Source organism: Vicia villosa, unplaced genomic scaffold (genome assembly GCF_029867415.1).
Source record: "Vicia villosa cultivar HV-30 ecotype Madison, WI unplaced genomic scaffold, Vvil1.0 ctg.001158F_1_1, whole genome shotgun sequence".
NCBI lineage: Eukaryota > Viridiplantae > Streptophyta > Magnoliopsida > Fabales > Fabaceae > Vicia > Vicia villosa.
The window spans coordinates 138,751-210,839 of NW_026705507.1; the positions used below are offsets into that span (position 1 = coordinate 138,751).

General features: G+C 35.8%; 4 protein-coding genes across 5 annotated transcripts; 2 read left to right on the plus strand and 2 right to left on the minus strand.

The window, feature by feature from the left end:
• Positions 1–2,188: 2,188 nt before the first annotated feature.
• On the plus strand, positions 2,189–3,661 carry LOC131633654 (uncharacterized). Its single transcript, XM_058904351.1, has one exon. The coding sequence runs from the start codon at positions 2,189–2,191 to the stop codon at positions 3,659–3,661; it is 1,473 nt and encodes a 490-aa protein (XP_058760334.1).
• Positions 3,662–6,777: 3,116 nt separating this feature from the next.
• On the plus strand, positions 6,778–16,287 carry LOC131633651 (actin-related protein 2/3 complex subunit 2A). The gene is made up of 10 exons (XM_058904347.1): positions 6,778–7,025; positions 7,243–7,309; positions 7,409–7,616; positions 8,888–9,057; positions 11,706–11,783; positions 11,929–12,061; positions 12,146–12,237; positions 12,755–12,811; positions 15,516–15,587; positions 15,702–16,287. The coding sequence occupies exons 1-10, from the start codon at positions 6,964–6,966 to the stop codon at positions 15,735–15,737; spliced, it is 975 nt and encodes a 324-aa protein (XP_058760330.1). The 5' UTR covers positions 6,778–6,963; the 3' UTR covers positions 15,738–16,287.
• A 1,252-nt stretch (positions 16,288–17,539) lies between these two features.
• LOC131633643 (uncharacterized) lies at positions 17,540–19,573 on the minus strand. Of its 2 annotated transcripts, none has more exons than XM_058904341.1 (4): positions 19,440–19,573; positions 18,311–18,644; positions 18,132–18,209; positions 17,540–17,884 (listed from the first exon to the last, which is right to left on the minus strand). In XM_058904341.1, the coding sequence occupies exons 1-4, from the start codon at positions 19,442–19,444 to the stop codon at positions 17,828–17,830; spliced, it is 474 nt and encodes a 157-aa protein (XP_058760324.1). In that variant the 5' UTR covers positions 19,445–19,573; the 3' UTR covers positions 17,540–17,827. The 2 variants fall into 2 exon arrangements, with proteins under 2 accessions (XP_058760324.1, XP_058760323.1); XM_058904340.1 differs by lacking the exon at positions 19,440–19,573 and adding an exon at positions 18,720–19,162.
• A 9,925-nt stretch (positions 19,574–29,498) lies between these two features.
• LOC131633634 (transcription factor GTE1-like) lies at positions 29,499–35,256 on the minus strand. Its single transcript, XM_058904331.1, has 8 exons — positions 35,070–35,256; positions 33,328–33,543; positions 32,479–32,556; positions 31,978–32,202; positions 31,134–31,232; positions 30,970–31,028; positions 30,146–30,296; positions 29,499–30,023 (listed from the first exon to the last, which is right to left on the minus strand). The coding sequence occupies exons 1-8, from the start codon at positions 35,187–35,189 to the stop codon at positions 29,841–29,843; spliced, it is 1,131 nt and encodes a 376-aa protein (XP_058760314.1). The 5' UTR covers positions 35,190–35,256; the 3' UTR covers positions 29,499–29,840.
• Between the last annotated feature and the right edge of the window lie 36,833 nt (positions 35,257–72,089).

Consider the following 72,089-nt stretch of genomic DNA (forward strand, 5'->3'; position numbering starts at 1 on the left):
CGATTACGAGATACCACTGATAACGGCGACGACAACAAAACAAAACTAAATAAGAGATACACATAACAGGAAGCGACCACAGCGGAAATACAGTTCAATCGATAAATTTCTTCAATTTATGTTATTTTTCTTGACAGCCTGTTTGTTATTTTTCTTTTTGACGGTGAAACTTTGAGTGGGACTGTGTTGAAATTGAAATTGAAATACGTGGTCTGTTTCTAAGCTTATAATTTTTGTTACTGTGTGGGACTGTGTTCTTTACAATCAATGGTTTTAAGCTTATAATTTTTCTTACTGTGTGGAATAAAAAGTGTATGTGGGACTATGTTGAAATTGAAATCAATTTCTTTTTTTAGTTTTTATTGAAATAAAATTTGTTTCTGTATGTTTCTGAGATAGTTTGATGGACTGATGGTTTATTTCAATAGGATAAATAATATTAAAATACAAGCATCTGTGAAAGTTTTTAATTATATAATAGGATCGTACAGTACATTTGTTTCTTAAAACTATATGCTTTTCTATATAAGACATGGGCATAAATGAGAAAGGAAATATGCATCATGTTTTTGTCTATCTATTATAAATATATAAAAAGTAAAGTACCTGTAAATTGCACACTAACCCCTCTAATTAAAAGCATTATCTAATCTAATTACAAGGGTTAAAATTGACTTTTTGAATATTGCTAGCTTTATATTCATTTGGCATTAAATGTCGCTGATGTGTCAACACCTAATTTATTCCAACAATTTTTATTTAATTTAAATCATAATATTATTCCATTACTAATCATTAATTAACCTTATTTTACTAATCAGTATTTATTGTATACCACTATTTCATGTATTGAACAAAACAACTCCATTATTGTTTGCATTTGCATTTGCCTTGGAAACGTAAAACGCAGCCGGATTTTTTGAACTTCCACTGAGAACGCACACAATATTCAAGTGCAACACCCTTTCCCAAGATTCATTCAACCGATTTTTCTTTTGAAAAATCACATTGAAAGTCTATAAAATGAAGAGAAATTGGAACTTTGATCCAATCTCTTTTTCCTTCGAATTCATAAATCCATCTCCATACCCACATCGATTTTCCCTCTTAATCTATTTTTCTATGTCTTGTTTTCGTCTTTTCGCCTTAATCGATTATGATTTTCCTCAAAATCTAAATCTAAATAGATTATGACACTTATTATCAAAATCAATTTTGATTTTCTCCAGAAAACCCAAATCGACATCTACCCTCATAACCTAAAGAAATTTTGATTTAACTTTGAAAGTTGATTTCTATTTCATATTATTATTGCTTTTTGTTACCCATTTGTTCCATTTTAAAACACAAATTGATTTGTTCCATCTGTTATCCATTATTTTGATTTTAGGTTTATGAATTTGTAACACTTTTATTGATAATTTATGATTATCTTAATTTCCTTTTAAAATATGATGTTGTAGGTTGCAGAAGCCGAAGAAAAAACTGCTGGTGGTTGGTTGCTCAGGAAAGCACGTATTTGCACTGTGAGTATCTCAACATTGATTTGCTCAAGTAGTTTTATTGAAATTATGTGATAATGTTTCTGCTATGTTTTGGATGTTGTTGGTGATATCCGTTGGTGTATAAGTAGCTAAAAAATCATACAAGTTATTATTTATTAGTGATTAACTTGAAATTAAATATATAAAGTGAACCACAAATCGATAAAATTTTGTATCATTTTAAAAAATATATATTTTAAAAATGAGTTTCTTATTAATAATTATTAAAAATTATATTTTTCTCAGAAATATTAATAAGAATAATATTATTTTATTAAAAGTTGGTGTATATTATTAGTCTATATTTATAACTATGTGAATATCAACCAACTGAAAAATGAAATTCATACTTTATAAATGATGATCTTATAAACGTGTGATATGAACCCAGACGAGACCCGTGCGATAGCACAGGTTTCTTACTAGTATAATATATAATATGTTTGAGTCTATATAATATATATTCACAAAAACAAAATTCATGTTGGAACATTAATTCTTATTTTAATTTTTATTGTAGAAACACAATTTAATAACGGGACTACAAATAGATCGCTTGCAAGTAAACACTGTGGAGTTGCTCATTAGCCGACACATTAAACTTAGTGCGGTATTCCAGGTTTTTTCTTACTATGCCTCCTAAGATGCCGCCTAAGAATAGAAAATATGATTGTGGAAATGATAAGCGTAAGAAAAAGAAAAAAATTGAAGAGTTAATTCAATCTCAAGTAGGAGCACTTGATAAATTTTTAATAAAGGAATCACAAGTTCTAAATGAAAGTCATTCTGTTGATCATATTGATACTGAAATTCTTGATAATGTGTCCATTGAAAATGATAATGTTGATAGTGCTCCCATTGAAAATGATAATGTTGACAGTGTGCCTATTGAAAATGATAGTGTACCTATTGAAAATGATAATGATGATAATGTTGATTATGATATATTTGATCCAAGAAATTGGAACCGTCTTCAACCTAAACTAATTGATTTATTAGTTACGAAAGGTCCTAAAAGAGATAATTCCATTGTGAAGGGTCCTAGAGATAATCGGAATAGACGTTTTACGACTAATTTGTATACTAGAGCTTTAGCAAATGGAGAGAAGTGTGATAGAGATTGGCTTGTTTATTCGAAAGATCTTGATAGAGTATTTTGTTTCTGTTGTAAAGTTTTAAAAAATGGGATTGGTAGGGGACAATTAGCAAATGAGGGTTATAATGATTGGTCACATGTTGGTGCAAGAATTAAAGAGCACGAGTTAGGCATGGAACATGTTAAAAATATGACTACTTGGTACGAGTATCGTCAAAGGCTGCAGAAATTCCAAACTATTGATAAAACGACTCAAAGAATAATTGAGAAAGAAAAGGATCATTGGAAAAATGTTTTAAAAAGAGTTATTTCAATAGTGAAATTTCTTGCAAAACATAATTTGGCCTTTCGTGGTTGTAAGGAAAAATTGTACGAGGATAACAATGGTAATTTTTTGGGTTTGATTGAAATGTTAGCTGAATTTGACCCAATTATCCAAGAACATGTTAGACGTGTTACAACTCAAGAAGTTCACGTTCATGATCTTGGGCATAAAATACAAAATGGGTTGATTTCATTGCTTGGTTCTGCAATTAAATTTGAAATCATTAGAAAAATCAAACAAGCAAAGTATTTCTCAGTGATACTTGATTGTACTCCGGATGTTAGTCACAAAGAGCAAATGTCTTTGATAATAAGATATGTGGATGTATCTTCAACTTCTGTTAGCTTTGAGGAATCATTTTTAGGATTTTTGAATGTGAATAATACAACTGGTCAAGGGCTTTTTGATGTATTACAAAATGAATTGAAAAAACTCAGTCTTGACGTATTTGATGTGAGAGGACAAGGTTATGATAACGGGTCAAATATGAAAGGAAAACATCAAGGTGTACAAAAGAGATTTTTAGACATAAATCCGAGAGCCTTTTATACTCCCTGTGGTTGTCATAGTCTTAATTTGACATTGTGTGATATGGCTAACTCGTGTAATAAAGCTAGAAGTTTTTTTTGGAGTTGTTCAACGCATTTAGACAATTTTTGCCAATTCTACAAAGAGATGGCAAATATTGAAAGATAACGTAAAAGGGTTGACTCCAAAATCATTGTCATCCACTCGTTGGGAGAGTCGTGTAGAAAGTGTCAAAGCTATAAGAACTCAAATGTCAGATTTTACGGAAGCTTTACTTAAAGTGTCAGAAAATGATCTCGATCCTAAAATACAAAATGAAGCTAAATCCTTAGCAACAAATGAGCTTGGTGATTTTGAGTTTTTGATGGCTATAATTATTTGGTTTGAAATATTATCTGCAATTAATTCTGTTAGCAAGCTTTTACAGGAAAAAGGATATGCTTATTGATGTTTCTATGGAAAAAAATAAAGGAGTTGATTTCATTTTTTGAAGGATATAGAGAAACAGGATTTTATAAGGCACTAGTTAATGCTAAGGAAATTAAGGTTGAAATGAATATCTCCCCAACATTTCCTCAAAGGCGTATAATTAAAAGAAAAAGATATTTTGATGAGAATTTGAATACCCCAATACTCGAGCTATCTGAAGAGGAATCTTTTAGGGTTAATTATTTTCTTTACCTTGTTGATCAAGCTATTGTTTCTCTTAATAAAAGATTTGAGCAATATCAAGAGTATGAAAGTATTTTTGGTTTCTTATTTACTTCTCACAAGTTACAATCATTAGATGATGCAACTTTGAAGTCCTGTTGTAGTAACTTTGAACGAGTATTGAAACAAATGAGCAATCTGATATCGATGGAAATGATCTTTTTGGGGAGTTAAAGTTACTAAGAGAAATGTTGCCTGAAGAAATCATAAAACCTACAGATATATTATTATTTTCGAAAGGCTCAGATTGTTTTCCTAATACAGTTATTGCATATAGAATTTTGTTGACTATTCCTGTGACAGTTGCTTCGGCAGAAAGAAGTTTTTCAAAATTGAAGTTGTTAAAGACTTACTTGCGTCTACCATGTCACAAGAAAGACTTAATGGATTGGTATTGATAGCAGTTGAAAATGATTTTTTGGAGACACTAAAATATGAAGAATTGCTTGATGAATTTGTTTCAAAAAGTGTTCGGAGGAAGGCTCTTTTTAAATAGTTAAAAACATTAAGTGGTATAAAATGTTATTTATAGTTTAAATAATAAATTAAGTTTTTTGGTATTTTATTTGGTTAATATATAGTTGAATTTTTTATGCGTCGTTTTTTAATTATTAAAAATACATTTTTTTATTTAGGCCCATTTTTTATTTTAGAATCGGGTCTTCGGATTGATTGGCCCGGCCCTGATGCTGGACTTCCACAGAAAGATCTTTGTCGCCCTCAAAGGCAATACAAATGGGCTATACGCTTGGTGTTACCTCATCTAAGATGCCTCGCCAGAGGGACTTGAAGTCTTCTTAGACAAGATTGAGCCTAAGGTCTAGCCTAAGGGACTCGACTAAATTCTGGCTTGAGATATAATTTAAAAGTTTTGCCTAAAGGTTTCGGTTGAAGTCTTTCCCGAGAGACTCAACGCCTTTCCAGAGGGAGTTATAGTCTTATCAAACAAACTCAAAGTATAATCTTATCTGAAGAACTTAGAGTCTCTTTAGACTAGGGGTGGCAAAACGGCCACGACCCGCGGGGAAAGCTAGTTTTGCCCGCATTTTTCGCGGGGCGGGTTAAGGTTTTAGGCCCGCTCTCTTTAATATGCCCGCCCCGCCCCATTTTTTGTGGACTTTTGTGGCATGAACTTTTCATACAATTTTACTATTTTTAGGCCTAAAAGGTTCAATGCCCGCGGGCTTTCCCCGGCCCGCTCTCACTTTTTTGCGGGGTGGGACAAGGTTTTAGACTCACACTCTCCAATATACCCGCCCCGCCCCACACCATTTTTCCGCGGGCTTTTGCGGGGCGGGCCTAAACGGGGCGGGCATGCCCGTTTGCCACCTATACTTCAGACATGCTAAACACATAATCTCACCTGAAGAGTCTCATAGACGAATTGCCCGACACATAGTTGATTAAAGCATTTCGCCCTTTATCAAGCGCTTGTGCTCGACGGACTATGTAATGATATATTCGCGGAAGACTGTGTCCCTAGCAAGGGCGATATCCTTACACCACCTATAATTGGGGGAAACCTCACCCTAAACGATCCCCACTCGTCAAATTTTGAGGAAACATGGGAAATGAAATGTATTGGTCATAGAAAATCCAGGGTCAAGAGACTGAACCACGTCTTCCTATAAAACAAGAATTCAACGATCCACTAACATAACTAGGTGGGCGATTATCGTTTCTGAAAAATCTAAACTACAAACCCACTAATTTATATAAGTACCTCATCCCTAACATGAAGAATGACAAATAATAACATACACGAAATACCATAAGAATGCATAACTTCTCATCATCAAATAAAATTTATCATTACCATGAGCTAGTTCTAAACTATTAAAAATTGTTAAAATCTTTAACCATCCCTACTAGCATAGTGTCACTTGCTTTTTGACAAGTACAATACTATCGGCATACCCACATTATTATATAATTGTTATTAATCATAGGTTTTGTTAGAATTTGATCCCTATGGGAAGAGATATTTTATAATTTAGGGAAAGGGTTATGAGTCTGTTTGGTAAGGCCATAAAAATAGTTTTTAGCTTTTAAGCTCATATAAATAAAAAAGTTTTGTTTGATAACTGTTTTTAGTTTTTAGTTTTTTTACTAGCTTTTGTCTTATTTTTTTTTGAAAAATTATTTGAAGTAGCTTTTGAGCTTGTAACTTTTTCTTCTATTTATACTCTTATTATTTTAACAAAAATCTATTTTTACCCTTCGATATATATTATGATTCAATATTTAATGTTTTTTTTATCTTTAATGTTCTTAATAGCATCTAAAGTATACAATAAGTTTGTATTAATATATTTATTTTTATCAAATATAAATTAATTTAATAATATAATAATATAATATGATTAGATAAATAAATCACAAGTTTCTTAATAAGAATGTCCTTTTGTATTTATTAGCTAGTGTAACATCTAATTTATCAAACACTCAAGTTAATTTATCAGCTCTATCAACTATAAGTTATTTTCAATTTTATTTATTTTTTATAATAAAAGTGTTAATTTTTCTAAATTAAAAATTGGTTCATCTTGTCCAAAAAAAAAAAAAAAAGGTCAATTTTGATTTTGATTGTAAACAAACAATCAATCACAATCTCCGAGTCCAAGAAAAGAATCAGTCTGGATCTGACCATAACACACAATCATCATCTTCATCATAATCATCATCTATCGCGACGCAACACAACGCAGCGATAGAGTCGCGGAAACTGGAAACGAGAGGATAGGAGAGAGGGATCATCGATGATACTCCTCCAATCCCATTCAAGATTCCTGCTTCAAACTCTCTTGAATCGCCTTCAAAAGTACACTCTTTTTCTTCCTCACTTTTTTCCCCATTCATTCATTCATTCATTCAATGCCTTCATAGCTACTAACAAACACACAAATGTCCTAAAACGCTGCGTTTTTAGGGCTTCAAATACTCTCCAATGCTTTTCTACTACTTCCACTACTGCATACTTTAATTTAACTACTGAATTTCTCATGCTTTGTAACTAATCATCTTAATTTCTGTTTCAGTATTGAAAAAGGTGTTGAACTCGATCATCACTGGGTTGAATTTGATGATGTTCGATATCATATTCAGGTAACCATTTATTATCTATGTAAAATACTGAGTAAAGTAGGTTTTTTGAATTTGACAGTTTTGGGTTGCATATTTGATCAAGCAAAATAATAACTGTAGGTGTCAATGAAGAATCCTCATATTTTCTTGCTATCAGTATCGTTGCCTACTCCATCTTCAGAAACTATTTTTGTATCTGGACTGCCTTTTGGAGCCATTGAAGCAATCAAAGCTGCATATGGTAGTCTTGTGCAAATTCTTGATCCTCCAAGGGATGGCTTTAACCTCACGTTGAAGATAAATCTGTCCAAGGTTCCTGCAAATCAAGGTACAACAGGGTTCTATGTGTAGGATGTTACAGTAACTTTACATTTCTCGCCAGGAGAAGCTTTTTTGTTTTAATTGAGTTTATCAGTTTTGGTGTTTTCCATGCATTAAAATTATTGAGTAGTATTGCATTTTCGCTGCCGCAGTAAATTATTTTCATCTGTTTTTTGCTTCAGGGAGTTATATTGGTTGTAGATATTTGATAGTGTTTCAATGTAAACTGGTAATTGAAGCACTTGGTTGATATTCTCAATTTTCAAATTTGATGTGGCTATGAGCCTGAATCTGTAGATTTATATATAATTAATGATATGTAACTTGTGGTATATTGGCGTGCATGCTTTTCACGTGCTTTGGATTGTAGAGATTAATAACTAATCCAAGTTCCTGTGGTAATAATATATGTGTGTGCGTGTGTGTTTCAACCCTCTAAAGTTCTCTCAACATTTCTCAATAAGTAAGCTGTTTTCCACTTGGTTTGCCTCTTAGTCCCACAGTTCTGCATCTGGTCCAGTAGAACTGCTATCTGAACCACCATCGAGTCATAGTTGGTCCAGAATTTAACAATCAGCAAACTTCTCGTGCACCACTTTGCGCCTATTCCTGTGTTGGCATGTGGTGTTCTCGCGTCGTTTGTCGTGTATCTATTCACCATGAAACCAGAATCATTCTACACGATTGCCTGTCATGCTTTCTTTCCAGCAGTCAGTAGTCTCCATCTCCAGTTTCTTTTAAGGCATTTGTCCTCTCAGTGACTACTTTGGTTTATGAAGATGGATTCTGAAGCTACATTCTTTGGAAGTTAGAAACCTACATACGATCTTTCTTTCTCTATTTGTAGAACCCTAATTACTGTAGGAAAGCTAAATGGAAATAGCTATTTAGCATGGTCTGCTTCCATGTAACGCTGGTTTCTTGGCCAAGGTTTCTATGATTATTTGGAGAAAAATGTTAATGAGATTTTAGTTGAGAATTATAGTCAAGGGGATAAACTTGATTATGAACTCTGTGTTTTGTCGTGAAGATCTATTGAACTAAATATTTTGGCAAATTTCAAAAAAATTAAGACATATCATACTTCTTTTTGGGAAGTCTCAACATGTTTTGCTTAGAACATCCAAATGCTTAAGTTGTTTTTTTGTTCTGGAAACTGTGTTTTTTCATACTGGTTTTGTCACCCCATCATTGGTTTTATTTAAGAGTAATTTCTAGGTTAAATGATTTGGTTGTTAAGGCTGTTCTTTGACAGTTGGCGATGTTGATCTTGTGCAGAGCAAAGACAAGCACTTTTAGTAAAAGTTGCATCAATAAGGGAGGTTGTCCTTGGTGCACCACTAAGAGTAATTTTAAAACACCTTGCTTCAAGAACTGTTGCTCCGGATATGGATCCACTTGTTGCTCTTGTTCATCGGCCAAAGGAGTCTTTTTTTGTTTCTCCCCAGGTATGATTGTCGACAGAACTTTCTGTTACTGAAACCTTCATCGCTGCTTGGGATATTTTATTCACAATTTTTTTGTACTTAATAGTTCAGTAATCGATAACAATCCTAGATGCAAGATTGACTCCCTTTTAGCTTTCATATTGTTCCTTGTCAGGTTTATTTATACTCCCTCCGTCCCAATTTATAAGCAAAAGAAACTCAATTTCTTTGTCCCAAATTATAAACAAAAAAAATATAAACTTTTATTTAATTTAATCATTTTGTTCCCTAAAATGTATCTTTTCAAGGTGAAATTGAATGTAAATTGCATCTAGTTTGCTCTTTCTCATTTTCTCCATAACCATTAACCAGTGAAAATTATTTTCACATCTTCCCGTGGAACTTATTCCAAGGAAAATACAAAAAGTCATACTCCAAATTCTTATGTTTAAATTTTCTTAATAAATGTGAATTTATTTATTTCTTATAATTTGGGGAGTACAATATAAGGGAGCTTTAATAACAGGTGGTCCTGGAATAAGAACAAAATCTGATAAAGAAAGATAGAGTGATAATGGAGAGAGATGTTAAGAGAGAGTTAACAGAAAGAAAAACCCTCTGAGCAGACCGTTTACGAGCATTAACATCATAATTGAACATTTAAAGCCAAAAGGGAATAAAAACTTGAACATTTGATATCCAAGCACATTTTTGTCAAAAATTGTTCACAGACCTTTATTACCAAAAGCTAAGCTGAAGGTGAACTGGTTCCTTCACACTGAGTGTAAGGATAGAAGAGAAGCAAAATAGGCTGAGGGGATTAGTTATATAAATAAATGGGGATGGAAAGATGTAGGAGATCGTTATGTACATTTGACTGTTGTATATGAAAGGAAAACCTTTGAGGAGAGTTCTATTCTCCACTTTATAATCAATTTTCAATAATGCATTTCCATGCTTTTGATTCATTCATTTCAACTTCGTTGGGTTCTTAACAAATTGGTCCAACCTGATGGATCTTTCACCGCAGAAAAAATGATGAAGGACCAGTGATAAGTTATAAAATCTGAATATGTAGTACAAAACAAACACAATGCAAAACAGATATGATACAATAAATTTTTGAAATTCAAGATACGATGCGACCTGGATACATTTGAAAAAAACTTATGTAGATACAATATACTTGTAAAAAAAGAGACATTCACCATTCTTCATTAATATATGTTGAGAAATGTGGTTGAGCCTTACTCATCCCTACAAAACCGGCTTGTAGGGTGAGGGTTGCCCCCACTTATAAGTACATGTGCAGATCATATATTGTCTGATGTGAGACTCTTAGCAAATATATAACTATGATATAACTATGATGACCACAAATTACTAAAAAGATACTTGCAATGATAATAAAAGTAATATAACTTTCGTCTATATTATAATATAGTCTATATGTTAGGATATTTAAAAAAACATCAATAGTAGAACTCAAAGCAAGTCTCGGCCTATGAAGCATGGACACCGGAAACACAACACCGACACTGACACGTTTACACCGGTAATAATTTGAAAAAATGAATAAATTTAACATAATCACAAGTGTCGGTGTCGGTTTCGGACACCGACACTGACCCAGACACCAAACGTGATATGTCATCAAGTAGCAGCAATTGATTATTAAAAATAACTAAGGGTTGAGATTAAATACTGGCATTCAATTACCACCGAATGTGATATGGCACTGGCAGTATGCTCAGTGGAAGTTGGTGCTATTAGTTGACATTTTCTCACGGTTAACATATTTCTTATCCAGAACTGGTAACCAATTCAAAGAGGTTCATGGATTAGGGTTTTGGAGTATATTGTTTTCTATTTCTATCTCTAAATCTTTAAAACTGGATACTTTATTTTATTTTATTTATTTGTATTGATTTACCCTTCTAATCCCATGTTATTTGTTATATCTCAAAGTTTTGATTCTTCATTCCGAACTTAGTTAGACAACAAGTTTGCGATGCACAATAGTAACAACGGATTTAAGGAAGTGTAGGAATGCCTACTCAGTTGCCATTGAAGATAACATTTTGGTATGAGACATTTCATTTTGGTATGAGAAATAGAAATGAAGCATGTAGTAGCAATCAGAGGGTTGGAGGAGTTGCAGAGAAACATGAAGTAACAAAAAGTAACTTGTTACTTTACCCATGTATTGATGCACTACTTCTAAAGTAGAACACAGTTTATGGCACCTAGTAGCCAACAATTCAAAAGCATCTTTACTAAATTAACAAAGTATGTGCTTTACATCAAATAGAGTAAAAGACCTAATCTAACCCCATATTGGTTGTTGTACCAAAGAAACTTCCTTAATCAATTAAGCATGTAGTATAGCTATTAAGGAGACCGTTCTATTTGTGTGGTCTTCCTTAATCTAACTGCGACAATATATGCTATTAGTTGGGAAATAACGAAAAATGCAAAATAACAAGACAGAATTCTTTTATTTGAAATTTGTACATATCTTGTTCTATGGTTTTGATCCTATTGTGTTTCAAAGTTTAATCACATTGCCTTGACAAGATTGACGTTTGAGATGTTAATTGTCTATTTAAGTTATTTGATAGGGAAGCATCCTTTAGGGTTAGTTGATGAAATAGTTTTGTTTTTGACAGGCTGATAAGGTGACTGTGATGTATCCTATGAGATTCAATGATTCAATAGACACTGTTCTTGCAACTTCCTTTTTGCAGGTATGGTTGATTAGGTCATTTCTTTTTTGTAAGGGTTACAGGGTTGAAAATAGCATGGGGAGAGAGTTGTACATTTTTGTTGCATCTTGCATACCATTCTTGTGTGGTTTGATGGTTTCAACTTTCAAGTTTTATTATAATTTAGGAATTTGTCGAAGCCAGGCGTACAGCTGGACTTAATAATACCCCTCCTTGTTCATGGTCTCATACTCCTCCACTGGGACTGAAAGAAGTATCTCCTGATGCATTATCTGCAAATGCTGGATTTGTATCATTTGGTTAGTATACAAATAAATTGTCACAATGTTTTTTTTATTTCTTTTTCCTAGTATCACTGCAACGCAATATATTCAACTCTGCAGTTATCTTCCCTCGTCATGTTGAAGGCCCAAAATTGGATCGGACAGTATGGAGTCTATCAACTTTTCATGCCTATGTTAGTTATCATGTCAAGGTTAGGTTTTTTCTTTTTTTTTTGGTACTAATATTCTTCAGTTTCATGCATATATATGATTTCACTTCACGTGTTAAAATATTGAGTCACTACAATATACAAAGCTTGATTTGGTGTCAATGTCATATATTACCATCTTTAAACTTTTACATGTTATTTATGATTATTTTATTATAGCATTGACAATACAAGAAAGTTTTATACTTATGTTGAATCATATCTCACAGTGATGGAACATAAAATTTCTTAAAATATCTTTACAAATTTTTACATAAAAAGATATGATTGGATATCCGCGTATAACTCTTTTACATTGTCGGTGCATAGTAACAAATATATAAAATCCTTCAAGGGGGATTAATGCTAAAGGGAGAGATTATATAATGGAAAGGAATTGGATCTTTCTCAGTATACCTTTATATGTTTGGCTTCCCTTTGATGAATTTATTTTTACAAAAAACCTGCATAAGAGATGTTTGATTCCAATCTACACCACTATTATGCATATTTTTAACAGTGCTCAGAAGGATTTATGCATACTAGGATGCGTCGTCGTGTGGAGTCCTTGATTCAGGTAATCATGCATGTATTTTTCTAGTTCAATCAAACTTTTGTGGTAGCTCATAGCAGTATTTTTTAAAGTACCTCACCCTAATTGTCGTTACTGAATGTGCTTGATTATAGAAGAGCACTGTTCATACTTGATATTACATTATTGGTTAGCCACTTAGACTTGAAATCAATTAAAACTGATCTTATTGTTATTTAACGATACAAAAATATATCCATGTACTACTAATACATAAAAAAGACATTCCCGAAAACTTAGGGCTGAAAGAGATCACAGCTGTGAATCTACTAAGGAGGCTAAATATCAGCATCAAGAAATAAGGAAATAATGAAAGAAAAATGAGAAAATAGAGATAATAAAAACATAACAATCATCAGCCATGTACGCCTACACTGAGTGGAGCACACATGTCATCAGTATCCAGCCTGTTACATATATATGCTATATCCTAAAATGCTGCAATAATTTGGTGAAGATGTCTACTAGGTGATCATTGGAATGCAGAACAATTATTGATGCCTCCAAGAATCATTTCTCAAATAAAATGATAACCAACCTTAAGTCTACATTTTCCACTATTCATAACATGATTATCAACATCTATACTTGACTTTACCACAACCGGTTGAGTCTTCTCCATGATATTAGAGTCCCTTCAATTAGAATATAGTAACCGTAAGTAAACCTCCAATGACTAGCATCTTAATCTCAATTTGTATATGAATATCCAACAATGTCAGGGTGACATTTTTCTGCATAAACCATCCCTATTTCCATGATCTCTTGATCATATACCTCAAGATAATAACTTTGCAATGACTATCACAAACAGAAATGAGGAAATGAGTTGCTACATTAATGGGTAAATTTATATCTAGTATGGTTATTGTCAGAGATAATTTAAGATTCCCTCAAATCTTTACTATCTGCCTGAATTTGAATTTGTTGCTTTGTGGCTAGAAAGAACTCAAGATTTGTTCATCTAAAAATATGCTTTATGAATCATCCTGACCGTTGAATGACCCTACTAAACTTTCCAAAGCAAGCAAAAGGTGACTATTTCAAACTCATAAAAGGACTTCTCAAGTTTACAAACATAAACAAAATCTCACTCTCAAACAAAAAACCCCAGTGGTGGCACCATATCAACCTCGTCCTAGTCACCTTGTAGAAAGATATTTTTAATGTCTAGTTGGTACAATGGATAATGCTTACAACAACTGTAGACCCTAACCCTAAATCATAATACTAGATGTAAGTTTGAGTATATCATTTTACCACAAGATGAGTTTTGAATGGGTTCACCTATCCATTAGGGGCTTTTTCCAAAAAAATAAAATTAAAATCCTGGGAGGGAAATTGTATTGCAAAAACAAAAACTAGTTCATTTCTCTTTTGTGATAGACACTACTGGAAATAGATAGACACTACAGGAAATAGAACGCCATTTCTAAGTTCTCACTGTCAGAGTTCCGTCTCATGTAGTATTACAGAAACAATGTTTCCCCTTTGCTTGCTTATTGCTCATTTCTAGATATTTATTTGTTTAGTAAATAACCTGCAACCATTTGTATTTATTTTACTTATATTTTTTATTTTACTTATATTCTTTTCTTACAGATGTTTCATATTTATTTGTCCTATATTTATTTCTTTTATATTAACATACCCGTACTCGGTACCATACATCCGTAGCGATGCATAAAAAGTCATCACCCTAGATGGGATAGTGCTTGAATAGTTATAGGGATGTAATAAATTATATATAGCAGATAGGAAGGTGCAATGGCAAGGGAACATTCAACGATAACTCAAAATCATAAATGAAATGGCGACTAACAATAGTTTGTTTACCTTAATGAAAAGCAAAAGGAATGTCTAAAGATGACTTGGGGAGGGCCGAAAGCGGGGGGAATAACCGGAGATAAAGCTAAATTGCCTAGATCAGTTGTATTATTTGTGGGATCACTTGATGCTGACATTCATAATAAGTAATACCAAACAACAAAGTGGATATACAATATTTTTTTGGTTCAAGAGAGTTACCTGAAGATTGTGGGGTAGTAAGAACAGCGAGTCATGACTGGATGACTCAAGGTAAAGGAATTGGCCAGGCCTAGAAGATGGGCATAGGTTCTACTAGGGATGCAAAATATGGCAAACCCTCAAAAGATAACTCTTGAACATGTATTGCAGGTTAATAATAAGGTACCCTTTATGAACTCTAGAATAACCTAGAAAAACACTTTCAGTATTGCTAGCAAACAATTTATCACATTCGATAGAGACCGTGAACAAAGCAAGAAGAGCTACACATAGGTAGGGGTCATTTTGATGCAAAAGTGAGCGAGGAATCTCGTTGTCTAGAACCAAAGATAACATCTAGTTTATAAAGTATTTAGCACTAAGAACAATATCTACCAAACTTTAAAGTTGCAGTAAGTAGGGTAAATTCCTTTACTTTTTAAATATATGGTCCTAATATTGGCGTTTGGTTGTTGCCAAGGAATGCACCTAATTTGATTTAACTGGCAACCATAAGCCCAACTACAATGCTTCGCAAATTATTTCTCATCCATTGAAGAGTTGATATGATATAAGTGAATTTATCATGTTGCATTGGCCAATGACAATCTCTGTGCTTCTGATCAATTACTTTTTGTCAACTCACTCGGTATAACTTGTGTAATGAAACTTTATTTTGTAGGCTCTGGATCGTGCTAAACCAGATCCCGAGAGTTCAAAGAAAACATCACACAACAGATCCTTCCAACGGCTGGTTCGTTATGTGCTTGCTTAATGAGTTTTGTGATTGTTTTTAACTAGTAATTTCTTTTTTATTTCTTTTTTATGATAATATACTCATGTCTGAAAAAAGTCTATTGGATTATAGAGCCTCAAGGATTCAAGAACCCACTCATTTTCATAAAGGTGAAGCTTGATGAGAAAGTAAAGGTGTTCGGCTTCTTTGGACTACACAATCGCCAACCAAGGAATTGCTGGTGCATGTTTGCAGAATGTCCCGTGTGCTTGTAACTTGAAGATGTGATTCTTCTTTTGACCTCTACAAAGCTCAGCATCCAATGCAATGCTGGCTTACTCTTGCAGACTGCCCCAGGTGCCTGTAATTTATTCGTAGGAAAAAAGGATACTAATACAAGATAAACGCTCGATCAAATTAGTTATTGAAAAATGTACAATTGTTTATCATCTGAGGCATCCCCTTTTAGTGTAAATTTGTTAATTCATGTTTGAACTTGCGAACGAGGTGGTATGGATAGGCTGCTTTAGCATTTTGAGGGGTTTTAATTTTAAATTTAAACAGGTGTAAGAGCATGTAGCATGCTTTTGCAGGCTGCAGTTCAAATTCATTGTGTTTCCTAGTAAATTATCCATGAATTTTCAGTCTCAAATGAATCTTCCTCTCCATATGTATGTGTTATCAGAACTAGAGCATTTTATTTGTTCATACCTGAAAAGATATATCTTAGGTACTTGGCAATTTGGCATTGATGTTGGTAGAACAGTTAATATGCTTCGAAGCCAAGAAATCAGCAGTTGAAGCTTTAATGGCATATTTCAAATGAGAGTTATCTTGCAACAACTTTGTTACTTTTCAATTGTATTAAAAAGAAATTCATATAACTGTAAAACAATTTTATACCTATATATATTGAGAAACTCACGACACTGTCACGTCAATCTACAAAAATGTCACTACAATTTCACACATAATTATAAAATATTATATTTTCAATAAATATCTATGTAAAATTAGGTTACCTTAACAGTCCATGACCCCCTTTCTCTCATTATATTATCATTTAGAATATTTAAACGTTTTTAAGAATAAAATATTATTGGAAGTTTGAATAAAATATTTATATTTTGTATAGTACATTCCATTAAAATTTACATAATTACAAGATTTTAAGTTCAAATTCTACTAAGTGTTAACAATTTTTGTGTTGGACTAGATCATATGGAGTTTTACTCTGATTTTAAACGGAGCCTCTACTAATAAACGGTGGAATTGATCGGTCGCAAGTTGGATACTAAGATTTCAAAAAAAAAAAAAAATCATTTTTAAATATATTCCTTCAACTTTTACTAGGTAAATGAGCAATAAAAAGTTAACGAATGCATTTGATTTTTTTTTGAACATAAGCATTTTTCCGAGTTTGATCAAGTTGGATAAAGTTTCATTCTTTAGGATTGTGTTTCTAAAAATATCCTCTAGAGGTGTATTTTTGGAAGTATTTTTTTTATTCAACGTTAATTTATTTAGTAAGTACATCTACGGAATATTCTCTTAACTGAATTATTTTGAAGTTTTTCCTAACGTTTATTAGTTTAAGATACATAATAACATATTTTTAAAATGACGCTATCACCACCTATTGGAGAAAAGGTGTCAATTATTATTTTTATCATGTAATTTTAATTTTAATCTATATTTTTAGTTTATAAAGCAATTTTGAATTTAAGAAATAGTAATTTATCATCTCAATTTTAAATCTAAAAAATATATATTTTTGAATTAAAATTTAAATATTTTTGACATAAAAAAACAACATTTTTGAACTAGAAAAATGGGTTTGACGAAATTTGCAACAAATATAATAATGGAGATTGGAGAGATTAAAAATTAAATTTTAAAATTTTTTTTCATAAATTTTACAAAATAGAAAATTGAATGTGCAATTTAGATATGTGATTTTGAGAACTAAAGTTACCCTTTTCATGTGTACTTTACTGACATTCTCAAACAATAAGGTCCCACATATAGGAATAGATTGGTATCACTTCAAAATATAATCAAAATTTGAATAAAAATAATAATAATCCCTATACAATACAGCAAAACCATACCATTTGTAATGAAGAGAAGGGACCCAATTAAATATACTTTTAAGTAATGTCACACTTTTTCTTGAAAGAAACTTCATTTTTGTTTCCTGAGTTTTCACTTCTCACCAACCAAGCATTGATTCAAAAATTAAATTCTGTGCTTGCTTGTTACTCTGAATCACTTTCCAAGCATTCCATTCCTTTCAACCCTCTGCTACACTTTTGCTGCATATTCAAAATAACACCATTTCAGTTTTTCATAATGCACACAACATCATAACAAAAATAAATATTAACCAAATGTCAATTTAGTTCATACTAAGATTAAACAATATGAATTACAAACCTATATAGTATTTTGAATTTTCAATACAAAATCAAAATTTACACATTTTATAAAATGTCTGATCTCAATCCAACAATCACCGATCGATAAACGATGAACGAAATGCGTGATTTATAGTAACGTTACCTTCTTGACAGATTTCTTCTCCCTAACTTCATATCTACTCTTTGTTAGATCTGGTAGCCACATCCCAGGAAAACAACACTGTAATAATTATAAAAATTATCATAAGAAACCAATTTATCATAATATCATATTCTACTTTAAAAAATTAAACAATCACATAATAAAAAATTGAGAATCACCTGAAGAGTTCTATCAATGTTCTTTGCTCTCTTCTTAGGTCTTTGAGATATTTTAGTCCCTTTCATAGCGAGAAAATCATCTTCTTTCTCTTTTTTCGAAAGAGCAATGTATATCTTTGGCCATTCAATTACCTTAACACTAACTTTTTCTCCATTACTATCCACATGACAATTCAATCTCTCACTGGCTTGTGTCGTCGAAGATCCATTTCGCTTCTTCTTATTACACTTCGCTGCAGAATTAGATGAAGGAACTCTTCTGTTACTTCTTTGTTCTGCAGATCTAGAAACAATTGAACTCATTCTCGAAGCTTCCGAAGAATCTTCCAAGTTCCTGCTCATGTTCAAATTCAAGATGTTAAAAAAAATGCTATTGTAACATTAATGAAAATATTGAATAATAATATACCTAGGGTTATTGTGTTTTCTAACTCTAGTATTGGAGTTGGTAGAAGAAGAAACTGGTGGTGGTGGAGGAGGCATGGTTGATGCAGATGAAAACTTAGGAGGACATTTTTTACTTTGATTTGTATGAAGAGAAGATGATGAATCTTCAATGAGAGTTCTAGAAACTCTTGATCTTTTTCTTTTACCCCATTTCAACAATACATCACTTGGACTAGTGTTGTTGCTGTGACTTGTCTGAGGAGAAGAATCAAAAGGGGACATTTTGTTGTGGTTGTTGAAATGGTTTAGATCTCTTTTAATAAAACTTGTTCTTGATTCGAATCTAACCTTTAAAATACATCAATTAAAATTTTGATTGAAATGTTATCAGACTCGAGAGATTAATCTCTGCAAATGAATCTAGGAGATATGATATATGAATAACACTAAAATATTTCCAACCTATTGCCATGTGCTACCACCTTATCATGTTCCCTTTTAAATTTTAAAATTAAGAAAAAAAGAAAGATAAATTCAATATTATAAATGTATGATCAGTAACATGGTAAGAAATAGTTACAGCATCACTAAGAAGTTAATTTCAGATAATGATTACATAAAATTCTACATGCATAACATAATATAGTTCTAATTATTTTGTTTTGTATATAAAATTGATTTAACAAAAATGTGCAGCAACAAATGTAGAACAAAAGAATGTAGAAAATTGAAAAGGAATAACCTCATGATTATGCTGGTTGCTGCAGTGGAAATGAAACAATTGTTGGTTGTTATGATTGAAAATTGAAATGCAGAGAATTTGGCTAACACGGCGTTTTTGTTTTGTACAAAAGGGTGGGTGCGGTCACAGTGAAGTGGATTAATGTGAGAGAATTGTTTGAGTTAACTCACTTTTAATAATTATCTTCAACTTTAATCTGTTTTCTTGGTCAATGTTAATACTTTTAAACTAATTTTTTTAATCCTTTTTAACCGATTACTTTTTGTGGGTGTGGATAAAATCCATGTAAATCTTTGTATTGAATACGATATATCTTTATTAAATAAATTAACATTTGATAAATCTACTCAACTTACATGGCGTGAAAATAAAATACAAGATTCAATCTCATCAAACAAACAAAAATACAAGATTCAATGGAAATATAAAACAGGACTATAACTAATATTTGAGATGTAAATGGCCAAATGGGAGACCCAAGTTTTAATAAATGAAAATTCTTTGTTGCCCCTGAATTTAAGTTTAGTACTGATATTTTTAATACAAATTGTTTTAAACTTTATTTTATTTTAAATATAAAAAAAGTGATGTGACATAAAATTATACTATTTGAGAGGTTAAAAATACCGATATCACATTAAATTCAAGAGTATTGAAGTGTTCATCTTTAATAAATTATATATAAAATTAATTGATATACACTATAGTTACATAATTTTATCCAATTACTTTATCACAACTATTCATAATTATTATATATAATCTTCGTCATTTATTTTTAAATTTAACGGTTCAGATTCATTCTCATGTTGTCACATAAAAATGATATATATATATATATATATATATATATATATATATATATATATATATATATATATATATATATATATATATATATATATATATATATATATATATATATATATATAATCTTACCTGGATCAGAAAGTTGTGTGGTGGTTGACGGATATCGTAAACTGGAAGCGATCAACGGAGAAGGGGGGTGTACCTACAGGCACTCCGAAGTTAAAGTAAGTATCGGTCGTAGAGTCACAAGGTTTAGGGTTAGAAAAGTGAATATCTGATCCTCTTGCAGAGGAGGGTATTTATAGTGAGCCCCCAGCGCAGGACCAATGGTCTCCATTATAGGCTAAAAGTATAAGCCCATAATGGATGACTTCCAGGATTTCCACGTGCACGTGGAGGTAAGCAGCACGTGCTAACCATCATGGGTCAACTGTCCCGTGACCTTCGGAGACATGGGCGGAGTTGCCAGTTATGGGAGGTGAAGATGTCTTGCTTGTCGTGCAAGAAGTGGGAGACAGTTGATGACGTGTCCTCAGGTGAGGAGCCTGTGAGAAATGTGCTCTCCACTAGTTCTAGTTGTTTGGGCCAGTGTTATGGGCCGTCCTCGATGCATATGTGGATTGGGCCTTGCTCAACGGTGGGCCAACCCCAGGTCCAATCCAGAATTATGTATATATATATATATATATATATATATATATAAAATAGTTATTATTTTTTAATTTTCATGATTTTATGAGTATACATGTGCTATTAATTATTGTAATTTTCTAGGCTGCTTTTAATGCCCACACACCAAAACCCAATAACAAACACTATGAGGAAGTTGCAAGAAAAAAGTATATTCTCACTCGAGTACGAAATGCAAGATTTTGGCCTTTTCTCAATTGCTCACCATTAGATCTAATTAGATGATGATTTATGCGTCACGCCTGATTAAGCGGAAACAGATCTAACCACCTCATATATAAAGCTCAACATGCGCTTAGATTTAGATATTCTATTTATTCTTTCGCTAAAACTACTTCTCATTCATACACTAACTTGAACGTTAGAGTGCTAACCTTGCAGGACCCACTGTTACATTTTTCTGGAAGCTCACTCCACTGCTCCTAAACCTAATCACACTTTGTCATCAATTATTTTTTGTTTCTGAGTGGAACAATGGCGTTGTCTGTGGAAATTTGACATCTCATTCCCACAAAATTTCACGAGAAACCAATATCATTTCTCCATTGTTCGGATAGGACCTGACATCTTTCCTGTTCAAATCATCGATCAAACTCATGAAATAATGGCAACATCGTGAGCTACTCGATCAACCCCTCAACACAACATCGTAATTATAACCACACCAATAGTCAATGTTCTAAATTTTATGAGAGAGACTCAGTTTCCTCCTACGATTGAGGATGATCTTATCCTGGTGACTTTCCTTCTGCTCCTCCACTGTAAAATCCAGTCCCTTTGTCAATCGGCCAAGGCACATTGCAAGTCCTCCCGATTTTCCAGTATTTTCATTAACCACTCCAAGGCAATAAATGCTTCAAATCCTCCAACAACTACAAGCCAATTTAGGTATGCAAATAACTAACGATCTGCTTAACAATGTCTATTACCTGGTCCAGTAACAAAATTCACGCTATTTGGCTGAAAGAGCACTCTGAATTAAAGAAAATTTGTAGTATGCTCCCTCTTAGAGATCATTTTGTATACAAGGAAACCTCGCATGATGATCAGTGAGTTAAGTCAAAATCGGTTTTTATGGACGCTATCTCTCCATGCAGAGCGTTACCTAGATCCTCGAATTACACCTGGTGTGAAGAACATTATACCTAACCACGCGAGTCCGAGGGAACAAGAGGTTGTTCCATCTTCCACACCATTCTTTATCGCGCTACTCTTGAAGAGTCGATAGAAGAGACGTCAAAACGCATGCTCCCTATAAGAAGATGAATTTATTCTTGAAGTGTATGCTCGATAGAAGGATCCAGAAATACCACAAGAAACCTCCCAAGTTGGACATCTTTGACGGTTCGAGAGATCCTGACGAGCATATCGAGCATGTAGAAACCAAACTCAATTAATACCATACTCGAGGTCCATAAAATATAAACTATATGTATTAATCCTTAAAGGAGTCTCAATGACGTGGTTCAAGGCCCTCCCCGATGGAAGCATAAACTCATCGAAAGAATTGTGCGACTCTTTTATTGCTCCATTTAATGCTTGAAAGTGACAACCTGCCATGATAGTCGTGCTTAGTGGGATTCAACAAAAGAAGAAGAAAGCCCTGCAAAAGTATATTAATCAGTTTACTAAAATGATAGTAGAAGTAGAGGGAACGAGTGATAAATTAAAGCGTTGGATTTATCACTTTATAGCATTGCATGATTTTAGGGTCTTATCGCTTTCTAGAATTGTATGTTATTAAGTTTATTGCTCATAGTGTTTTAGTGTTTGGGTCATGGTCTGTGTTAGATCTTGTCTAATAAACACTCTTTCTGGTGATTATATATGTATAAACTTATAATATTAGATTCGCAATTCGATTAATAAAATTCTATTCAAAACATCTCGTTATGAATAAATTTTGTTTTATTACCATATTGTATATGTTAGAAATTTCATTGTTTTAATTTTTATTGCATTTTCCATTCATTGAGTAAATCATGCAATTTGTCTAATAACGCATCTTTTCTAAAATTTCGGCTTCCGCACATTTTTGAAAACGATGATTTTGAAAAATAATTGAAAGATTTTTTAATAAGGAAACGTTTATTCAATACCCCTTCTAGACCATTCTAATTCCATATTAAAACTAACAATTGACATCAATAGCAGGTCTTTTGATCACGTCTTGCGATTTCAAAAGTTGTGAGTATGAGAAAGGGAGATCTGAAATGGGCATATAATTGAGCATCCATTTTCATGGGAGAAAATTATGCTTATTGGAAAGAATGCATGTTTGTTCACCTAATATCAGTAAATAAAATGCTTTGGATTGCTATCTAAGACGGTCATTTTGTCCCAAAAATCATCGTCGGTGGCATTGAAATTAAAAAACATCTCAAAGATTGGAAAGATGAAGAGACTAAATAAGCCTCTTACGATTTGAAGGTTAGGATTATACTAATTTCCACCTTGAGCGCTAATGTAAACTTCTCAATTTCGCATTGTAAAAAGACTAAGGCAACATGGGATGCTCTTCAAGTCATCAATGAAGGAATACAATATGTCAAGCAATCTAAAATTAGCATGTTGACATAAGAATATGAGATATTACGTATGGATCCCAGTGAATCTATATTTTCTATGTAGATGCGCCATGTTCACATGATCAACAAGTTAGAAAATTTAGGAAAGACTTTATCTAAAAAATTCTTGACAATTATAAAAGAGTAAAATGATCTTAAAACTCTTGACATATCTACTCTATTTGGAAACCTTAATGAACATGAGCACGAGTTGAAAAGGATCGAAGCAAGCGAAGTAAACTTGAAAAATAAGAAAAATGTTAAATAATATAATATAAACATCTCCTTAAAGGCTTCCTTTTTCAAGATCAAATTAAAAGATAATGAAAATACTTCAAAAGAAAACTCTTCAAAGGATGAAGAGATGAGTTTGTTTGTTAAAGAGTACAACAAGTATATAAAGAGAAACGATATAAAACATTCAGATAAAAACTTGGTGAATTTTAGAAGATCCAATCCTTCAAGGAAATGTGAAGACAACAAGAAGGAAGAAAAGCAAACAACAAGCTTTGAATGTGGTAAAATCGGTCACTAAAAAATGATTATCCAAGCTTGTAGAAGCACAAAAGCAAGCGAGAGTTCTACAAGTCTTAGATCAAAGTCAAAGGACGTAAGACATACATTGATTGGGAAGAAGATAAGGACTCGTCATCTTTCAATACTAGTTCAAGTGAAAAAGTAGCTAACTTTTGTTTGATGGCACAACACAAGCAAAACGACATAGAAGTGATTTTGAAACATATTGTTTACCTTTGTATAATGAGTTGCCTAAAGCTTTTCATGAAAAGCATGATGACACTCTAAATAATTTTTAAAAAATTTCCTCTCAAAAGAAAATGATTTTGAAACTTGAAGAAGAATTTTTAAAACTTCAAAGTGCTAAATAATCATTAAAAGAAGATCATGCATCTCCTGTTAATTGAATATCTCTTCAATTTTAGTGGAAAAGGTTGATGTAGTTGAATGTGATAATTGTTCTAATTTAAAATTTGAAATTGGAAATCTAAAAGGACAACTAAAATAACTCCACAATTCACCTAGTATTGAATTTATGAGTTCAAGTGATAAAAGAGAAGATTTTAAAAAGGAATGGTCACTAGAAATAATAGAAGAAAACATTCTCATAAAGTTGTGTATCATTATTGTTGTTAAAAAGATAATATAAGGTCCCAATGTGATATTAGGAATGTAAACGTTTCAAATAGTCAAATAACACGAGTCTCTAACGATCTTAGACCATCTCCAATGGTGCAACTCTTAATTGAGTTTTTTGTGGGACCCATTAAGCCACATCATTTTAAAATAACTTATCTAATTTTAACTCCAATTGTGCAACTCTAAAAAACCAATATTAGGTCCCACATTATTTCCTCATTTAAGAATATTTTATTTATTTTAAATGTTAATTTGATACAAACTGATTAAAATATTGCAATTAATACTCTTCTTTATCATTTGTGTCAGTCACGAACTTTGCTTGCTGAAGCAACACCATTTTCAAGCTGGCGAACTCCATCCTTTGAACTGTTGAAAAAACTAACTTTTTGTTGCTCCACTCTGGCGGACACACATGAAAAACTGCCGCTGGAGTTACTCTTAGTACTAACTCTTAAGGATCCAACATCAATTGAGTACCTATGTTACTTCATTGATATCTAATGTAGGAATGTCTAAGAATCTTTAAAAGTACAAGTGTTTCTTGTTAGAGGATAATTTTAACTGTATCGTATCAATTTTATGAGTTTTGTTATTTACTAACACTACTTGTTCAACAAGTTTCGTCCCACACCATTATAATTTGTGGGATCGCCTCAACCTCCTTAATCTTCTTGTCTTCATGTTTTATTTATCTTAACTATATGTTGTTTGATATGTTGTTCACATGTGATTGATTTTCTGTGATGTGTAATAATTAAATTATGTTATGTGTGCATAACATATCTCATTATTAACCTGGAGCCCCCCGGTGGTGGGTTGGATAAAGTGCAATACGGATGCGGGGTTTAATACCTCTCATAATTCTACTAACAGGGGTTGGTGCTTTCGAAATAATATTGGAAGTTTCATTACTGCAGGTATTGCTTGGGATGTCGGCACTATGTCCATAGTCGAAGCGAAAGCCTTGACTTTGAAAGAAGCGATGCAACATGCTATTAGTTTAAATATGGAGTGTGTGATCTTTGAAAGTGACTCTCAGGTGGTGGTTCAAGCAGTCAACTCTAATGCTACAGGTTGTTCGGAGTTAAGTTTTATTTTTCTTTCTATTAAGCGGTTGTTAGTTTCTTTTCCTAACTTTGGGGTGAAGTTTGTAAAACGCCAAGCGAATATGGTTGTCCACTCGTTAACGAAGGCGGCCAATTCTTGGTCTAGGCGTAATTCCTTAAGTATTAACCCTTCTTGTATCGAATTTCATTTGATTAATAACATGAGTTAATTTGGTTTTTGTCAAAAAAAAAAAAACATATTTCATTGCATCATGAGCATAATATTAATTTTCAATGTGCATTAAAATTTTCTTGCTTCAAAATAAATTTTATCATTTAAATTTCTTTTTTTATTTTGCATTAAAATTGTTTTAGCATTTAATGTTTAATTAATTTTTTTAAATTTTTTTTTATGGTGATGATTCGAATCAAGGAATGAAAATTAAGATATTCATATATGATGTAAATCCAATTTTAGGATATTGTGGCTGGTGCATTTTGGTTAGTGGATTGCAAAAATGTAATTAAGTGAACCATATATTAAAGTGAATTGTACTTAACTATAAAAAATTAGAATCATTTTGTTCATATATATTTTCGAAAATAAAATAAGTTTTTTTTGGAAATAAAAAAATATTTTTTTCTGAACATTTAAAATAACAAAAAACAAAAAATCTGAAGTTTTTATTTGTATTAAACTTAAAAGTAATTTTTTTTGAAAATATAATGTATTTAAAAAAAACTGAAAATCTTTTAAAAAATTATTTTTTTCCTTTTTTTGAAAAAATATATTCCTAAATTAAAAAAAATTCCGCAAATAAAGTAAATGAAAAATAATTTTTTTTCTTCTGAAAAATAATAATTTTTTAAAATTATTATTTTATTTCTGAAATTAAAAAATTGAAAACTATTACTTATTACAAATTTCAAAACACAAAGCCGATTTATAAATATAAACTCATTAGAGCATCTCCAACCATGAACCCATTTTTAGATTCTTTGTGGGACCTATTAAGCCACGTCTGCTTGAAGGAACTCAATTAATTTTTCACTTCAATGATGCAACTTTGAAGAACTCACATTGAGTCCCACAACTTTACTTTATAAATTAATATTTTATTCATATTAAATTTTATATTATTTAAAATAATAATTTTAATTATTTAAATTAAAATTGATAGAAAATAAATAAAATTCAAATTTAACTTATAATTTTAAGTTGAAGTAAAAAGATGGAATTTTAGATGAAATTTTGAGAGAGAAACTTGAAATTTAAGAGAAAATGAAAGTGAAAGAAAATTGGTGTTGGAATTTTTTTTTCTAAAACACTATATTTATAATTGAAAAAATAAGTTGAAAAAAAAAAAAGAACTAGCCGTTCAACGGCTAGTTTGAATTTTATAATATAAAAAAATTAAAAAAAATTGTTGCATTTCTTTGTGTCAATGGCCAGCTGGAGCTCTTTCAAGATCTAAAGTGTGTTGCCAGCTGGAAAACGCAAGCGAAGAACGGGTCGTTGGAGGTGGTCTTAAAAATCAAGATGTTGTTATCTGACATTGAGTGTTTTTTAAAAGCGAAGGTTAATATTAATGTATTCCGTTTGAAAAGTTTAATGTGATTTTTTTAAAAAATGAATATAATTGTTATTATATTTTCTTATAATAAGCAAAACTAAAAGTTAATATTAACGTGTTCAATTTGAAAAACTTTGAAGATTATAACTGAAATAGTAAAGTCCATCATTGTATGAAAAATAATAGCACATTGAATAATAAATAGCGAGTCTAAATAAATGTTAATCATATAATTTTAAAAACATATGAACAATAAATATTGAAAAGGAAAAATAATTATGTATAATAAAACTCTTCATTATTACACATATTTGTAACCAACATCATATTCATAGCTTAAAGTTTCTCAGTGGTGATTAGCGCTGGACTTGGTAGGGATGGAACCACACGGTTCGATCCCCCGCAACTGCGATCGGGAGGGGGATGGAACCACACGGTTCGATCCCCCGCAACTGCGATCGGGAGGGGGATGGAACCACTTGATGCCAGAACTCGCCCCCGAACCGGACTAAACCGGTGGTATAAAACCAAAAAAAAAAAAGTCATAGTTTAGTAAAATTCTTTATTGTTACACAGATTTGTAACTAATATCGGATTCGACGGATTTGTAATCAACATCATAGTCATAGTTTTAAATTTTCAACCTAAGTCATAGTTTTTGAGTACAAGTTAAAAGTAAATCAAAATCAATAAAACAATAAACACAAATCTAAAAAATAAAAAGTATATATAAATACTGATATACAAACTTTTGTTGGTCAATTTATTAATATCTTTGAACAAATAAATTTTGCAGTGAAGTGTTGAAATCTGTCTCATCGAATTCTTCTTTTACATTTTATACCTTATTTAAACACTACAAATTTTTGCAAAAAAAAACTATCAAAATGATTGAATTTATGAAAACGAATTATGAAGATGGTTAAACTATCAAGATATAAATTTATGAAAACAAATTATCAGAATTTAAAACAAATGACAGAAATCAAACAAAATGATATTTAATTTAAATTAATAGATGGAGTTTAGAGACATTTGACTTGTTTTAACAAAGAAAAATGTCTTGGAATTGTGATGTAATGTGTCTTGGAATTGTCTTGATGTATATGACATATCTTATGCCCCTGCTTATAGTTTATTAATTTAATTTGCCTTTTCAAAAAAAAAAATGCCTGTATATACTTTGCAAGCATGAGAGGATGAGGTTTGCAGAAGAATCAATTGAATTAGATAGATTGGAAAAGTAGCATGATAAAAGAAAATTGAAAATTAAAAATGTAAATGTGTGATAGACGTTTGAATGACTGAGCGGATAATTGGGTTCTATTTAGAAAAGACAATTCAATTGATAATAAAGAAGAAAGAGTTGTTATGCGTGCAAAAGTAATTAACGACTGAAGCCACACTCTGGTTATTGGAAGACTCTGTCATTAGTTGTTGGAAAAGGGAAAACGGACCCAGAATAGTTGTTGGAAAAAGGAAAACGGACCCAGAATCAGACTCTGACATTAGTGGTTGGAAAAAGGAAAATTTGACCAAAAATATATCTCAATTATAAACGTGTCACTCTCAATTATAAACGTGACAGATTAAAATATTTTCCACACTATTTATCTTTCTTATTTATAGATAGACAGATAAGTCTTTCCAAAAACATTTATTTTTATTTTATATTTCTCTCAATTATAAACGTGTCACTCTCCGTGACAAATTAAAATATTTTCCACACCATTAATCTTTCTTATTTATATCTTATTTATAGATAGAGTCTTTCCAAAAACATTTATGGAGACCATCCGTCAAAGACCAAACTCATCGCATTCACACCCCCTGTTTTTCTCTTACTAATCCCCTCGAAAATTCATCTTTCTTTTCCTTCCATTTTCCTCCATCCGATTCAACTCATTCCCAAAGAAAAAAAGAAAAAAAAAGAAAAAAAAATAATTTACCACCACCACCAGTTTATATATCCAGACTAGTTCTAAACTAATTTTATTAAATGATTATTGTAAACTGAACCAAATCTTAAAATGGTTTGATTCACTTCAATTTTTGAACCACCCCTAATTTTGACAGTGTTGCGAGGCTATAAATATTTCTTGGTAGAAGAAAAACAATTTAGAAATTTTGATTCAATTTGTTTCAAAAACTTTTAATTTATCAGTGCTTATCCTCTAGTAAATTACAACAATGACGATCTTTAAATGGAGTATACTAAAAAGGATAATACACCCAATACATTCATATAATCAACAGTCACATATACAAGACTAGTTTATATTCTATTTTATTTCTTATAAAGATGACTATGTACCCAAAGAACATAGAGAATGATATATAATTCCCTTTCACTTGGTGTGCATCTCCACAAGGTTACTTCTGCAAGCTTCTATGTTTCTGCCCATTTGAGACTGGCTTCATCAACATAGCTGTGAATAACTTATAATATATAAACAGAGATACAGATTTTCCCAGCTGCATCATCAAACTCTACAAGTTTTCAACTTCAGCGCAATCAGGCAAAACCAATGCCTTCTATGCTGTGCTGCTAACAAATCATAAATTCGATACTTTTCTAATCTTTGTTAGGTTATTGACAAGAGCATCACAAAATTCCCGCTTTTTTCTAGAATTTGTTTTCTTCTCATCAGAATCAATAGCAGTGCCTCCACCAATCTTTGGTTGATCTTCTAGAGCACCTTTCACAAACTGCTGTAACCTCCACAGTGTGTAGTCACTCTATCAATAATAATAACAAAACATGAGTGCCTAGAAATATGCTAAGCAAATAAATTACTTAAGTTGGATACACAATTTGATAATGGATGACATTGACATTAAAAAATATTAACATTACAGACCTGAGCATCCAAGTCAAGAACCACCTCAACCTGAGTAGATTCAAAGCTTGGGTTGTTCTCAGCAACTATACCCAATGCCCTTTGGAGGTTTTCAGGAGACAATTTGGCGAGAGCACTCACAAGTTTTTTCCTCTCTCCAGTAGACAGTTTTCTAGAGTATCATTAGCAACATGGGTCAGTGAAAATTAAAATATGCATAATGAACACAATATCATAGCCATAACTGAGATTGAAATTCCTGTGCACTTTTGGTATTTTCTAGGAATTTCCTATATTTAGAAATTGAAATTGAAATTTAAGAACTAAAACTAAAAATGGATATAATTTCAGGAACTAAAAAGATATTTGAGGAAACAATGAAATGTCATACTGTAATTGCAAAATTTGAAATATTATGAATGTTTTCATTTTCCATTTCTAATTCCATCCGTCAATAGAAAAGAAAAACATGCATTAAATTTTCATAAGTCATAACAACCACCAAGAGAGCCCAGTTTTACTAAACTTAGGCGACTTTTGAAGTTAAAATATCAATCATAGTGTTAGGAGTGGAGACTTCAATAAAAATTGAACATCGATAATAGTGGTATTAGGGGCACAAAATAAACAAATGCATGCAAACTAACTTAGGTTTTGTAGACCTTTTCACTACAATTTGTGATTTGAAGTTAAAATATCAATCATGGTGTTAGGAGTGGAGACTTCAATAAAAATTGAGCATCGATAATAGTGGTATTAGGGGCACAAAATATACAAATGCAATAAGTTTTCACTACAATTTGTGACAGTGACAAGGAAAAATTATTAACTGTTTTTTGACTAACCTGCAATTCTGAATGACCATTTCTTTGAGTTTCGTCAAACGTAGATCAACCTCATCAAGCTGAAAAAATAGGTAATTGATAGCATAAACCATCTGATATACTCCTAAATACATCAAACAAATGATTTGCACTGAAGAGCACAATGCTAGCAAACTATAAACAACCTCACTGGCTAAATCCTTAGCTATTTTGGCATAGGTCATCTCCTGAGCATGTTGATTGTCTAGTTGTGTCTGGGCTTTTTCCTCTATTTCTCTCTTTTCCTACCATAATTAAACAAAGGTAATGACATAAAGGATGACAATATCAAAGCTGTCACTACAAGTGCAGCCACCAAAACTGTATACTGTTTTTGGGTTATAAAATAACTTAATTAAAATAAATAAAAGATGAATAGAAGGAGATATACGATAACTACAGCAACTAAAGCCTTTTCCCATTATGTGGAATCGACTACAAGGATCAAACACTGTATACGGTTCTATCCTGAAGAGAAAAGATGTGTGTTATGCTAGGCAGTCAACAACCCACATAAAACCTCAATGAATCTTTATCGCATAAATAAGAGAATAAGAGATACTCCTTAAGAATTCATGTGTTTGTTTACCTATGAGACTTCTAATATGATTTTTGTCAATCTAACTATCGATTTATAGGTACTCAATACGTTGATTATTTGAGTTAAATTTAGTAAAAATTGAAAAAATAATCAGAAGAATGTAATCAAGTTGTTTTTATTGTCATAAATTTTAAACATATATATAGCATTATTCTTGATATGTTGCGAAGAATTACCAAACATACATACACTTTTTCGAGCAAGATCCAAGCAGAAATAAGTTTCCCCTGGAATTGCTCCAAACCTCCACTCATACAATCACAATTTTGACAACCATGTTTATACTAACCCCTCCGAATTGACAATTAGCATTACACCTACTACTTAAGATCCGTGTAATGAAGCTTCATTTACCAAAATATAGAAAACTATTTTGAAAAACAATTTACCTCTTCAGCCACTTTAGGTAACAGTTGCAGCCATTTTTCTTCAAACTTTTCCAGCAAGGTCTTTGCCATAACATGGACATCATGTTTTTCATCGTTGTATTTCATTGCATTCTTAAATATCAACCTTACATCTGCGTATATCTCCCGCACATTCTTATATCCAGTGTCATCCTTAGCTTCCATTTTATTTTTTATCGTACCGAAATCCATGGGCTTTTCAATAATCTAGGGGCATCAAATCAAACAAATTACGTTAGAGATACAATCAAAGACAAACAGTAAACAAATAACTCTGCTATAAAAGGTAGATGGTTAACCAGTTAAACTGATGCCATCATTTAAAGAAACAGAGACCGAGCCGACATTTACACCTATTTACAAATAGGTGTGTTCGAGCATATTTGGTCATAGGTTGAAAAAAAAATTAAAATTTCAATTATGCATTAAGGGCAACTATAATCAATGCCAAGAGAAAAGATTCAAAATGAAGAAAGGCATTACCTCGTAATAGTCGTGAAGCCCGAGACCTTTTACATCTACAGGTTCCAGAAAGGGCCAAGCCCACTTGTGCTGAGTAATCTGAAATGCTTCAAATGCATTACTACTATTTTTCACAAGATACTTGATAGGGTCAATGTATTCAACAGAAAAGAGAGATCGCTTATTTTAACAACGAAAAATAAATTGATCTTAAGAACTTAAGGATGACTCCTGAGGAATATAAAACCTTACTATGTAGAGTCCGCTACATGGATCATGAAATAAAAAATAGACACTGTAGATGAGTATAGAAATTAAATTGTATTTTTAAGAAATGTATGATACATCTAACAAAAAGTAAGTAAAAGATAACGCTGAGTGGTTAAATATTGATAACCATTCAAAGTGCTAGCCTCCACTCTTTTCAAAGAGAAATAACCCACAATTGAATAAAAACAAACTAAGGCTTCTAGTAATATACTTACAGTTCAAAATCAAGTATATTGTATCCACATAAGCAAAGGTAGATAGTAGAGTGTAGCACTCACTGAGAAAACATTATACCGGTATAGCAGGTAGCAGTATGACCGCTCAGCCAAAGTTTATGGGGGAGGAAAATGGGGGCTGTAGTGATTAGGAGCAATATGATATGATTGAACTGTGATTATGTGTGATTATATTTCTATTTGGAGTAAGGTACAATAACTATATATGGCTGTACCCTATTATTCTGAAATACAATAATTATTCCAGCAATTACTCCTAAAACCCTAGGTTTCTTTTTTCTGCCACGGAACATTCATTATAGATCATTAATTAAAAACAAAATTGCATTGTACCAAAAAAAAGTTGCGAAGTATTTCCACTTGCCTGACGTAATATTGTGGAAAACTGGCGCATTAGCTCCTGCATCCTCTTTGTAGCAGCGGTTTCAGTACGCGGTGCATCTTGCAACGGCTTTTTAGTGCCAACAAGATTTTTCTCTCGGCCTTTCTCTTTTACTACTGAACCGCCTTTAGAATTACTTCCTTGAACATAACCAGCAGATTCGTAGTGCCGTTCGACCTCAATCACTTGCTTTTCAAGCTGTAAAAGTCACAATGTAAAATTTCCACAGTTAAAAACTTATCATTATAAAAGCTTACACTTTCAGATATTATATAAAGTAATTTATGTTACTTGTCAAGTCATATTTTTTGCCTACATCTTAGTTGTGTGTACTATGCACACACGGTCAGTCTTATTTAGAGCATGTGTTCAACCATACAGGATCAAAGCAACTAGTAACTATTGTACTTACACAACTATATTCAACTAACATTTTAACATTTAAAAATGAATCTAGACCAACACTCTAACAAGATTAAAATTTGAGCCCCTAAAAATCTCTAAAAAGAATGAAATATTAGGAAGCTTAATCCATAATTGCTTTTCCATCAAACACGAATCCATATTCACTAAGAAAAATGATGCAGCCACTATAGCAAGCAAATCAAAGCTAATGAATGAAAACCAACTACTATATATGCTGAAAGTCACACATCAACCATATATATGGTCAAGATAGATAGTGTATCAAGGCTGTCAAGATCAGGATACTACATAAGATCGAGAGGAGATAACAAGATCGTAAAACATAAAATTGTAACTAAGATCAGAAGATTCTACCCAATTATTTTTGTAAGATCGAGAGAGGATGGCAAGATCGTAACAAAAATCGTAAGATATTACTAGCAAAAAATAATACTATATATTTGAAGTATTTTTACATGATATTTTGGTAGGCAAGTGTTTTCGTTGGAAAATGACATTATTTGGACATGTATGATTGAGTTTTTATACTTTATTACCATTTAATATATGAATTTGTTAGACATTAGGAACATATTTGGTCCATTACTTGGTTTTTCATAACTCTAATTTAAAACAAGCCCTACAAGTGATATGTTTATTCTCTAAACCCTAAATCTAAAACTCCATTTTAAAAGGCATGCATTCATCACCACCAAACTGTAATCGTTGCGCCTTTGCATCTTGGTGGTGGCCAGAAAATGGCTGATCATGACCAAGATCACTCATAATCAATGATTTTACGATTCTTTTCACAATTTAGCTACAACACACGATTCCACGTAAGATCTGGATCGTTGGAGGTGAGTGAGATAATAAAATCTTAAGATTTTAAGATTTAGATCGAGATTTTGACAACCATACTATTACCAATTCTCTCCTTACAAGAAGATATGCTATGCCCTAAACCCAAATCGTTCTAAGAGTATGAATATTATACATTTATAACGCAATAAATTAACCCTAACTTGCTTACTATAGTGACTTCAAAATTATCCAGTGCATACATTTTTTAGATTTTAGCTAAATGCCCTAATTAATAAACAGATAAATGCAGAAAATCAAGTACTAATAATAACTCAATAAATTAGATTTGGGGTTAAATTTGTGAGGCGAGATCATCATCAATCAATCATACAGTACAAAATCTAATTGATTAAACAAAAACCCTAAATAAACGGAGAGAATCTAATCAAGTAGTGAGTAGAAAAAAACCAAATGATTCGATAAACAAAGCTGAAAGCTGAAATTTCGGTGCTGACCTTGTCAACTTGGGTATGAATTTCATCAAAAGAATGCCTAAAACCCTGGAAATGATCATCATCAGCATGTGGCTGTAGCTCCATCGTAATCGGCTTCGAATTTTCAGCACCGAGACCCATTCTTTGCGTTACTCTTGAGCTTCTGTACTGTGTTGTTCCTTCCTCAATGTTATTACAGTGTACAATGCCTTATGTTTCGGGGATTTATATTTCCCCAAAATTGTATTTCTGCATTTTTTTAATAAACAAAAATAAAGAAAATATATATTATATTCGGAAATATTTTACTGATTTGATAATTGGTTGGTTTTTCATTGAATCTGTGTGTATATCCATTGCACTCATTTAATTATATTTGAGAAAAAATTATTTATAGTATATCAATCATTTAAAATTTATAGAAAAAAATAAAAGGAATATATATTGAATTCGGAAATAACACTAGTATATTACTTTATTGATAAATTTATTATTTTCAATTAATTTTACTAATTACATTATTATTTTTATATTATATTAGTGACCGGCCACACATAATTGACATAAATGTGAAATTTGTATCTATCCAATCTTTATATTTGTTCTGGACCGGACCAATTATTCTAATTGGCTCAATACACCACTTTGACCCAATAAATAATGGGCCAACGCATACTGCCCTCATGCAATGGCACCCCCTTTGTTGAGCGAAATTGGCTGCCAACTGAGCACGCGGGTATCCCGTGCTCGGCAACGACTCGCTCCTCCAAAGAGATCCATCATGACCTAATCTAATGGTCTCCTATATTCTGGGCCGCAAATAGCGCTCAACCGGAAAGAATAGTGGCGCCGCCTGTGGGAACTCTTCTAAGTCTCCTCGTTCCTCTTTCTTGCACTTCTTGACCGCTCCTCACGTCATCAAGAACTCAGGAACCAAAAAGCTTACACACTTCATTCATCATGGTCGGTGACGAAGAAGGTCTCTCCACCCGTGACGTTACGCTGCTGGGAAAAGACGAGGTTGGAATCACCATACCTCCCAACAACACCGTCTCCCAGCTACGTGACGGTCACACAGCATCCACCCTGTCAGGAGACGACCGTGACAACGCCATTTTCCATCATGGAGACACGAGCGGAAAGGACCAAGAAGCCTTTCTTGAAAACCCTTTCTCGGTGACAGAGTCAACCTCGGCCGATCCAACAATGGCCGTCATTTTCGCCGCACTAAATCAGACGAACGCCTTAATCCGACAACAAAATGACCAAATTAGAGCACTAGAGCATCTGCACCACTCCAACCAAGACCGACGTCCCAAGCCTGACGCTTCGACGGCCAAGAAAAGACAACACTCTCCGTGAAGAAGAGACCAGCCATCCTCTATAGCCAAAAGAAGCAAAGAGGATCATCGCGCTCGTCAGCGCTCACCCTCGCCATGTTCAAAAATACGATCAAGATCGCCATCCCCGAAACCAACGGGTTATCGCCGCCATCACAAACGAAGCCGCATCCGTTCCCCGACTCTGATCCCTAGTGACGAGGAGAAAGAGCGCTGCGGTCCCTTATCCCAAGCCATATTGGAGGCTCCTTTACCCACTAGATTGGAGAAACCTCCCCCGCTTGGCACTTACGACGGAACTACTGATCTCGACGAACACATCGAGAACATCGACGCCCTCCTTGAGTATCGAGGGGTCCCTGGAGCGATCAAATGTCGTTTATTTCCGACCACCTTGCGCAAAGGCTCTATGACCTGGTACAAGAGCCTCCCAGATGAGTCCATCACATCATGGAAAGGGCTCGGCAGACTCTTCTCAAGGCACTTCACGGCCTCCCGCAAACACCCCAAATCGGAAGCCTCGTTGGAGGCCATTATCCAAGGGAAGGACGAATCCCTACGGGCGTATATTGAAAGGTTCAACAAAGAAGCCGTCCAAGTCTCCACTGCGGCGGACATGAAAAAAATACCGTTTGGAGCGGGGCCTGTGGCCTCGGTCAAACTTCTCCAAGGACGTGGGCATCGAGACGTCGGCCACGCTAGACACTTTCTTCCTAAAAGCACAAGCATACATTCAATACAAGGAGAAAGAAGCCGTCCATGCGGTCAAAAAGTCCAGGCAAGTAGAAAGCTCTAAAGGCGCCCGTCAAGAAGAGAGTTCTCGACGGGGGAACGACAGTAAGAAATAAAACAAAGTGTGTCAATTCCGAATTCCAAACCGTCAAGGTCCGGCCGGGAAGTTCCGGGAGTATACCCCTCTAAACGCGTCCCGGGAGCGTATTCTGACCGAGTGTGTCAATGCCGAATTCCAAATCGGCAAGGTACGCTTCCCAAAGTCTATGCTGGCAAGGCCGAACATGGACAAATCGAAGTACTGCAGGTTCCACAAAGGGCACATGCATAACACCGAATATTATATCCACTTGAAGGATGCGATTGAGATACTAATCAGGGAAGGACATCTCAAAAAATACACCAAAAAGCAAGAAAGCTTCCAAAATGGCTGCTCCTCCTCCTTCGAAGCAGAAGAAGAAAGGAGGTCCCCCTGAAGCAGCTCCTCGGTCAGACGGGGGTCATGCCATGACGACCCGATCGAAGTCTTCCAGGAGGGAAGGTGTTGCTAAGGAGCCCAATTTCGATTCTGAGTGGGACGAGGATTATCTCCAGTATATCAATTTGGAGGAGTTCATGTGCCTCAACTAAGAAGACTAACGTAGCTTCTTTGTGTTTTATGTTTTCTGTATCCATTTAATGAATGAATAAATAAAGACTATATTTCTGCCATTTGTTCTTTGCGTGCTTTAGTGTCGTAACTTTTGGGTAGAGATTTTGCTCGATTTGTTAATATGGTCGTCAAGTGTGGGGAACTGGGCTGACTGCCGGGATCAGGCGCCCGACTTGGGTGAATCTCGGGCCTCATTGTCTTGGGGTCCTGGTCTCACGGCGTGAACGATCCCTTCGCGAGCAGGGTGTTCTACCATCAGGGTACTGTTACGATGAGGATGCTTAGTGTTTGAGCCCCCCGAAGGACCAAAGACCCACTCGTTTGTCAGAGCGGGCCCCTGTCGTTTCGTTTCAACGTGAGGTGCTAAGCTTGTACCTTGGCCGCACTTGTGATTTCGAGCGCACCAACTGGGGCCATGTTCGGCTCCTAACTGTAATATTGTTTGAGCTTTTCAGTGTTCCATGGTCGAGCAAGTTCTTCTCCCTGTAAATTTTCCAAGTAGTATGCCCCATTTTTTGTCTTTGCTCGGACGCGATAGGGGCCTTCCCAGTTGGCGGCTAGTTTGCCCTCGCAAGAGTCTTTGTGGTTTCTCTTGAGCACTAAAATGCCCACTTCGAATTCTTGTTTGATGACCTTTGTGTCATATCTCAAGGCAATCCTCTGCTTAAGTGATGCCTCGCGAAGAGTGGTGCCTGACCGGACTTCCTCGACTAGGTCAAGCTCTTCTCCGACGACCTCGTCGTTCATTTCCTCATCTAGAGGTTCTCCACTTCAATTGGGATTACAGCCTCGGTTCCGTACGTTATCCGAAAAGGGTTTTCGCCGGTGGTGGAATGGGGTGTAGTCCTATAGGCCCAAAGGACGCTGTGTAGTTCTTCGACCCACCTTTTTTTTATCTCGTCGAGTCTTTTTTTAAGGCCTTCAGAATGGCTCTGTTGGCAGCTTCCGCCTGTCCATTTGTTTGGGTGTGCTCGACAGAGGCGAAGTGCTGCTTTGTTCCTAGCCTTGTGACGATTTATTGGAAGTTTTTATCGGTGAACTGGGTCCCGTTGTCAGTTACAATGACGAGGGGTACTCCGAACCGGGCGAATATGTTTCTTTTATAGAAACGGAGAATGTTCTGTGTCGTTATCTTGGCCAGTGGCTTTGCTTCGATCCATTTGGTAAAATAGTCAACGACCATGATTAGATACTTGTTTTGGTTGGAGCCGGTGACGAATGGTCCGAGGAGGTCCATGCCCCCACCAGGCGAACGACCAAGGTGACAATAGGGATTTAAGCTCGTGGGGGGTGCTATGTGCATGTCCTCGAATAATTGGCATTTGTCGCATTTTTCACGTGCTCCTTGGTGTCTTGTTGCATGGTGGGCCAGTAGTACCCTGCCTGCAATGCTTTTTGAGCAAGTGACCTTCCTCCTAGATGTTTGGCGTTTATTCCCTCGTGTATTTTCTACAGGATGTGAGGGACTTTGCTTTTGTCGACACACTTGAGGAGAGGGATAGAGAATCCCCGATGGTATAACCGGCCTTCGACCAAAACGTAGGAGCAAGCTCTTCTCCAGACGACCGTGACTTCCTTTGGGTCTTCAGGCAAGATTTCGCTCGCCAGGTAATGGTATACCGGTGTCATCCAGCAGGTGGCATCTCCAATGGAGTTTACCTCTGCGACCATGGTCGTCATTTCAGTGCTTGGTCGGGGTAAGATTTCTTGAATAACAGACTTGTTTCTGCCCTTCTTTTTGGTGCTCGCTAGTTTCGAAAGGACGTCCGCTCGAGTGTTGTGTTCCTGGGGGATATGTCTTACTACTACTGATTTGAAATGGGCCATCCTCTTGCGCGCGAGTCCTAGATATTCTGCGAGGTTATTGTTTTTGACTTGGTATTCTCCTGATATTTAGGACGCAATCAGTTGCGAGTCGGTGAATATTTCGAGTCTCTCGACCTCGATGTCTTCAGCCAAGTGCAGCCCAACGAGGAAGACCTCGTATTCCGCTTGGTTGTTCGAGGTAGGGAAAGACAAGAACAACGATACTTCTATTAGGGTTCCTTCCTCGTTTTCCAAGATTATACCGGCTCCGCTACATGCCGAGCTGGATGCTCCGTCCACGTAGATGGTCCATTTTTGGGTGTCGTCGGTTGTAGACTAGGCGAAGGCCATTTCTGCCATGAAGTCCGCTAAGGCCTGCGCCTTCAATGCCTTCTTAACCTCGTAACTTATGTCAAATTCAGATAGTTCAAGCGACCAGCGGAGCATTCGTCCAGCCATGTTTGGGCGTTCGAGCAACTGTTCAATGGGTTGCTCGGTTCGCACAACTGTGGTGTGTTCCAGGAAGTAATGTCTGAGTCTTCTTGCTGTGTTGATCAGGGCCAATGCGACTTTCTATATTTGCTGGTACCTGAGCTCCGCCCATTCATCCACTAAGGGCCTCTCCTGGGAAATAGGAGAAGTCGAGGACGACGTCGAACTAGAAGTGGGCGCCCGATTGTCTCTGTAGTCGACCATGGTCACCTGAAAAGCAGAGGAAACAAGTGAATTCGACGATCAAATCAAATCCACCCTTCCACCACTAATCAAGTGAAAGGGCGTACAACCAACCCAAGGGCAGAAGAGCCCCGGGCACGCCCCTACTCGAAAAACCAACCACCGCGAGAGATTGCCAAAAATCCAGGCAATAGGCAAAACCTCACCGTAAGACGATGGGTTTAAGCACAGAAAAACAAACTCTGATAGCAATCTATCAACTAACTCAGGCCTCTAAATGCCACTCCCTAAAAATGCCTACTCAACAACGGCGAGAAATCGATGATCACCACCGTGAACCACCAACATCTCGCCGAAAACATTGCTAACCTAACCACATGCATCTACAAGGCTACAAACTCAGTGAAACGAAAAGAGACAGTAGAAGAGGAAACAGGAAATCAAACTTACTGATGGTAATCTGAGAAGGTTTAAGGAGAAAGCTCGAAACACCTGCGGCGGAGGAGACGACGGAGCAAGAAGGTTGTAGTGGAGAACAGTAGCAATTCTGGAAACACAAAAGTTCAAAAGTAAAGGGACTTAAAGTATTTATAGGCACTGGAAGGTCCCACGTGACACACACGCCTGAAAGGACAGGGGCATCATTAAACCCTAAATCCTAGCCTCTAGGCTAGCCGTCATCGTCACGCATTAAATGATACACAAAACTCAAGGCTATCACTTGCACGTCACCCCTTCACCTAATTAACTATTCTACTTCACCTAAACAACTGCATCGTCCCTCTTCTAAGCATCCCGCCAACCGGAGCATCGCCCCCTTGACTCGGCCAAAGACCGTACATCATTCCGAGCAACCTCTAATGACTGCCAATTACAACCTTAAGTCGTCACTTCCCCTCCTAGAAGCAACGACTTAGGGGGCTCTTATTCTGGACCAGACCAATTACTCTAATTGGCCCAATACACCACTTTGGCCCAATAAACATTGGGCCAACGCATATTGCCCTCAAGCGACGACACCCCCTTTGTCGAGCGAAACTGGATGCCAACCGAGCACACGGGTATCCCGTGCTCGACAACGACTCTCTCCCCCGGACAGATCCATTATGACCCAATCTAACGGTCTCCTATATTCTAGATTGCAAATAGCACTCAAGCCCATGAAAAGAGGAGATCAATTCCTAAGAGACTATTATAAATAGCCCTCTATTTCTAGAGGGCAAGGTAATTTGTTTTCTCTACCCTAAATCCCATACTTTCGGTTGTACCTTGTTGTCCCCATACTTACTTTGGCATCGGAGTGCCTTGCAAGTACAACCATTTTTTTTCTCTCAACCATCACTGAAGATCAAGCCTACCGTTGCTGGCCACCTGTTCTACCGAAAAGAACAATATTCATTTAGAAAAAATGTGATATGAGCTTTTTATATAAGTTATATTAGTTTAATTGTAATTTCTTGTGTCAAAGTAGGATGTTACCCGTCATAAGGCGTGTCAAAAAAATTATTCTATCGAAGTATTGTAAGTAGGTTGCTACAGACAGATTCGATTTAGATCCAAAATAGGTATTTTGGACTTTTGTAGTTTTGGGTTTTATTTCACTTATGGAGAAAACAAACCTAAAACTATAAATACAGAGAGTAACCCCTATTTTGATACACAACTTGTATTCACAAAATTTACAGTTGCAAGTGAATAAAAAATTTTCCGTAGTTTATAGTCTGAGAGAAACTCTGCAGAAAATAATCATCGTCTTCCTTATATTTCGCAAACCCTAATCATTTGCAACCCCAAAGATTTCTTTCTTGTTTTCCATCATTGTCGTCGAGTAGTGACAAGGAATTACTCAACGTTTGAGTCTAATTCAAACATCTGGTATCTAGAGCTCCTGTTAATCGATTCAAGGCAAGAGAATAGCGATGGCAATGAATCATCCAAATGGACATTTTCCAGTGAGTCTTCCAATTTTGAAAGGAGATAGAACCGCTTGCAGAAAACGCGGCCGAATTCTGAAAGGGGATAGATCCGAATAGGTGCAAGCAGTTGAAGATTGTGTTTTGTTGTCAAGATCTTTGGGATCTTGTGAAAGAAGGGATAGAACCGTTTGCAGAAGACGCGACCAATGAACAAAAGACTGCACATAAAGAATTGAAGAAGAATTCATCAATGTCTGAGTCCAGATAATTTTGAAAAGGTTAGTGATGTAGAATCTGTAAAAGACGATTGGGAGATTCTTGAAAAGTCTTTTGGAGGTGTAGAAAAGGTGAAAGAGGTGAGGTTACAAACTCACAAAAGAGCGTATGAATTTCTTCAGATGGAATAAAGTGAAAGTGTAACTGATTTCTTCACTAGGGTTACGAAAATGGTGAATTAAATCAAGGTATATGGAGAAATGTTGACATCAAGATCCGTTGTTGCAAAGATCTTGAGGTCATTAGCTCCTAAGTTCGACCATATATTGGTAGCCATAGAAGAGTCGAAAGATTTGTCGAAATTGATAGAGGAAGAGCTTTGAGGGACTTTTGAATATCATGAACAAAGAATGGTTGAAATAGTTGCAGGCAAGTCGAAGAGTGAAGTGGCTCTACATGCTCAGCCAGTAAAAGAAAATAAGGCAATTGATGTGAAATGGGTATACAAGGTGAAGTGTAATTCCAAAGGGAAGTTATTCGACACAAGGCAAGGCTTGTGGCAAAAGGATTTCTTCAGAAAGAAGGAATCGGCTTCGATGAAGTTTTTGCACTTGTTGTCAAGATTGAAACAATTAGGTTGGTTGTTGGTCTAGCGAACATGAACAATTGGCACATGTGTCAGATGAATGTTAAATGTGCATTCCTGAATGGACCTTTAGACGAAGAAGTCTATGTTGCATAACCAGTTAGGTTTGTGAAACATGACGAAGAGAGAAAAGTGTATAGGCTGCATAAAGCCCCGTATGGACTCAAGTAAGCTCCAAGAGCTTGAAATAAGAAGATTTACAGTTTCCTAAGGGAGAAGGAATTTGTGAAGTGTACAACTGAGCATGGAGTATATGTAAGAAGAAGAAAGAGTGAATTTCTTATACTATGTCTCTATGTCGATGAATTGTTGATAACAGGTACCTGCAAGAAAGAGATCGAAGACTTCAAAGATGATCTTAACAAGGATTGCAAAATGTATGATCTGGGTGACATTTCATATTTCCTTGGCATCAAATTCTACAAGAGTAGTAAAGGCTTGATGATGCATCAAAGAAGATATGCTAGTGAAATTATGAAGAGATTTGAGATGGAAGAATGCAACTCGACTTCGACCCCTGCAGAATCAAGACTGTAGTGGACGAAAGAATCAGATGAAGGTGATGTCGACCCAACCCAATACATAAGACTTATTGGGTCATTGAGATACCTTTGTCACACAAGGCCTGACTTAGCATACAGTGTGGGTATAATGAGTAAATTCATGCAGAAGCCAAAGGTATTACATCTAGCAACAACGGAGAGGATACTAAGGTATTTGAAAGGAAGTCTCGACTATGGCATTCTATTTCCTGCAACTGATGAAGGAAAAGAATTAAAATTAGTGGGTTACACTGACTCGAGTTGGTGTAGTGATGCCTAGGATCGAAAATCCACAGCAGGTTATGTGATTATGCTAGGTGGTGCACCAGTTGCTTGGAGTTCGAGAAAGGAACCAGTATTGACACTATCATTATGCGAAGTAGAGTACATAGTTGCTTCCTTTTGTGCATGTCAAGCAACATTGATGATGAATCTGGTCGGAGATATTACGAAAGAATATCATGGAGCAATTACCATGAAGATCGACAACATGTCAGCTATCAATCCGGCGAAGAATCCGATAACACATGGTCGAAGCAAGCACATCGAAATGAGGTTGCATTATCTTCAAGAGCATGTAACTAAAAGGAAGATGAGCCTGGAACACAATAGAACTGAGAATCAGATTGCAGACATCATGACGAAGGGTGTGCAGGTCGAAGTATTCAGAAGATTGAGAGCTATAATGAATGTAGATAACTTAGACACAACGAATTAATTTGTGTGTTAAATTGTAATTTCTTGTGTCGAAGAAGGATGTTGCTCGACATTAGGCGTGTCGAAAAGTTAGTCTATCGAAGTGTTGTAAGCAGGTTTCTACACACAGATTCGATTTAGATCCAAAATATGTATTTTAGGCTTTTATAGTTTTGGGCTTTATTTGACTTAGGGATAAAACTTGTATTCACAGAATTTGCATTTGCAAGTTGTAATACGGTGAACTGACTTTATTGAAATGTCGCGGTAAGAAAGAGTCGCCACCGACTTTTATTTTATCCAATTTATAGAAAGGCTAAAAGAACAGAAAAATACCTTTTAAAGAGATTGAGTTCGGGGGGTAAGTTATACATAGGGAAGGTGTAAGGCACCCTTTGCATCCATGGTTTTCCATGGGCTCTTAATTGCATAGCTCACTTTGTTTTCAAAATATTTGAATTGTTTGAAAAAGTGGGGTGTGAATAGAAATTTGAATAAGAACTTTAGCTTGTAAATAAGCGTAGTCTTTTTGAAAAGTTTCTTTGAAAATAAGTGGGAAAAGATTTTGAACTTGAGTTTGAATTTGAAAAAGAGCAAACAATTAATAGCAACTACCCTAAGTTTAGAAATTTGTTCTTTTAGCTTTTCAGGGCGAAAGGGTCTATCCATACCATGAGAGGGCAGGAAGTCTTTCAATTGGATGTTGAAGGGTCATCAAGAAAAGTATCATTCGCCATAAGACTGTCCCTACCATATAGAGGACAGGTAGTCTAAGGGAAGGATAAAATAGTCATTAATCTTTTTAGGCATCATGCGAGGATACCTTAGCAATCGGGACAATCATCTTTTACCGAGGCAACTTCGAGGGACTAGATGATTTTCAATCTCTTTAGGCAACCTTGCTTTAGGTATCCTCGGAATCGAGGGACTTGACTATTTTAAAAGCAACAATAATTAAGGCAGCAAGGCAGCAAATAATAAGGCAGCAAGGCAACAGAAGGGTTACCCTAAAGGTGCGTGGGTGCAACAATCACGTGGTTAACTTCGATGATATTTATCTTGTAAATTAGTGATCTATGTTCAATTCATGGTTTATCACTCCCTAGGGTTACTAACCACGCAGTTTAAAATTGCAAAAATTAAAGGCAGGAATTAAAACCTACGCTATTACAATAAACACCTGCGGGGATAGGGGAAATTAAAAGAAAATAAGAAATATGAATAATCAATTTAATTATCTTTATCTTGAGCCTTGATCTTCCTCGAACCTTCGATTGACTCTGAACATCTGAGAATTAAACAAAAAATAATAGGGGTTAGTGTAGGAGTAATTCATCGACTATTGAAACAAACCCTATTTAAATCCATAAGGCAAAAATAAAAATTAAAAGAAATTAGAAAACTTAGCTTTTTGGTCGGCTGAGGCGCGTGGCTGAAAGATCTTTGATTAACTCTGAAAATTAGCCATAAAGAGGAGAAATGTTAGTGCATTAAAGATCTCAACAATTATAATGTAACAGATCAAAAATTAAAATGATAATATTTTTAAACAAACAAATATAAGGCAAGGCAAAAGACAAACCCTGAAAGGTACAAAAGTTAACCAGGGTTAATAGAAGAAATAAATAAGTAAAAACCTAGACTGGGTTAATGGGCAACACCTACCAACAATGGAATTTTTAGGGTTAGGGGAGAACAGTGATCGGTAATCATGATGAAGAATAGTTGACCAAAATAAAATCAGGATTTAAAACATTAAAATAATTAATTTAATAATAATAAAAAACCTAATTAGAAACCCAACCCTAATTTATTTAAAATTATTAACTTAAATTAAATTAGTTAAAATTATTTTTATATGAAAAAAAAAGTGGTTGAAACTTAAAAGAATTGGCTAAAATATCTTTTATTAAAAAAAGGTAGAAAACTAAATAATAAAGACAAAACAAATAAATAATAAAAATATTAAAACACTTAGCTCTGATTAGGTGTTGTTGGCTTGTGATGTCCCATGGTGTGCCAGCGGGCTTGTGGACGTTGGATCTGGCATTGATAGGATCTGATGGTGGATGAATGAGGTTCCATCACAGTCATTCATGGGCGCATTTGTAATACGGTGAACTGACTTTTTATCGATCGAAAATGTCGCGGTTAAGCATGAGTCGCCACCGACTTTTATTTTATCCAAACAAATTCAGAAAGGCTAAAAGAAACAGAAAAAAACCTTTTAAAGAAATCTAAGTTCGGGGGGTAATTTATGCAAAGGGAAGGTGTAAGGCACCCTTTGCATCCATGGTTTTCCATGAGCTCTTAATTGCTTTGCTTGCTTGTTTTCAGAAAATGTAGATGAAAGAGGAAAAAATGGACTTTAGCTCGTAAATGAGCGTAGCCAGTTTTTGAAGAATTTTGAGAAAGAATATAGAAAATAGAGCATGGCAAGGCAATTAGGGGCAATTACCTTAAACTCAGATGATAGGTCTCTTTTTAGCCTTTCAGGATGAAAGGGTCTATCCATGCCATGAGAGGGCAGGAAGCCTTTCGTTTGGATGTAAACGGGTCGTCGAGATATCATTCGCCTTAAGACTGTCCCATACCATAGAGGGGCAGGTAGTCTAAGGGAAGGATTAGAATAAGCCTTATTCGTAGGCAGCCAGAAGATACCTCAGCCTTTTTCCGTAGGCAACTTCCGAGGGTCGAGGTCATATAGTGTATCGAAGGCAGCATCATTAGGGTCGTATGACCTTTATTTATCGAGGCAGCATGGCTGAGGTATCCTCGTATTCGAGGGACATGGCTTATTCTGCAAAAACACAAGGCAACAGGCAACAAGGCAACAGGCAACAAGGCAACAGAGAGGTTACCCCAAAAGTGTGCATGTGTGCAACAATCACGTGGTTATATTCAATTATATCATCTTATAATTAGGTGATTCTAATTCAGTTAACAAGGCTTGCACTCCCTAGGATTACTAACCACGCAGCAACATAACAAATATGGGGAAGGGAAATTGTAACCAGCGGAGGAGAGGGGAATTGAAACCAGCGGGATATAATTAAACAATTAAAACAGAAAATATTAGAGTTAGGGTTTAGGGTTACCGATACGCGTAGCTTTGGCATTCGACGAACCCTGAAAATTGGAAAAGGAAGAATAAACAGAGGGGTGAGTGCATTATCGGTTCAGAGGCAAACGGAATTAACCCTAAAAATAAGGATATAATGAATTTAAAATAATGAAATAAACAAAAGTACTTAGCTTGATTTGATCTGATATGGTTGGCGGGAAGCCTCGGAGGTAACCCTGAAAAATGGCAAAGGCAGAAGAATGAAGGCAAGACAAACCCTAATTTTAAAAGGAAATAAAACAGACTTTTAAAATAAGTAGGGTACTTAGCTTTGTGAAGGGTCGAGCGCGTAGTCGGAGAGCGTTGAAAGGTAACCCTGAAAAGGCAAGGCAAGGACATAAAACATTCAGTGTAGGGCATGATCTTCGTAAACCCTGATTAGGGTACGAATTTAAATAAGAAAACACAAACGATTTAATTAATTATTGGTCTCGCGACCTAATTAATTAAATCGGGATAAGAAAATTAAATCGAGAATAAAAATAATTTTTATGAAATTTTTGGAATTTAAATAAAATAATTATGATTTTTTTCTTTAAAGATTTTAAAGGTAAGTTAAAATAGAATAGATCAAATAATATATATAAAAAAAATATAAATATTAATATGAATAAATAAAGTAATTATTATTATTGTATGAAAAATTTGAAGAAAAATAATATATTAGGTTTTATTAATACAAAAGAAAATAAATAATTAAAACATATATACTATTAAAAATAAAAAATAGACTTATGTAATTAAATATAAAAAAAATTGCAAAAACTTAGCTTGCGATCAGGTGTGGCACAGCGCTGACGTCTATGATGCATCTGCATGCTATGGCGCGTTGGATTGCCTTAGGTGATGATCTGACGGATGAGCGTTGAGGGAGCATGGCAAGCTTGGTGAGTCATAACGCATGGGATCATTAGATTTCAAAAATTCCAGCGCGCGTGAACAGGCCAATGGGGGATGGCCACGTTGTCATCTTCAACCTTCCCTCCGTCGTGTTTGCCCTGTACCTGCCTTTACCAACAGACACAAACCATCGCTACAAACCTGCACTTGCGAATAGGTCCAAGCTTGCACAAAAATATTTCGCGAGGGTACCATTCTAATCGTCTGGACCTCACGAATTCACCTATGGCTTCAATTAGGTCAACAATTACCTGCACTGAAAAGCCCTAAAAAAACCCTAGGAACTCGTTCATGGCTAAATATGGTTATCGTGCCCAGAATTCAAATTAACGTTCCAGAAACAATGAATACATCACAATAATCACATATATGCAATTAAAATTCGTTTATGATGCATGTTATGGAGCAATCGAGTAAGTTTTTAAATGGACAAAGAACGACTTACAGTGCCCTGTTCTTGGTGTTTAAAGGCTTGTTTAGGGCAACAGAAATTGAATCAAATCTTTACCAATCTTTGATTGAAATTTCTTTGAAATTTGATTGAAATATATTATGGAATCTTTCCATTTATGGCTCAATTTCAATCTTTTTTCACCAATCCCTTTGTGCACGAAATTTGACTTATTTTAGGGGAATATTGATTGAATCCTTGGCCTAAACTTGAAGTAGAATCGTATCTTTTATTTTTTCACATTTTATATAATTAAATCATGATAAAAATCAAAAAATAATTAATAAAATTGTAAAAATAGAAAGCCTTTGTTTTTGGCACGTGGATGGGCCTATAGTGAGGATAGAACAAAAAGGATGCAAGCCCATTTGGAAGTATTTTGAGTTTTAGGCTTTTTCTCTTCACATTTTTTCTCAAAAATAGTCCAACTTTGACAAGGCATATTTCCCTCAATTTTTGAGGTATGAAGGTGCTCTAGGACTTTTTGGAAACCTTAGAGAGTCCTCTAACCAGTGTCTTTGGTCTCATATCAAAAATCTTTTCCATGCTCATTTTATGTCCTTTTTGAAAAAAGTGTCTTTTTGTTGACTTTTGAAAAGGACCTATAATGTTTTAGTCCATATCTCTCAAATGAAGCATTTTTGGACTTGGCATGTGAGAGATAAATTTGTAGAGAATCAAATTTACTTCAAAATGAGCTTTGGATGGGAAATTTCTGATGTTCCATGTGAGAGTTATGGCTGGTCAAAGTTCGGTTGACTTTTCCTATATAAAACCCTAATTTAGAAACTTTTTGAATTGCTGATTTTCGATCTTTCCTTGATGAACCATGATCAATTCTTGATCAAATGGTGAATGATACTTCCATATGAGGATCTTGACAAAAAATTAGGAGTTTTGACTTTGCTTTAACCACAGTTGACTTTTTAGGTCAACCAGTCGACTGTTGACTTTCTGAACAGTTGAGTGCCCAATCTTTTGAGATGAGACTTGATACTTGTCATGGAGATGATGTGGGATATATTGAGCCATAGTAGATGCCTTGGAGCCATTGATTTATTGATTTTCCTTTGAATAAACCAAACCCTAGTTTCAGAGCCTTGCATAGGAGAGAGTGTCTAGGAGCTTTGTGTATTGATTTGAATTTGAATAAGAGAAATAATATGGGCAAATTTTGGGGTATGACAGCATTGCATTGGATCTGTAAACAAGAAGTACAAAAAGTAATGTCTAACGCTTGGGTTCGATTCCACGTTAGCTTAGTCACTGGTATCCCTTCTATATGCCAAACGCGCTGCTTGGTTTCGCTGCTACTGAAACACAATGCATTGAATAAATACCAAACAAAACTTGGAAATATTCAAGGTCAAAAAGTCAGAAGTGGGGCCCATGATTATTGAGTAGGCCAATCAGAATTGGATGAGGACCATCTCCTTTTTTCTCAGCCAATGACATCGCGCGACAGTGCCATATCCTCGGTCAAATTTTCAAACCACCGTGTAGGGTGGTTTCCACCATCTTCTCCGATCACCCTCAATTGCCGACCTGCGCAAATCAACGAGAAAAAAAACAAAACAACCCAGACATACTAAATCGATTGCTGCGAATGCAATGGAGAGGTTGTCTTGGCCTGAAACATCCTGGAAAGTGGGATACGAACAACCGTGAAGCTTATGCCCTAACAATGGCATACTCTCCATCTTGCATTAGAATTCATAAACGACAATCCATAATCATCCCAAACATCATCATGAACAAATGTATATGAACAAAATCAATTAACAATGCATGAAACGTGAGTTTGAGTTTTTAGAAAATTCAACAAACCGGTGAAGATGGAGGGAGCGATTAAGGACACTCTTGAGCTTCAAAAATCACCTGGTTATCCTCCTGAGGTCTTCAGAGATTGAATAGGATCAATGATTTGTCTTGAATATTGCTTTTTTTCCAATAAACCGTGAGCCCTAACTCTTGATTTTTTGGAAGCGTGGAGAGAGTTTTTTGTGGCTAGGATTCCTGAGTTGAGGCTGAACGTGTTTGGCTTATATATATGAAGGAATTAGGGTTGGAAATATGGATTTAAATCATAAGATTGGTGAAGGAAATTTGAGAGAGATTTGATTGAAAAATTGCCATGAAATCTTACCAAATTTGACTCAATCTCCTTTTAATCAATATATTTGATTTACTTGAGTCCCAAGAATGATTTTGTGATTGAGAAAATCAAATAATTCATCAATTTGAATTTATCTTATTTTTTCTTTGACTTAAATTGAATAAAAATCAAAAATAAATAAAATAAGAATCCAAAATTTTTCACCAACGAAATTGAATAGCTTCTAGGTGTTTCTTGGGCTTTTATATGATCCAAAATAAAGCCTCATGATTTAATTCAATATTTTTGACATTTTACTTAATTTATTTAGATTTTAAATGAATAAAATCCAAATAAAATAAATAAAATGTTATAAAAATATATGAATGACATTATGGGTCCTTTTTTAAGTCATATTCATGTTTGAGACCCAAAACCTAGGCCCATTAGCTTAAAACAACAAAATTCTCCATTTTGCATTAAGTGCATTTTCTCAAAATCGACCAACTTTGACAAGGCATATCTCCCTCAATTTTAAGATATGAGAGAGTTATAGGACTTTTTGGAAAGTCCAAGATGTCCTCTACAGGCCACTTTGGAACATATTTTGTATTTGAAGATTTTATCTTGAAGATATGCCTCCTGGAAGAAAACAGCTTTTTGCGAGCTTCTAGAAGGACCTGTAATGTTTTGGCTCATATCTCTTATGCGGAAGCATTTCTTGGCCTTGGACCCAACATAAAAGTTGTAGAGAATGAAATTTCCTTGAGAATAGGCTTTGGTTGAGGAATTTATGAGAAAGTATGAGAGAGATATGGCTGGTCAAAGTTCAGTTGACTTTTGTTTAGAAACCCTAAATTAGCAACATGGACTTTTGTTGATTTCTAAACTTTTCTTGATGAATCATGATCAATCCTTGATCAAATGATGAATGATACTTCAAAATGAGGATGTTGACAAAAAATCAGGAACTTTGACTGTGATTTGACCGTAGTTTGACTTTTAGGTCAACCAGTCGATTGTTGATTGTTTGGGCCATTGAGTGAGCAATCTTTTGAATCAAGGCTTGAAACTTGGCATGAATCATATGAGAGATCATGGAATCCACTTGAGGTACCAGAAGTTCAAATTCCTTGATTAAATCAGAAATCCTAATTTAGAGGCTGTTGTTTAGGAGAGAGACTGCATGCTTCCTTCTTGTGTATCTTCGAGCATTTGAAAGTCAGATGGACTGAAATATGAATAAATATGTTGGGCAAATTTTGGGGTATGACACAAGTGAATAACATATTTTCCATAGTTTGCGGGTAAAGAGAAACTGTGCAGAAAATAATAATCTTCTTCCTTATATTTTGCAAACTCTAATCCTTTGCAACCCAAAAGATTTCTTTTTTGTTTTCCATCATTGTCATCGAGTAGTGATAAGGACTTACTCAAGGTTTGAGTCTAATTCCAACAATATTTTTACTCAAGTAAAAGGATTGCAAGGTTGCATGTTGCATTCAGATGGCGGTCGATACGGCTAACTTTGACATAATCTCTCATGCTGAATCGGAAAAGGAGGCATGGGATATTCTTGTCAAGTATTATGAAGGAGGTGAGAAAGTCAAGGTTGTCAAGTTGCAAACCTTGCATCGACAATATGAATTGTTGTCGATGGGAGAAGATGAAAAGGTTGCAGAGTATGTGTCAAAGGTGCAGAAACTTGTCCATCTCATGAAGGGTTGTGGTGAAACCCTAACTGATAAGATGATAGTTGACAAGGTAATGCATATGCTGACCTCTCACTTTGATCACATTATCAAGCTATTCAAGAATCCAATCAACTTGAAACCCTAAAATGGGAAGATTTGGTTGGTTCGTTGGAGGCACATGAGATTAGGATTGTCGAAAGGAAAAAAGTTCAAGATTCGATACAAGCTTTGCAGGCTCAGTCATGGAAAAAGAATGTTGGTTCGAACAAATTCAAAGGCAGATTCGACAAGACTCAAGACAAGAAGCCTTTATCAAACTCTCACAAGCATGAGGTCGAAGATAAAACTTCTGAATCCTAAAAAAAAAGGAGGAGGAGACTATCAAAAGGACAAAGAAGATAAGAAAGGTGTGCAGTGCTATAACTATGAGAAATGGGGTCACTTGCCTAAACATTGCTAGTACAAGAAAGACAATGGATCGACAAAAGGCAAGGACAAAGGAGTGAACCTTGCATGCCAAGATTCAAATGATTCTGAAGATATGGTGGTTGTGGCTACAGTGGGAGATAGCCACGTCGAATCCAAGATCTAGTTTCTCGACTTAGGCTGCTTGAATCACATAACTGATCAAAAGGTGTGGTTGGCAGATTTCGACGAGACGAAGAATAGCAAGGTAAAACTTGCTGATAATAGTTTGTTGCAAGCTGAAAGTACTGGTAACATAGTCTTTCAAATGAGTAATGGAAGGAAAGCTATGATCAAAGATGTGCTCTATGTACCTGGAATGAAGTGCAACATGCTAAGTGTATGACAACTGGTTGAAAAAGGTTTCTCAATTGTCATGAAAGATTGAGCTTAAAAATTGTTCGAAACCCATAACAATTTGGTATTGAAATCTCCTCTATCTAAGAACAGCATGTTTAAAACCATGATCAGTTTGACTGAAGTACAATGTCTAAAAACTGTTGTCGGCCACAAGGATATGGTTGTGGTATTTTAGATTTGGATATTTGAATTTTCGGATCACTCAATCAACTGATTACTCAAGATATGGTTACTGGTATTCCAAGTCTAGAGATGCCTAACAAATTCTGTGAAGGTTGTTTAGTTGAAAAGCAATCGAGAAATTCTTTCGCTTCGACTATGCCAATGAGATCATCCTGCATACTCGAAGTGGTACACTCAGATGTATGTGGTCCATTCGAAGAACATAACATTGGTGGAAACAAATATTTTATTTTATTTTTTGATGATTTTAGTCGAATGATGTGGATCTATGTGATCAAGAGACAGGACGAAGTATTCGAAATCTTTAAGAGATTCAAGATACTTGTCGAAAACCAAAATGAAAAGAAAATCAAAGTTCTGCGAACAGATGGAGGTGGTGAATACACATCCAAGATGTTTGAAGATTTATGCATAGAACATGGTATATCATGAGGTAACCGCTTCTTATGCGCCTTGTCATACCCCAAAATTTGCCCACCATATTTTTATATACTCAAGCTCATCCAAGCATCAATAGCTCAAGATCTAAGTGGATGCACACTCTCCTAAGCAATAAGGACCAAAACTAGGGTTTTGTTTCTCTCCAAGAAAAATCAACTTCTGATGCCTCAAGTGAATCCCATGGCTTCTCATATGATCCAAAGCATCCTCATGCCAAGTTTCAAGTCCTGATTCGAAAGATTGCTCACTCAATGACCCTTCAATGACCCGCACATCCAATTGAAAGGCTTCCTACCCTCTCATGGTGTGGATAGACCCTTTCTCCCGAAAGACTTAAAGAACACGAAAGACGAACTTAGGGTAGGTAGTTCTTAATTGCTTGCTCAATTCAAACAAATTCAAATGCTTTTCACACCTCCTTTTCAAGTACTTTCAAAACAAGGCTACGCTTATTTACAAGCTAAAGTCCTTAACGACATCTTTTACTATTCACACACGACACTTCAAACTTTTCAAACGAACAAACAAGTGAGCTAAGCAATTAAGAGCCCATGGATAACCATGGATGAAAAGGGTGCCTTACACCTTCCCTTTGTATAACCTACCCCCCGAACTCAAAATCTTTTAAAGGTCTTTCCTGTTCTTTTTGCCTTTCTAATTGGATAAAATAAAAGTCGGTGGCGACTCTTGCTATCCGCAACATTTCTCGATAAAGTCAGTTCACCGTATTACAGAACTGGCGACTCTGCTGGGGACGCTTTCGAATAAAAGAGGGGTTACCTTAGAGCTAGGGTCACTTTAAATTGTTTGATTTGTTTAATTTATATTCTAAAGGTTGTTTTGGGTATTCTGCTGTGTGAAAGATCCTACACCCGGATCTAGTGTACCTTAGGTATGTGGCACGAGACCAGGGAGGCTGTACGACATGTATCGTTATGGTTGAACTGGTGGCCACCGTTAGTGCGACGCTTTGGTTTGTCCTGATGGCCCTTGGATATGATCGAGGAGACATTTGGCTACCACGTGGTGTCATAAGCACTAATTCGCCCTTAGAACCCTAGTTGAACTTGACTTTGGCCTATAGGAAGTAGCGAGATAGCTGGCTTTGGATTCCTGACTGAAGTCGGTTGATACTCGATGCTACACTCATTGAGATTGGACTCTAGGGATGCTTTTGGCTGGCCGATCGAGTGCCATGTTGAGACAATGCCCGCGAGAAAGATCAGGGATACGAGCACCATAGAACCCGATTACTATTCTAGGACAGGTTGAACCAACTTAACTTCAGTGGGGAGGGTACTTACCTACGAACTTCACGCAAGCCTTTAAACCTAAGGACACTTGTGTGACTTGTCTGTGCTTGCTACTAACCCTTTGGTTTTCTTGCAGGTTTCTTTTGCGGGACTCCCTCGTCCTTACTACCTTACACTTTGCCTGATGCATTGCATGTCATCATAACATCATAAGCATAACATGATTTAACTAACCCTTTCAAGGATCTTTGGAATTTAGGGCGCACAATTTCAGGTGCTCTTATCAAGGACTGAATTCCTATCAAGGGGCAAGAGGATTTATTTTCCTCTGGCCACATACCTTCCAATTCAGAGACGATGTACCTATCAAGGGGCAAGAGGATTTATTTTCCTCTAGCCATGTACCTTCAAATTCAGAAGTTCCCGAATCAGAGGCTATGACCCACTGGATATGGTGAGCTTGATTCCCATAGAAGAACATCCAAAAATCAGAGTTCTTCAAACGAAGAAGCGACCAAATCATTTTTTACGTTGCTAACTAAATTTTCGGAGATCCTTGAAAATATTGCATCTGCATTCATAACATTGCATCACAGGTTCCCACCACAGGTTTCTCACCTCCTCGCTGTTTATTTCAGCATAAATGGATCTCGAGCAATCAGTCAAAAATCTTCAGGCTCAGAACAACCAATTCCGAGAGGTGATCTTTAACTTGGCCAAGGGGCAAGAAGAATTAAAGGCACTCCTATTCTTGGGCTACAATTACAATGCGAGATGCGCTTATTATTCGAACAATCCTGGTTATGGTGTAAAGGACGGTAGACCGTTGAAGCATGCCATTAAAGATTTAATCATGACACTCAAATCAGAAAAGACCACGACAATGAAGTCACGACAACTGAGTCACGACAACAAAGTCACGACAACTGAGTCACGATAATGGAGTCACGACAACTGAGTCACGATAATGGAATCACGACAACTGAGTCACAACAATCAATTCACTCATATGATCCAGACGCTCAGGGCAATCGAGCCAACGAATTCTAACACCTACTATAAACCCAATGCGAGGTGCGCGTACCATTCCAACAGTCTTGGACATTACACAAACAATTGTTGGACATTAAAGAATAAGATTCAAGATCTGATCAATGACGGAGAAATCAAATCCAACCCTCCTGAAACCCCTGTGGTGATCACCGCTCCTATGCCTAGTCATGACATGATTGATTGACGTCTCGACGGACGAACTTTTGGATCATTAGATCTACTTTCATTTGCAAGTTCTTTCCTGTTTGTTTAAACATTCGACTCATGATAGACATTATCTGTTTTAATAATCATCATCAGTGCATTGCATATATTTGTCTTGAATAAATTATTTCGCTATCACTCATTTTAAATTATGTCTCTACTTTGCATATGTTTTGTGATATTCAACTCCTGTTAAAGCTGTATGCCTTTCGAGGGAGGATGACGAAAACGATACCGCAACCTCATACAATATGCTTTTGAGCGGACTATGCTGACGATGTACAGACATTGTTTCAATTCCTAAACAGTGGAGATATAAGGATGTTAATCCCTCGTCAACCCCTTTGAGCCTAGGAAGTAGAAGTTTCTTTTTTGTACTAATTAAAACCCTTGATCATAACCTGGGGCAGGGTAGTTCTCAGTTAATTCGGCTGTGCATTCTATTTTAAGAGAATCAGTCAGTACACCTTTCAATAAAGGTTTCAATCACAAGCGTTCATCCGCACACATACAAGAAGTGTTGGAGATGTCAATCAAAAGCCAATAATGGCTCATCAATCATTAAGCAAGGCAGTCAATATCTTTCAAAAAAAACGAATGAATGGAAAGCATATATACAAAGAAAAGCCTGCTAAGTCAAAAATCAAAGACTTAGGCAAAAGTCAAGGCATCCCGCTGACTGTAAGCTCAAAATAGACAGTTCAGGCAAAAGTTAGGGATATCAAAAAGATGAAAAGAGAAGTCAATAAATTCCTAAACAACACAATGTTGTGACTACCAAAAGGAAGAAATGACTGCCATCTCAAAAGTTCTCTTTGCTTGTGAACCATCATCATTATCAAAGGTGCAAATCCAAAGGTCTCTTAAAACCTGAATGCATAAGTTGAATTAACTGAGCCTAGGACGGAAGATCATCACGAAGAAGGGATGGGTACGAATAAATTTTTGAGCCATTATCCTTTGCTTCTTAAACCGTGAACCAAGCCATGTTACAACCCTTAAAAGTCCTAATTGAAGCATGGTTAGTTCGAAAGCATACTGTCACCAAAAAGGTATCCTGACTCCTTAAGGTTACCAAAAATGCTAAGTTGATATCACGTTTTTACAAACATCACATTGTTACGAATACCACGTTTTTACAAATATCACGTTTTTACATCTCTTGTTTTAATGTTTTTTCAAAACTCAAGACAAATGTATGCATTGCATCTCATGAATTCATTATTAAACATATTCTGCTACATAATTTCAAATGTTAGCAACATAAAGAACTTGCACAGGGTACAACTAACGACTGAAAGTTATCCCGACAGACAAGATTACTCCAAGAAGCAATGTCTCCTACGTATACAAGGGGCATGGCACGTTTTGCCCGATCAATATGGGGCAATCAAGAGAGATTCGAAGAATCTCTCAAATGCCAAACAGTCAAAGGCATACATCCCAAGTGGATTTCAAACTATTTCCCAATCAATCTGGGGCAATCAAGTCAAGATTCCGAGAATCTCTCATGGATGCTCGAACAATTAGGGGTATGCATCCGAGTATATCTAAAGCTACTCCCCAATCAACATGGGATATTGGCTTGAGCCTATGATTACTGGGGGCATATCGCCCATAGTGTACATCTCATAAAGTCCTCGCGAGGCGAATCTTTCCGAAGTTCCTGCTAACTGGGGCAAATCTATACAAGTCCAGTTCGACATCTTGATCAATACTCAGTGGCGTGTCCTAAATCAAATGGTAGTTACTATAATACTGGGGGCAATTTTCAATACACCCATATCTCCCCACAGAGCCGGGTTCCCAAGATCATATCCCCACAGAGTAATCATTAAGAAGACATCTTCAAAAGTTCTCGTCCCGACAAAGATATGGATCCCCAACAGAGTTTACATCTTCAACACTGTCGGTCATCCAACATGTTGCTCTTCTCCAACATGGTTTATTAATATCTCTAAATCAGGGTACATCAAACTACTGATCATCCCCAAGCAGAAACCATAAATCCCCAACTGAGCATCTTCAAGACAAGATCGGACAGTAAAATCACAAGGACACAGAGATTTATTGTCTCAGTCGAGACAACAAAAAAAACCATATGCACATATCACATTTCATAAACATATTCATACAATTGCATACACATTCATACATAATACATAAAGCATCGCGACAAGTGCCTACATAACATGCGAGGTTCTCATTTATCTTGAGAATCCCGTCACATAAACGCATTACATGCATCATGACATGGCATAAAAAACTAACTTTGCCTTTTTCAGGTTACTGCTGCAGTCAAATAAACATTATCTACCGTTAGATCTAAGTCGATACCTTGGACGGTTCCTTAATGATCTACCTTTGGAGTCAAGTCGATACCTTGGACGGTTCCTTAATGATCCACCTTCAGAGTTAAGTCGATACCTTGGACGGTTCCTTAACAATCTACCTTTAGATCTAAGTCGATACCTTGGACGGTTCCTTAATGATCTACCTTTGGAGTTAAGTCGATACCTTGGACGGTTCCTTAATGATCCACCTTCAGAGTTAAGTCGATGCCTTGGACGGTTCCTTAACAATCTACCTTCAGACTTAAGTCGATATCTCAGACGATTCCTTAAACAATCAACTTTTCAAAATCTAAAAGCAGTTCCGTAACGATTAACATTCAAATGACTACTTCTCAAAACACTTCATACTCCCAACACCGGATGGCATCTTCAAGCCCATCTCCGGCAAAGGTCTCTACTTCAGCTACGGCAAATTTCTTGGTATTCTAGTGTTCAATCATCTTCCACCTTCAGATACCGACTGGCATACAAACCACTCTACATCTTCAGGTTTAAGAAGATTGAACAGGGGCAGCAGAGTCGCCAGTTCTGTAATACGGTGAACTGACTTTATCGAGAAATGTTGCGGATAGCAAGAGTCGCCACCGACTTTTATTTTATCCAATTAGAAAGACAAAAAGAACAGGAAAGACCTTTAAGTCACTACGAACGGTGCTGACACGACAAGAGAATCTAATTCTATCATCACGAACGATGAAGACACGATTATCTCCTCAGATCTAATTCTATCATCACGAACGATGAAGACACGATCATCCTTCCAAGATCTAATTCAAGTATTACGAACGATACTGACACGATCAATTCCCAAGGATCTAATTCATCTACCACGAACGGTAATGACACGATCAACGCGCAAACAACATCTTCTCAAAATTCAACTACCAGATGGCATCCACAAGCCCATCTCCGACAAAAGTCCCTCCTTCAAATAGGGCAAATTTCTTGGTACTCTTATGTTCAATCATCTTCCACCTTCAGATACCGACTGGCGCGCAAACCACTCTACATCTTCAGGTTTAAGATAATTGAACAGGGGCAGCTGTCATACCCCAAAATTTGCCCATGCTATTTTTCATACACAAAACCAAATCAATACACAAAGCTCCAAGACACACTCTCCTAAACAAAGCTCAGAAACTAGGGTTTGAATTGTTCAAAGGAAAATCAGAAAATCAATGGATCAAAAGCTCCAAGACATCTCAAAGGGCTCAATATATCCCACGCTATCTCCAATTCAAAAGATTTCCATCTCAAGTTTATTCATACCCATTATAAGACCCGTGAAGCCATTCTTTTATTTCTTATCATTATTATTATTTTATTTTGGAATTTATTTATTTAAATTCTTAAATAAAGTAAATGAATAATGAAAAACATAAAAGAAATTGGTTCATTTTGTGATCAAACCTCGAGTAAATATCTGAGTTTACTATAGGAAAATTCGGGCGCTATGATCGTCACAAGTTAGGCTATTATGGAAAAAATGTGAAAGTTAAATAGAGCAATTTTGAATGTTTGATTAAAAAAGCCCAATGAGTGGGGGTGTAAACATGAAACCTCCAGGCCCATTTGTGCATCATCTTGATTTTGGTTTTATTTTTGATTTTTATCTAACTTAAATCAAAATAAATTGAAACCAATCAAATGGCAATTGTGGTGTACGTGAATATATTTTCCTGATAAATAATCAACCAAAAATCTAATTGAAGTTTGATTGAGTTCAAAAACAGCAAATTTTAATTTCCTCCAAATCAAATCTCTAATTGATTTCAATCACAAGGATTTAGACATATTTGATTCATCTGTAGTAACCTAAAATCATCTCCATATATACCTAGTCCTAATCATAATAGGAGGAGGCATAAGGGATTGGCCGCAGCAAAAGTTAGAGAACTCCAAAAAAGGTGAAGTCAAGTGCCATGGCAAACGGATGTTGAATGTAATTCAAGCGCTCCCAGGCGTCAAGCAATGATCCTCGAAGCATTTTGAAGCTAACTACATCATTCCCTTGGATCAATACGGCCGGAAACACCTCTATGCACCCTACGGTTTGCAACTTTTATTTATTTTCGATTGCATCCATTCGGGCATCATAAACGAGTTTTAATTCCGTATATGTGTTTAGACTAATGTTTACAAGCTTCCTGGACATTTAATTTGATTTTCGTTGATGTTTCACGGATCTACCATGGCTAGGGTTTCGAACATTTGATTTAGGGCCATATGGTTGGAGACTCTATCAAGCCAAATTGATTATGTTTCGTGATCAAAGGATGTTACTCAACCGATATGGGTTGTTGTTTGGTATTCATATGCATTGAATTGCAGGTTTTAATGGTGAATGGCTACAGCCATGGAGCAAAACCGTGGCTAGAAACTTACTCTGTTTCAGAAAATCAATGAAGGAGAAGAACAGGACACGCGCGAATCTGGTTTTAAAGTTTGAGTTTCTTTTGTTTTAAATATTTTGTTTAATGTTTGATATGTTAACAGCGAATCGAAAGTGGCTTGGTGGTAAAAGGTAGCGTCGCTGGTTTCTAAGACAGGGGTTCGATCCTCACTGGGAGCGCCTTATTTTTATGGCCTATATGTTATGATTTGATGATGGATCTAGTAGGCCTCCTTCGCGCGTGACCGTGATGCACCCTCGCCCTTCAACCGTACGATCTCCTCCTATCCCAGATCCAACGCTCATCAGAACGCAGGTGTACCATGGACCTTCAAGCTGCATCACACAAGATCGTAGCTAAGTTTTCTAATCTTTTATTTATTTATTTTTTTATATAATAATTCCATTTTTTGGTTATTTTCTTTTTCTTTATTATTTTCAAAAGAAATTTATTTTATTTAAACTTTTATTTATAAAATCATATTTTCATGACTCTTTAATTTATTTAATCGAACTTTCGATTTGTTTTTTTTAATTCTCGAAATATATTTTTACTTTTAAATTTAAACCCTATTTTATTTTAGCATTTTCATCATGACCACTGATCACTCGTAGATGTTGTCTGTGTCTTTTCTCCTAAAACCTCATTCCCTAAAAAAAATCAGGGTTAGCAACATGATTCGCCCCAAGCGCGCGCCTTCGACAAACCCCAAAGTTGAGTAATTTATTTCTAAATCCAATTTAAATTTTATTTATGTTATTTTATTTTTAGGATTTGCCTTGCGTTCACCCTCTCTTTCTGCCATGTCTTTTCAGGGTTACCTCCGAGGTTTCCTCTGACTCTAACCATATCAGATCAAATCGAACCAAAGCTAAGTGGCCTCGCTTATTTAAATATTAATTGTTTTGTTTATTTATTCTTTATTTCCTGGTTAACCCTGCCAACCTTCGAATTAGCCATACACTCACCCAACTTTTTATTTACATTCTTTTTCAGGGTTGTCAATTGCCAAAGCTACGTTGTTGGTAACCCTAAATCTTTATATTTTTTATGATTATTATTATTACTTGTGTCAAACCCTGATAAGGGATCCACTGGTTACAATTTCCCGCCCCCTTTATTGCTTTATATTATTATGTACTGCGTGGTTAGTAATTTAGGGAGTGCAAGATTGTAATTAACCTAGAATCACTAATTTACAAGATAATATAATTTGAATTGAATCACGTGATTGATGCACACACGCACGCTTTTTGGGTAACCCTCTCTGTTGCCTTGCTGCCTGTTGCCTGTTGCCTTTGTGTTTTGCAGAATAAGCCTCGTCCCTCGAATTCGAGGATACCTCAGCCATGTTGCCTAGATAAAAAGGTCACGACCCTAATGATGCTGCCTTCGATACACAAATGACCTCGACCCTCGGATGTTGCCTACGAAAAAAGGCTGAGGTATCCTCTGGTCGCCTACGAATAAGGCTTATTCTGATCCTTACCTTAGACTACCTGCCCTTCTATGGCATGGGACAGTCTTATGGCAAAGAATGCTTCGATGACCCTTCAACCTCCAAACGAAAGGCTTCCTGCCCTCTTATGGCAAGGATAGACCCTTTCATTCTGAAAGGCTAAAAAGAGACCTATCATCTGAGTTTAAGGTAATTGCCCCTAATTGCCTTGCAATGCTCATCTTTAATATTCTTTCTCACAATTCTTCGAAAACTGGCTACGCTCATTTACGAGCTAAAGTCCACTTTTTTCTTTCATCTACATTTTCTAAACAAACGAGCAAGCAAAGCAATTAAGAGCCCATGGAAAACCATGGATGCAAAGGGTGCCTCACACCTTCCCTTTGCATAAATTACCCCCCGAACTCAGATTTCTTAAAAGGTTTTTTTTCTGTTTCTTTTTGCCTTTCCGAATATAGTTTGGATAAAATAAAAGTCGGTGGCGACTCTTGCTTACCGCGACATTTCGATCGATAAAAAGTCAGTTCACCGTATTACAGAACTGGCGACTCTGCTGGGGATTCATTCGAATTAAAAGAGGGGTTACCTTAAAAGTTTAGGATTCACTTAATTGTTTCTATTGTTTGTTTTGCTTGTTTTATTTTTCAGGGGCGCTTTGGGAATTAACTGAAGGACGAATCCTATACCCGGATTCAAGAACACTTAAGATTAGGAGTGGCATAGTCATGGCGACCTCTTTCACATATGTGGGAGATGAGTCAATATGAAGTTCACACTTGAGTTAGGACTCCATAGCATATGCACACCTTTCTCAAATGAGGGGGGTCTATGTATGTGTCTGTGGGTGCGCCGGAGCTCAAGGACCTTTAGTTACCCTTAACCCATCCTGGCCTTTAGGAACGTAGTGGGGGGACTACTCTTGACAAATGTTAAGAACTAGTCGCTACCCGATGCTACAATTCAGATAGGTCCTTTCTCAAAGTATCATTGCATGATGCGAATGTATCATGTCCGAGGGTGCTTTAGAAGGGCTGACAATTCTGGATAACTTGTAGAACCCGTTGCTGAAATCTCCTTATCCATAGAAATACCCTTGGGAAGGACACCTGATCAAACCCCATGCAAGCCTTAAGCCAAAAATCGTGTGACTTGTGTGACTTGCGTGACTTGCCTGTGTTTGCTACTAACCTTCGTTTCTTGCAGGTTCTATTAAAAGGACTTGTTTGTCCTTACTATCTCACACTATGCCTTATGAGCTGCATTCGCATAACATCATGACATCATGACATCATGACATCATAAGCATAACATGATTTAACTAACCCTTTCAAGGATCTTAGGAATTTAGGGCGCACAATTTCAGGTGCTCTTATCAAAAACTGAATTCCTATCAAGGGGCAAGAGGATTTATTTTCCTCTGGCCACATACCTTCCAATTCAGAGACTCAATACTTATCAAGGGGCAAGAGGATTTATTTTTCTCTAGCCATGTACCTTCGAATTCAGAAGCACCCCAAATCGGAGGCGATGACCCACTCGATATGGTGAGCTCGATTCTCAAAGAAGGATGTTCAAAGACGAAATTCACAATTCTTCAGACAAAGACGCAACCAATCATTCTCTAACGTCGCAAACTAAATTTCCTCTAGATCTTTGAAAACATTGCATTTGCCTTCATAACATCGCATAGCAGGTTTCTCACAATAGGTATCTCATCCTCTCTTGCTGTTTACTTCAGCCCAAATGGATTTCGAGCAATCAGGTGAACACCTTCAGGCTCACAACAGCTGATCTCAAACTTTGATTCTGAACTCAGCCAAGGGGCAAGAAGAATTAAAAGCACTCCTATTCTTGGAGTACAATTACAATGCGAGATGCGCTTATTATTCGAACAATCCTGGTTATGGTGTAAAGGATGGTAGACCGTTGAAGCGTGCCATTAAAGATTTAATCATGACACTCAAATCAGAAAAGACCACGACAATGAAGTCACGACAACTGAGTCACGACAACAAAGTCACGATAATGGAATCACGACAACTGAGTCACGATTATGGAATCATGACAACTGAGTCACGATAATGGAATCATGACAACTGAGTCACGATAATGGAATCAAGACAACAAAGTCACGACAACTGAGTCACGATAATGGAATCACGACAACTGAGTCACGATAATGGAATCATGACAACTGAGTCACGATAATGGAATCATGACAACTGAGTCACGATAATGGAATCAAGACAACAAAGTCACGACAACTGAGTCACGATAATGGAATCACGACAACTGAGTCACGATAATGGAATCATGACAACTGAGTCACGATAATGGAATCATGACAACTGAGTCACGATAATGGAATCAAGACAACAAAGTCACGACAACTGAGTCACGATAATGGAATCACGACAACTGAATCACAACAATCAATTCACTCATATGATCCATACGCTCAGGGCAATCGAGCCAACGAATTCTAACACCTACTATAAACTCAATGCAAGGTGCGCGTACCATTCCAACATTCCTGGACATTACACAAACAATTGTTGGACACTGAAGAATAAGATCCAAGACATGATCAATGCTGGTGAAGTTGAGTTCAACTCTCCTGAAACTCCTGTGATGATCGCCGCTCCCATGCCTAGTCATGACAAGACTGGTTGACGTCTAGACGGACGAACTTTTGGATCATTAGATCTACTTTCATTTGCAAGTTTACTTTCTGTTTGTTTAAACATTCAACTCATGATAGACATTATATGTTTTAATAATCATCATCAGTGCATTGCATATGTTTGTCTTGAATAAATTATTTCGCTATCACTCATCTAAACTGCATCTTTACTTTGCATATGCTTTATGATACTCAACTCCTGCTAAAGCTGTATACCTTTTGAGGGAGGATGACGAAAACGATACCGCAATCTCATACAGTATGCTTTTGAGCGGACTATGCTGACGATGTACAGGCATTGTTTCAATTCCTAAACAGTGGAGATATAAGGATGATAATCCCTCGTCAACCCCTTTGAGCCTAAGAAGTAGAAGTTTCTTTCTTGTACTAATTAAAACCCTTGATCATAACCTGGGGCAGGGTAGTTCTCAATTAATTTGGCTGTGCATTCTATTTTAAGAGAATCATTCAGTACACCTTTCAACAAAGGTTTCAATCACAAGCGTTCATCCGCACACATCAAAGAAGTGTTGGAGATGTCAATCAAAAGACAATGACGGTTCATCAATCATCAAACAAGGCAGTCAATATCTTTCAAAACAAAAATGATGAAAAAACATATATACAAAGAAAAGCCTGCTAAGTCAAAAATCAAAAAGGTGACTTAGGCAAAAATCAAGGCATCCCGCTGACTGTAATCTCAAAAATAAACAGTTCAGGCAAAAGTTAGGGATATCAAAAAGATGAAAACAGAGAAGTCAATAAATTCCTGAACAACACAATGTTGTGACTACCAAAAGGAAGAAGTGACTGCCATCTCAAAAAATCTCTTTGTTTGTGAACCATCATCATTATCTCTTGGAACCTGAATGCATAAGTTGAATCAACTGAGCTTAGGACTGAAGATCATCACGAAGAGGGGTGGGTACAATCAAATTTTGAGCCTTTATCCTTTGTTTCTTAAACCGTGAACCAAGCCACGTTACAACCCTTGAAAGTCCTAATTGAAGCATGGTTAGTTCGAAAGCATATTGTCACCAAAAGGTATCCTGACTCCTTAAGGTTACCAAGAATGCGGAGTTGATATGTCATATTCACGAACATCACGTTGTTACAAATATCATGTTTTTACAAATATCACGCTTTTTTAATGTTTTTCAAAAACTCAAGACAGACGTATGCATTGCATCTCATGAATTCATTATTAAACATATTCTGCTACATGATTTCAAATGTTAGCATCAAAAAAAACTTGCACAGAGTACAACTAATGACTGAAAGTTATCCCGACAGACAAGATTACCCCGAGAAGCAATGTCTCCTACGTATACAAGGGGCATGACATGTTTTGTCCAATCAATCTGGGGCAATCAAGTCAAGATTCGAAGAATCTCTCAAATGCCAAAAAGTCAAAGGCATACATTCCAAGTGGATCTCAAATTATTTCCCAATCAATCTGGGGCAATCAAGTCAAGTTTCCGAGAATCTTTCAAGGATGCCAAAATAATCAGGGGCATGCATCCAAGAAGATCTAAAGCTACTTCTCAACCAACATAGGACATCATATTGGGCATATGATTACTAGGGGCAGGTCTCCTAAAGTGCACATCTTATAAAGTCCTCGCAAGGTGAATCTTTCCAAAAGTTCCTGCTAACTGGGGCAAATCTATACAAGTCCCGTTTGACATTTTAAGTGACGTGTCCTAAATCAAGTAGTAGTTACTATAATACTGGGGGTAACTTTCACCCATGTCTCCCCACAAAGCCGGGTTCACAAGATCATATCCCCACAGAGTAATCATTAAGAAGATATCTTCAAACGCTCCCGATAAAGACATGGCTGCCCAACAGAGTTTACATCTTCAACACTGTCGCTCTCCTCCAACATGATTTATCAATATCTTTATCACCAATCAGGGAACATCAAGTCACTGATCATCTCCAAGCAGAAATCATAAATTCCCAGCTGAGCATCTTCAAGACAAGATCAGACAGTACAATTACAAGGACATAAAGATCTACTTTCTTAATCAAAGACAACATAAATCATATTCACATATCATATGTCATAAACATATTCATACACTGCATACATTACCTCATAATGAACTCATACATAACATGCAAAAGCTCTCATTTATTTTGAGGGATTCATTACATAACCCATGCATCATGACATTGCATAAAGATTAACCTTACCTTTTTCAGAATACAGGTACCGACAAATGAACGAAATCTCCAACTTTCCAAGATCTAATTCATTTACCACGAACGGTAATGACACGATCACTTTCAAAGTCTAATTCAGCTACTACGAACAGTACTGACACGACAAAAGATCTAATTCAGCTACTACGAATGGTACTGACACGATCAACGCTCGAAGATCTAATTCATTTACCACGAACGGTAATGACACGATCACTTTCAAAGTCTAATTCAGCTACTACGAACAGTACTGACACGACAAAGGATCTAATTCGGTTACTACGAACGGTACTGACACGGTCAACTCTCAGAGATCTAATTCTATCATCACGAACGGTGTGGACACGATCACTGGCCTTCCCAGTCTAATTCAGTCACTACGAACGGTGCTGACACGACAAGAGAATCTAATTCTATCATCACGAACGATGAAGACACGATTATCTCCTCAGATCTAATTCTATCATCACGAACGATGAAGACACGATCATCCTTCCAAGATCTAATTCAAGTATTACGAACGATACTGACACGATCAATTCCCAAGGATCTAATTCATCTACCACGAACGGTAATGACACGATCAACGCGCAAACAACATCTTCTCAAAATTCAACTACCAGATGGCATCCACAAGCCCATCTCCGACAAAAGTCCCTCCTTCAAATAGGGCAAATTTCTTGGTACTCTTATGTTCAATCATCTTCCACCTTCAGATACCGACTGGCGCGCAAACCACTCTACATCTTCAGGTTTAAGATAATTGAACAGGGGCAGCTGTCATACCCCAAAATTTGCCCATGCTATTTTTCATACACAAAACCAAATCAATACACAAAGCTCCAAGACACACTCTCCTAAACAAAGCTCAGAAACTAGGGTTTGAATTGTTCAAAGGAAAATCAGAAAATCAATGGATCAAAAGCTCCAAGACATCTCAAAGGGCTCAATATATCCCACGCTATCTCCAATTCAAAAGATTTCCATCTCAAGTTTATTCATACCCATTATAAGACCCGTGAAGCCATTCTTTTATTTCTTATCATTATTATTATTTTATTTTGGAATTTATTTATTTAAATTCTTAAATAAAGTAAATGAATAATGAAAAACATAAAAGAAATTGGTTCATTTTGTGATCAAACCTCGAGTAAATATCTGAGTTTACTATAGGAAAATTCGGGCGCTATGATCGTCACAAGTTAGGCTATTATGGAAAAAATGTGAAAGTTAAATAGAGCAATTTTGAATGTTTGATTAAAAAAGCCCAATGAGTGGGGGTGTAAACATGAAACCTCCAGGCCCATTTGTGCATCATCTTGATTTTGGTTTTATTTTTGATTTTTATCTAACTTAAATCAAAATAAATTGAAACCAATCAAATGGCAATTGTGGTGTACGTGAATATATTTTCCTGATAAATAATCAACCAAAAATCTAATTGAAGTTTGATTGAGTTCAAAAACAGCAAATTTTAATTTCCTCCAAATCAAATCTCTAATTGATTTCAATCACAAGGATTTAGACATATTTGATTCATCTGTAGTAACCTAAAATCATCTCCATATATACCTAGTCCTAATCATAATAGGAGGAGGCATAAGGGATTGGCCGCAGCAAAAGTTAGAGAACTCCAAAAAAGGTGAAGTCAAGTGCCATGGCAAACGGATGTTGAATGTAATTCAAGCGCTCCCAGGCGTCAAGCAATGATCCTCGAAGCATTTTGAAGCTAACTACATCATTCCCTTGGATCAATACGGCCGGAAACACCTCTATGCACCCTACGGTTTGCAACTTTTATTTATTTTCGATTGCATCCATTCGGGCATCATAAACGAGTTTTAATTCCGTATATGTGTTTAGACTAATGTTTACAAGCTTCCTGGACATTTAATTTGATTTTCGTTGATGTTTCACGGATCTACCATGGCTAGGGTTTCGAACATTTGATTTAGGGCCATATGGTTGGAGACTCTATCAAGCCAAATTGATTATGTTTCGTGATCAAAGGATGTTACTCAACCGATATGGGTTGTTGTTTGGTATTCATATGCATTGAATTGCAGGTTTTAATGGTGAATGGCTACAGCCATGGAGCAAAACCGTGGCTAGAAACTTACTCTGTTTCAGAAAATCAATGAAGGAGAAGAACAGGACACGCGCGAATCTGGTTTTAAAGTTTGAGTTTCTTTTGTTTTAAATATTTTGTTTAATGTTTGATATGTTAACAGCGAATCGAAAGTGGCTTGGTGGTAAAAGGTAGCGTCGCTGGTTTCTAAGACAGGGGTTCGATCCTCACTGGGAGCGCCTTATTTTTATGGCCTATATGTTATGATTTGATGATGGATCTAGTAGGCCTCCTTCGCGCGTGACCGTGATGCACCCTCGCCCTTCAACCGTACGATCTCCTCCTATCCCAGATCCAACGCTCATCAGAACGCAGGTGTACCATGGACCTTCAAGCTGCATCACACAAGATCGTAGCTAAGTTTTCTAATCTTTTATTTATTTATTTTTTTATATAATAATTCCATTTTTTGGTTATTTTCTTTTTCTTTATTATTTTCAAAAGAAATTTATTTTATTTAAACTTTTATTTATAAAATCATATTTTCATGACTCTTTAATTTATTTAATCGAACTTTCGATTTGTTTTTTTTAATTCTCGAAATATATTTTTACTTTTAAATTTAAACCCTATTTTATTTTAGCATTTTCATCATGACCACTGATCACTCGTAGATGTTGTCTGTGTCTTTTCTCCTAAAACCTCATTCCCTAAAAAAAATCAGGGTTAGCAACATGATTCGCCCCAAGCGCGCGCCTTCGACAAACCCCAAAGTTGAGTAATTTATTTCTAAATCCAATTTAAATTTTATTTATGTTATTTTATTTTTAGGATTTGCCTTGCGTTCACCCTCTCTTTCTGCCATGTCTTTTCAGGGTTACCTCCGAGGTTTCCTCTGACTCTAACCATATCAGATCAAATCGAACCAAAGCTAAGTGGCCTCGCTTATTTAAATATTAATTGTTTTGTTTATTTATTCTTTATTTCCTGGTTAACCCTGCCAACCTTCGAATTAGCCATACACTCACCCAACTTTTTATTTACATTCTTTTTCAGGGTTGTCAATTGCCAAAGCTACGTTGTTGGTAACCCTAAATCTTTATATTTTTTATGATTATTATTATTACTTGTGTCAAACCCTGATAAGGGATCCACTGGTTACAATTTCCCGCCCCCTTTATTGCTTTATATTATTATGTACTGCGTGGTTAGTAATTTAGGGAGTGCAAGATTGTAATTAACCTAGAATCACTAATTTACAAGATAATATAATTTGAATTGAATCACGTGATTGATGCACACACGCACGCTTTTTGGGTAACCCTCTCTGTTGCCTTGCTGCCTGTTGCCTGTTGCCTTTGTGTTTTGCAGAATAAGCCTCGTCCCTCGAATTCGAGGATACCTCAGCCATGTTGCCTAGATAAAAAGGTCACGACCCTAATGATGCTGCCTTCGATACACAAATGACCTCGACCCTCGGATGTTGCCTACGAAAAAAGGCTGAGGTATCCTCTGGTCGCCTACGAATAAGGCTTATTCTGATCCTTACCTTAGACTACCTGCCCTTCTATGGCATGGGACAGTCTTATGGCAAAGAATGCTTCGATGACCCTTCAACCTCCAAACGAAAGGCTTCCTGCCCTCTTATGGCAAGGATAGACCCTTTCATTCTGAAAGGCTAAAAAGAGACCTATCATCTGAGTTTAAGGTAATTGCCCCTAATTGCCTTGCAATGCTCATCTTTAATATTCTTTCTCACAATTCTTCGAAAACTGGCTACGCTCATTTATGAGCTAAAGTCCACTTTTTTCTTTCATCTACATTTTCTAAACAAACGAGCAAGCAAAGCAATTAAGAGCCCATGGAAAACCATGGATGCAAAGGGTGCCTCACACCTTCCCTTTGCATAAATTACCCCCCGAACTCAGATTTCTTAAAAGGTTTTTTTTCTGTTTCTTTTTGCCTTTCCGAATATAGTTTGGATAAAATAAAAGTCGGTGGCGACTCTTGCTTACCGCGACATTTCGATCGATAAAAAGTCAGTTCACCGTATTACAAGAAGCCATGGGATTCACTTGAGGCATCAAAAGTTGATTTTTCTTGGAGAGAAACAAAACCCTAGTTTTGGTCCTTATTGCTTAGGAGAGTGTGCATCCACTTAGATCTTGAGCTATTGATGCTTGGATGAGCTTGAGTATATAAAAATATGGTGGGCAAATTTTGGGGTATGACACGCCTCAACATAATGAAATCACATAATGAAGGAGCATAACCATATTTGATATGGCGAGATGCATACTAAAGCAGTAGAATCTACCAAAGTCCTTATGAGGTGAAGCTGCTTCGAATGCAGTTTATATCATGAACAGGTGCCCTACCCATAAGTTGAAGAATAAGGTTCCTAAAGAAGTGTGGATTGACAAATGACCATA

What these genes read in the sequence shown, in the direction of transcription:
- LOC131633654 (XM_058904351.1), top strand. Translation starts at nt 2,189, where the DNA reads ATGCCGCCTAAGAATAGAAAATATGATTGTGGAAATGATAAGCGTAAG.
- LOC131633651 (XM_058904347.1), top strand. Translation starts at nt 6,964, where the DNA reads ATGATACTCCTCCAATCCCATTCAAGATTCCTGCTTCAAACTCTCTTG. An exon ending in ATGTTAGTTATCATGTCAAG is followed by an intron (nt 12,238 to 12,754) that starts GTTAGGTTTTTT and finishes TATTTTTAACAG; the next exon opens with TGCTCAGAAGGATTTATGCA. An exon ending in ACAGATCCTTCCAACGGCTG is followed by an intron (nt 15,588 to 15,701) that starts GTTCGTTATGTG and finishes ATTGGATTATAG; the next exon opens with AGCCTCAAGGATTCAAGAAC.
- LOC131633643 (XM_058904340.1), bottom strand. Translation starts at nt 18,979, where the DNA reads ATGTCCCCTTTTGATTCTTCTCCTCAGACAAGTCACAGCAACAACACT. An exon ending in AGAAAACACAATAACCCTAG is followed by an intron (nt 18,645 to 18,719) that starts GTATATTATTAT and finishes GAACATGAGCAG; the next exon opens with GAACTTGGAAGATTCTTCGG. An exon ending in ACATTGATAGAACTCTTCAG is followed by an intron (nt 18,210 to 18,310) that starts GTGATTCTCAAT and finishes TAATTATTACAG; the next exon opens with TGTTGTTTTCCTGGGATGTG.
- LOC131633634 (XM_058904331.1), bottom strand. Translation starts at nt 35,189, where the DNA reads ATGGGTCTCGGTGCTGAAAATTCGAAGCCGATTACGATGGAGCTACAG. An exon ending in TTCATACCCAAGTTGACAAG is followed by an intron (nt 33,544 to 35,069) that starts GTCAGCACCGAA and finishes TGACTTTTACAG; the next exon opens with CTTGAAAAGCAAGTGATTGA. An exon ending in GGCTTCACGACTATTACGAG is followed by an intron (nt 32,203 to 32,478) that starts GTAATGCCTTTC and finishes TGATGCCCCTAG; the next exon opens with ATTATTGAAAAGCCCATGGA.